Source organism: Oncorhynchus clarkii, chromosome 3, assembly GCF_045791955.1.
Source record: "Oncorhynchus clarkii lewisi isolate Uvic-CL-2024 chromosome 3, UVic_Ocla_1.0, whole genome shotgun sequence".
Classification (NCBI taxonomy): domain Eukaryota; kingdom Metazoa; phylum Chordata; class Actinopteri; order Salmoniformes; family Salmonidae; genus Oncorhynchus; species Oncorhynchus clarkii.
The window spans coordinates 80,839,116-80,911,204 of NC_092149.1; the positions used below are offsets into that span (position 1 = coordinate 80,839,116).

At 43.2% G+C, this 72,089-nt stretch overlaps 2 protein-coding genes across 2 annotated transcripts; one reads left to right on the forward strand and one right to left on the reverse strand.

The window, feature by feature from the left end:
- Positions 1 to 12,696: 12,696 nt before the first annotated feature.
- Positions 12,697 to 36,505, forward strand: LOC139405499 (insulin-like growth factor-binding protein 2-B). Its single transcript, XM_071147872.1, has 4 exons — positions 12,697 to 13,214; positions 28,981 to 29,147; positions 30,339 to 30,479; positions 31,660 to 36,505. Exons 1-4 carry the CDS (start codon positions 12,701 to 12,703, stop codon positions 31,837 to 31,839), a joined length of 1,002 nt encoding a protein of 333 aa, XP_071003973.1. The 5' UTR covers positions 12,697 to 12,700; the 3' UTR covers positions 31,840 to 36,505.
- An 11,281-nt stretch (positions 36,506 to 47,786) lies between these two features.
- On the reverse strand, positions 47,787 to 61,731 carry LOC139405500 (insulin-like growth factor-binding protein 5). Its single transcript, XM_071147873.1, has 5 exons — positions 61,003 to 61,731; positions 52,149 to 52,372; positions 51,847 to 51,966; positions 50,538 to 51,718; positions 47,787 to 50,440 (listed from the first exon to the last, which is right to left on the reverse strand). Exons 1-4 carry the CDS (start codon positions 61,334 to 61,336, stop codon positions 51,584 to 51,586), a joined length of 813 nt encoding a protein of 270 aa, XP_071003974.1. The 5' UTR covers positions 61,337 to 61,731; the 3' UTR covers positions 47,787 to 50,440; positions 50,538 to 51,583.
- Positions 61,732 to 72,089: the final 10,358 nt, after the last annotated feature.

Genomic DNA, 72,089 nt, shown 5'->3' on the forward strand with positions numbered 1-72,089 from the left:
GGCCCAAGCCAGACTGATGGAGTCTAGGATGGAACTCATGGCTTTGGCCGGGAAAGAGCATAGGGTGCTATCTCTGGAGGTGAGGTTAGAGAAGGCCACCTACAGGATCCAGGACCTCCAGGCCAAGCTCCGACAGGAGAGGTTGATGGTAGAAAGTGGGGCCCAGCAGGAGGCCAGCGATGTGGGGGAAAGGAAGACAGAGGAGCTGGTCCTCAACCCAAGTCTAGAGCTGGAGAGGAGGCTGAGGATGGAAAGGTACCATCAGAAGATACTTCTGGGAGACCTGCTGATGCAGCTTAAGATTCGCCCAGTTCTCATACGCTACACTGATATGGTGAGTGGAGAAGTGAAAAAGAATATTCACATGTCATCTAGCTGGCATCGTATCCGTGTACGGATAGCATCAGAGTCATAAAGAGTTGGCCTCAGACTCAGGCTGTCCTAATACGGACGAGTTGGCGTCAGACTCAGGCTGTCCTAATACGGATGAGTTGGAGTCAGACTCAGGCTGTCCTAATACGGATGAGTTGGCGTCAGACTCAGGCTGTCCTAATACGGATGAGTTGGAGTCAGACTCAGGCTGTCCTAATATGGACGAGTTGGAGTCAGACTCAGGCTGTCCTAATATGGACGAGTTGGTGTCAGACTCAGGCTGTCCTAATACGGATGAGTTGGAGTCAGACTCAGGCTGTCCTAATATGGACGAGTTGGAGTCTGACTCAGGCTGTCCTAATATGGACGAGTTGGAGTCAGACTCAGATGGACGAGTTGGAGTCAGACTCAGGCTGTCCTAATATGGACAAGTTGGAGTCAGACTCAGGCTGTCCTAATATGGATACTGTACGTTTAAGCTTCTGACATAAATGCTTATCCAAAATTCCCTATTGTGGTGTCCTATTTCCATCAGCCTGGTTTAATCTGGAATAATCTGAGCTGTAATCTAAACATGTGAAAACTGTAGCTTAAATCGAAAACACAGTTGTCAGTGTTCTAATCTACTGTGTTCCCTAATTTCTAGGTGAGGGATCGATGCAAACAGCAGGAGGAGACACTACGGGCCATGGAGGGCAGTATGGGTAACAGGTTCCCTTCAAAGCCTGAGAGCCTCAACCTCTCCAAACAGTGAATCCATCTTCTCAATCTAGCCTGTTGTCCCTCACATAGACACCCCGCAAGAGACACCCATCCTGGGGTACAAGTCTAGGTTGCCTCCTGCTCATACTCCCAGGGTTGAGGGAGTCCTTCATCCCTGGGCCTCCAGAAGGACATTCAACCCAACAAATGGATTGTTGCCTGGGGGATGCATCCTCATGAATCCTGGACAATGCTCCAGCCTCACATTAGGCCCCTCAGAAGTGATACCACCCATATTTGATTTAGTTTCTTAGTTTAAGTCTTTCTTTTCATTCCACCTAATTTAGTCAACGATGAACACACACACACACACACACACACACACACACACACACACACACACACACACACACACACACAGTCATGTATGACTGCAAATTGTGTTTATTACCAGTACCAACCAAATTAAGACGGAGACATTCTTTATTAATAGTTAACCACAGTAGTGACTGTCCTTAACCCAGTCTATAACTACAGTAGTGACTGTCCTTGACACAGTCTATAACTACAGTAGTGACTGTCCTTGACACAGTCTATAACTACAGTAGTGACTGTCCTTGACACAGTCTGTAACTACAGTGGTGACTGTCCTTAACCCAGTCTGTAACTACAGTAGTGAATGTGTTTAACCCAGGCTGTAACTACAGTGGTGACTGTCCTTAACCCAGTCTGTAACTACAGTGGTGACTGTCCTTAACCCAGTCTATAACTACAGTGGTGACTGTCCTTAACCCAGTCTGTAACTACAGTGGTGACTGTCCTTAACCCAGTCTGTAACTACAGTGGTGACTGTCCTTAACCCAGTCTATAACTACAGTGGTGACTGTCCTTAACACAGTCTATAACTACAGTGGTGACTGTCCTTGACACAGTCTGTAACTACAGTGGTGACTGTCCTTAACACAGTCTATAACTACAGTAGTGACTGTCCTTGACACAGTCTATAACTACAGTAGTGACTGTCCTTGACACAGTCTGTAACTACAGTAGTGAATGTGTTTAACCCAGGCTGTAACTACAGTGGTGACTGTCCTTAACCCAGTCTGTAACTACAGTGGTGACTGTCCTTAACCCAGTCTATAACTACAGTGGTGACTGTCCTTAACCCAGTCTGTAACTACAGTGGTGACTGTCCTTAACCCAGTCTGTAACTACAGTGGTGACTGTCCTTAACCCAGTCTGTAACTACAGTGGTGACTGTCCTTAACCCAGTCTGTAACTACAGTGGTGACTGTCCTTAACCCAGTCTGTAACTACAGTGGTGACTGTCCTTAACCCAGTCTGTAACTACAGTGGTGACTGTCCTTAACCCAGTCTGTAACTACAGTGGTGACTGTCCTTAACCCAGTCTGTAACTACAGTGGTGACTGTCCTTAACCCAGTCTGTAACTACAGTGGTGACTGTCCTTAACCCAGTCTGTAACTACAGTGGTGACTGTCCTTAACCCAGTCTGTAACTACAGTGGTGACTGTCCTTAACCCAGTCTGTAACTACAGTGGTGACTGTCCTTAACCCAGTCTGTAACTACAGTGGTGACTGTCCTTAACTCTCTGTACACAAGCCAATACAAGAAAACAATGAATGTCCCAAGAGAACACAACCCACTTTTGTGTCCTCATCATTAAGAAAAATAACAATATAATGAATCACCATGACACGGCTTGCTACGTGTTGCTTGATGACACATAGTACAGTACACTTTTACATAGCACTGATGATGATTCATCCACACAGATGGCATTTAGGTGACCAGAGTGACTGCTAATTCCATTCTCCTTACTCAGCAACATTATTTATATCCCTGCACAATAAGCTGCCTGTGTATTTTGGCATCAGAGGCAGGGTCGCCATGGGTCAGCTCGTAGTTCAAAGGCCTCGTAAAGGCCACATCAAGCAAATTGACTGTGTTGTTTGGGTAAAAGTTAATTATAGGGCTGAGAAATGTGTACACTGTGAGAAGGTTCACACACTCCACATATTATCATTCATCTGACCTTATGGGTCAGGGGACTGACATTCCATACAGCATGTGAATCAGCAAAAAATGAATACTTGGTAAACTGTCTGGACTGGTGAGCTAATTGAGGGGTGGAAACAGTGCTGTATTTTCAGCTCACCACTGTACTCAAACTTCAGGGAGAAAGACATTGGTTGGTTATTGGCAGTCGTTTATTACATAAAAAGCTAAATCTCCACCCATCTGTCATTGAATTTGCCTGTGCACATTGGGGCTTGTCATGCTTAATTTTTATTTTATTTTATTTAACCTTTATTTAACTAGGCAAGTCAGTTAAGAACACATTCTTATTTACAATGACGGCCTACACCGGCCAAAACCCGGACAACGCTGGGCCAATTGTACGCCGCCCTATGGGACTCCCAATCATGGTCAGAGACCTGGCCGTGTGGTTCCAGGACAACAACCTCTCCTTCAATGTGATCAAGACTAAGGAGATTATTGTGGACTACTGGAAAAAGGTGACCGAGCACGCCCCCATTCTCATCGACAGTGCTGCAGTGGAGCAGGTTGAGAGTTTCAAGTTCCTTGGTGTCCACATCACCAACAAACTAACATGGTCCAATCACACCAAGACAGCCGTGAAGAGGGCACGACAAAACCTATTCCCCCTCAGGAGACTGAAAAGATTTGTCATGAAGTTAGGGGTCAGCTTTAATGTGATCAAACACTTTGAGATATCAGCTGATGTACGAAGGGCTATATAAATACATTTGATTTGATTTGACTTTAAAACAGGTAATATTACTGCACATTTCCAACCGGAAGGTATAACGCCCTCACTCCTAATCATATGAAATAATCCCAGGATTATACATTCCACAACTGATCATGACCTGTGGCTGTATATCCACAGACTATTAAGACTGTTCTCATGTACGGTAAAAACACCATCCACAGAAGAGTCCATATTATCCCTTTTCTTATACACATTAAGATGATCATTTAAAATCTCACACTTGCATATGTACGTTATTATTTTTACATATATTTGTAACCTTTTATTTAAGTAGGCAAGTCGGTTAAGAACACATTCTCATTTACAATGACAGCCTAGGAACAGCAGGTTAACTACCTTGTTCAGGGGTAGAACAACAGATTTGTATCTCATCAGCTCAGGGATTTGATCTGGCCCAACACTCTAACCACTAGGCTACCTTCCTCCACAACACTCTAACCACTAGGCTACCTGCCTCCCCAACACTCTAACCACTAGGCTACCTGCCTCCCCAACACTCTAACCACTAGGCTACCTGCCTCCACAACACTCTAACCACTAGGCTACCTGCCTCCCCAACACTCTAACCACTAGGCTACCTGCCTCCCCAACACTCTAACCACTAGGCTACCTGCCTCCCCAAAACTCTAACCACTAGGCTACCTGCCTCCACAACACTCTAACCACTAGGCTACCTGCCTCCCCAACACTCTAACCACTAGGCTACCTGCCTCCCCAAAACTCTAACCACTAGGCTACCTGCCTCCCCAACAGTCTAACCACTAGGCTACCTGCCTCCCCAACACTCTAACCACTAGGCTACCTGCCTCCCCAAAACTCTAACCACAAGGCTACCTGCCTCCCCAACACTCTAACCACTAGGCTACCTGCCTCCCCAAAACTCTAACCACTAGGCTACCTGCCTCCCCAACACTCTAACCACTAGGCTACCTGCCTCCCCAACACTCTAACCACTAGGCTACCTGCCTCCCCAAAACTCTAACCACTAGGCTACCTGCCTCCCCAAAACTCTAACCACTAGGCTACCTGCCACCCCAACACTCTAACCACTAGGCTACCTGCCTCCCCAACACTCTAACCACTAGGCTACCTGCCACCCCAACACTTTGAGGATATGAAGTTACCCCTAGTTTTGTGTTTCCCTTTCTAGTGGTTAGGGTAAGATATTGGGGAAGGTATAAGCTCATTCTATACATGTGCCTAAGGATAATTTCAGCACTGAGGATATTACTGTAGAACAGTGGCAGTTGGTGCCATTTAAGATGAGGGAGGACAGACATTTGTTTTTATGAGCATAGCCTTATTTCTATAAGAGCATACTGGATGACTGCCATTCATGCTCCATTCACCCAGTTCAATGTAACATCGATAGGTTTAGACTACTACGTGATGCTAGAATGTTCCCTGTACCCATCATGAGGTTGCTACAACCTAGCCTATGAATGAAAGTTTACAACGTAGGTGCACATAGTTTGAGAGAACATGTTGAGGTGACAGTTGGTGATGCATTCAATACCGCCTTGCACACTCTTGCGTGCATCTAGGTGATCTAGGGTGTAATCATTAGTTGAACAGTTGCAAACGAGAATTTATATTGGGCAAATGTATGTTTCTGTCATGCTCTGATCTGTTTCCCCTGTCCCTGTTATTGTCTCTACCCCCTCCAGGTGTCACTTTTTCCCCCCAGTGTATTTATCCCTGTGTTTCCTGTCTCTCTGTGCCAGTTCATCTTGTATGTTAGTCAAGTCAACCAGCGTGTTTTCCCATTCTCCTTTTCTATTCTCTTTTTATAGACCTCCCGGTTCCGACCCCTGCCTGACTCTGGACTACTTTCCTGCCTGCCTGATCATCCTGCCTGCCCTGACCTTGACTCTGCCTGCCCTGACCTTGACTCTGCCTGCCCTGACCTTGACTCTGCCTGCCCTTCAGTACCTATTGGACTCTGATCTGGTTTTGACCTTTAGCCTGTCCATGACCCTTCTCTTGCCTTACCCTATTGGATTAATAAATATTGTAAGACTCCAACCATCTGCCTCCTGTGTCTTCATCTGGTTCTCGCCTTGTGTCATGATAGTTTCATTCTGTTTGCTTTCGTTTAAGAAATGTTTTTCAACAGAATCATTGGAATGAATAAGCCCCGGATCACACGTAAACACAGTTCTCTTCCATAGCAACTCATTGCATTCCTTCTGGCATCTACGCGCTTTCCTCCTCTCACCTTTTCTCTTTGCTTGTGGACTTCAATGCTCAATCCCCGAGCTGACAAGGTACAAATCTGTCGTTCTGCCCCTGAAGAGGCAGTTAACCCACTGTTCCTAGGCCGTCATTGAAAATAAGAATTTGTTCTTAACTGACTTGCCTAGTTAAATAACGTTAAAAAAATAAAATAGAAAAATAAATAAAATGCACAACAAATCAGCTGTCTGTTACCAGGTGAAAAAACCTTTCCAAGCTAAACCTTCACATTATAACGCTAACCACTACACACATTGTCACCATATTAGCTAAAGTAACGTCATAGTCAACATAGCTAATTAAACTAACAGGTTAGTAAACCCGCTACAATCATGAAGTACAGTGTACTGTCAGTAAGCAGTTTATCAGTAACACTGGTTGTCCCTGGTGGCAATAAATGAGTAAAACCAAACGTTTACCTTGACTTGGAAGAGTTCCAGTGTTGGATAGTCATAGCCAGCTAGCTAACATATCATCCCTCTGTCATAGCCAGCTAGCTAACATAGCATCCCTCTGTCATAGCCAGCTAGCTAACATATCATCCCTCTGTCATAGCCAGCTAGCTAACATAGCATCCCTCTGTCATAGCCAGCTAGCTAACATATCATCCCTCTGTCATAGCCAGCTAGCTAACATATCATCCCTCTGTCATAGCCAGCTAGCTAAGATAGCATCCCTCTGTCATAGCCAGCTAGCTAACATATCATCCCTCTGTCATAGCCAGCTAGCTAACATAGCATCCCTCTGTCATAGCCAGCTAGCTAACATATCATCCCTCTGTCATAGCCAGCTAGCTAACATATCATCCCCCTCTGTTTGGGCCGGATGTTTGAGTAGGCTGCATTAGCTAGCTAAGTAAAAGAAAAACATATGAAATCTCTCTCCATTCAATTCAATAGAATTTATTGACATGGCACGTTAAATGACTTACATTGTCAAAGTATACATAGAGCAAAAATGGGGGGACCAACAGAAATGATAATAGTGGTAGTGGAAATGGGATTACTATTCACAGCAACTACAACAACAATATTAATGAGAATAACAATACGTGAAAGCAATAGTAGTAGACCAGTCTCCACCTGAGAAGCCACCTGACATGGTATAAAAGCCAAAACAAAACTAAACGGGAAATATTATCAACATTACATTGCACTTTTCACTGGCTGTCCCTCAGGTTGTGGCAGGAGGACACATATTTGGCTTTTCACCCAATGAATATTCAACATTTTTCTTCATCTTTTATAGTCTCAAATTCTTTGTACTGAATAATCATTTTGGGAAAGACATTTTCTCTTAGGTCAGAGTATTTGTCACAGTGTAACAGGAAATTCAGGTCTGTCTCTACCTCTCCCCTGGAGCAGAGTGAGCACAGCCTGTCCTCTCTGGGTAGCCAGGTTTGCCTGTGACGACCGGTCTCTATAGCCAGACTGTGCTCATTGAGTCTGTACCTAGTCAATGTTTTCCTCGGTTTTCTATTAGTCACAGTGGTCAGATAATCAGCCACCATGTGCTGTCTGTTTAGAGCCAAATAGCATTGAAGTTGACTTATATTTTTTGTGGTGTCTTTCCAATAGGTGATATATTTTATTTTTGTTTTGTGATGATTTGTTTGGGACAGATTTTCTGAGTGATGTCTTCAGGCTCTATGGGGTTGATTTGGGTTAGTGATCTGAGCCTCAGAACCAGCTGGCTGAGGGGACTCTTCTCTTGTTTCACCTCTTGACATTGTAGAGCTGTGTGATGGAATGTTTTTGGGGTCACTTGTTTTTAGATGGCTGTAAAATATGATGGCTCTTTTTTCTATTCGAATAAGGACGGGGTATTGGTCCAATTCTGTTCTACATGCGTTATTTGGAGGTTTTCTTTGCACTTGCAATACAGTCTTGCAAAACTCTGCATGCAGTACATCGATTGATGTTTGTCCCATTTGGTAAATTCATTATTAGACAGCGGACCCCATACTTCGCTGCCATATAGAGCAATTGGTTCTGTAACTGATTGAAACATTTTGAGCCAGATTTTCTGACCTTTTTTGAATACCATTATATTTGTTTTTTTTGTATCATTATATTTGTGTTTTTGTATTTGTGGTCTGTTGTACGATAACCTTTTAGACATCCAATGCACAGGACCTTGTGTTCATCAAGGAAATGACATAGTCTGTTATTTATGATACTGCAAGGAATTTTCCCCAAGTTGCTGTTAACGCAAGTTCCTCTGTAATTATTTTGGTCAAATTTGTCTACATTAGTGTGACCAATCCTTGGTTCCAAATATTGGGGGAAATACCTGCAGTAAGGATAATGTTTTTTTTACAATCATTATCAAACCATTTTTCATTTTCTCTTCTTTTTGGTTTGCTCTTATGTTTCTTTAGATTAGCCAAGGAGGCTAATTTGTAAAAAAAAAATTAAAAAAGTTTGTTCCAAACGGCTGTGGAGAATGTTAAGGCTAAAAAGTTGTCCAGGAGAGATTGTATTTTTTTTGCTACTAATTGCTTTTTGGTAGATTTCTGTAATGTTTGCATTCCATCTATAGGCCTGTTTTAGTACCATGTCATTTATTGGGCTGTGATGCTTCATGGTTGGGTTCCGCTCTTCTCAGATACACTGTGATTTTACTGTGGTCTGAGAGAGGTGTTAGTGGGCTGACTGTGACTGTTAGTGGGCTGACTGTGACCCAGCGTTTGACAGAGCTTCAGGAGCTGTATTACATTTTTGTTTTTCACTTTGTCATAGTTGTTTCTGGGGTGGGGTATGTGGGGAGGGAAAGGTTGCTGCTTCCTGGTAGGTGTTTGTCTCCGTGACTGTTAATAGTGTCTTCTGCTGTTCTAGCATGCAGGTCTCCACAGACCAGTACGTTGCCTTGCGTTTCTCTAATTCTTTAATATATTTAGTATTGTTGTATCTAAAAAAGGATAACTTTTTAAATGCTTCAGTTCTTACATTTTTATGAAAATTCACTGACGAGTATGTTCCTCCTCTGAGGAGCATCCACTGCTGTAGATTATCTTGTAAGTCTCTGCTGTCCATGTCACAGGAGGTTGCTACATTAATTGGGGGGGAAGGGCTTCTGGTGATGGCTGGAAAGGAATCAGGGGAATGGTATCAAACACACACATTGTTTCCTCGTGTTTGATTACATTCTATTGGCTTCATTCCAGCCATTATAATGAGCCATCCTCCCCTCCGCAGCCTCCTGTGGTCCATATGCATACTAAATATAATAACACATTACACAATGCACATTTAGTGAGTATTCACTGTTCCCTTAAAGGGTGACCACTGCCAAGACAGCATATCCATGGCAGACCTGGGTCCATGGTTTATTTTGAAAGACTAGTTGATTGACCTTGCCTGGCTTAATGGAACCAATTTATGGAATAGTCCCAAAAGTGTAAAGCTGCGCTCAGCGGAGACACAATCAGACGCAGGTATGTAATAATTCCTTGGTTTTTGCTCTGACATGCACTGTCAACTGTGAGACCATATATAGACTTTTATTTTACCCAGGTCTGATCCACAATTGCTGAAGGGTATTAGGGTAGGTATGGACAGACATGGTGATGAGAGAATGGATGGACAGAGAGACATTACCTCACATGCTGGGCACAGTGGAGGCCTCCCAGGCTGGTCCCAGGTAACGGCACACAGAGACCAGCTTTGACATGACAGGCAAGGCTACGTTGTAGGCTGGAAATCCCAGTGCCCACTCCAGGGTTAGACACAGGAAGTGTGGGAAAGTATGTCAACTGGAAAAGGTACACCGGTGTTCTCCCTCTCACCTGATTGCCCAGCGTGGCATCCTGCAAATATTATGTGGCTACCCTGAGTCCTGGTCACACGAAATGTGAGAATTTTCCTGCAGGAAGTGCAGATAAGCGTTGTGATTTACAGTGCATTTGGAAAGTATTCAGACCCATTGACTTTTTCCACGTTTTGTTACGTTGCAACCTTAACCTTAAATGGATTACATAAAAAAAATATATATGTAAATACCTTATTTACATAAGTATTCAGACCCTTTGCTATGGGACTCGAAATTGAGCGCAGGTGCATCCTGTTTCTACAACATGATTGGAGTCCATCTGTAATAAATTCAATTGATTTGACATGATTTGGAAAGACACACACCTGTCTATTTAAGGTCCCACAGCTCACAGTGCATGTCAGAGCAAAAACCAATCCGTGAGGTCGAATTAATTGTCCGTAGAGCTCTGTGAAAGGATTGTGTCGAGGCACAGATCTGAGGAAGGATACCAAAACATTTTTGCAGCATTGACGGTCCCCAAGAACACAGTGGCCTCTATCAATCTTAAATGGAAGAAGTTTGGAACCACCAAGACTCTTCCTAGAGCTGGCATCACGGCCAAACTGAGCAATCGGGGGAGAAGGGCCTTGGTCAGGTGACCAAGAACCCTATGGTCACTCTGAAAGAGATCCAGAGTGCCTCTGTGAAGATGGGAGAACCTTCCAGAAGGACAACCATCTCTGCAGCACTCCACCAATCAGACCTTTATCGTAAAGTGACCAGACGAAAGCCACTCCTCAGTAAAAGGCACATGACAGCCTGCTCTGAGTTTGCCAAAAGGCACCTAAAGACTCTCAGACAATGAGGAACAACATTCTCTGGTCTGATGAAACCAAGAATAGACTCTTTGGCCTGAATGCCTTGCGTCACATCTGTTGGAAACCTCGCACCATCCCTACGATGAAGCATGGTGGTGGAAGCATCATGCCGTGGAGATGTTTTTCAGCGGCAGCGACTGGGAAACTAGTCAGGATCGAGGCAAAGATGAATGAAGCAAAGTACAGATAGATCCTTGATGAAAACCTGCTCCAGAGCGCTCAGGACCTCAGACTGGGTTGATGCTTTACCTTCCAACAGGACAACGACCCTAAGCACACAGCCAAGACAACGCAGGAGTTGCTTCTTAATAACAAGTCTCTGAATGTCCTTGAGTGGCCTAGCCAGAGCCCAGACTTGAATCCGATATAACATCTCTGGAGAGACCTGAAAACAGCTGTGCTGTAACGCTCCCCATCCAACCTGATAGAACTTGAGAGGATCTGCAGCGAAGAATGGGAGAAACTCCCCAAATACAGGTGTGCCAAGCTTGTAGCATCATACCCAAGAAGACTTGAGGCTATAATCGCTGCCAAAGATGCTTCAACATGGTACTGAGTAAAGGATCTGAATACTTATGTAAAAGTGGTATTTAAGTTTTTATATTTTTTTATAAATTAGCAACATTTTCTACAAACCTGTTTATGCTTTGTCATTATGGCGTATTGTGTGTGTGGATTGGTGAGGAAAAAAATATGTTTAATCAATTTTAGAATAAGGCTGCAACGTAACAAAATGTTGAAAAAGTCAAGGGATCTGAATACTTCCGAAGGCACTGTACATAAATTCACTGAAAACACACACTAACTAACACACAGCTATATTAACAGTATTGTACTCTTCATGTAGCCTAATTTTGGCCAGCTAATAGCCTAACCACAGTTCAAAAACACATTATGGACTTAACATAAAAATCCTGTTGATGCAGGATTATTTTGCAACAAAACTTGTCAAATTATTATTCTTAATTTACTCTTAATATTAACATATGGTGTAATCTAAGCCCCCAAAGCATTCTTTGACCCCTCAAATGCTGATGTATCGTTGGCTCCCAGCTACAGAATTGCTTTGCTTGTCATGTGAAAGTTGATGTTTTTGTGGGTAAATTACATTTAGTTTCATACTGTAGATGTTTGAGAGATCTGTATAGCATATTGTGAATCCTCAAATTAATGGACTGTGTGTTGATAAGTTGCTTTTAAATAAGTGGTTTAAGCTTCTACATAAATAGACATCTCCATCCAAACTAGCTTCTCAGTTTCCTCCTCCTTCACTTCACAATTCATTCCAGATAGGTAACCCGCTGCCCACACATATGTATGTACACAAACGTGCTATCTTTGTCCCCCTTGAGTCAACAACCATTGCTCTCAACGGTGGCCAAGAGATACAGACGGGTATGGGTTTACAGAAGCCTGTTTGGTGGATAAGCACAACAACCGCTACTCGCTACCAAGAAATCAATGGGACGTACTGGGGAGGGAGAGACATTTTTTTTTGGTCCAAAAGGCACATCTTTAATTAAGTGCCAATGAACATGCGAAAAATGGAGTGGTCATGTCAGAGACACTCAGCACACGCTGTAATATTATTTTGTACGCTTGTCATTTAAACATACTCTTATGAAGAGCAAAAATGATCTTGACATAATGGCTGAATCGTATGAATGCTTAGGATAATGTTTCACTAGGGACAGCAGTGCAGCCTAAGATAAAATATAATGTTTTCTTATTAGAGATAATATCATTAGAAAGCACACAGCAGGCTCTTGCTATTATAGAAGCATGGATATTAACACACAAGCACATCATTATTCAAATATTGACATTGTACAATTTGTTCCTTCAATAATTTGTAATCCATTGCACACAAACGTTATGTTAAGAGACAACCCACTACTAGATGCATGTAGTCACCTTTGATTCTGACATACACTATCAGAAACATGACAGGTGATAGGACCCTGAGGCTTGCACCACTGGGTCTCTCTCCTGTTTGCTATGCTAACACAGATGACAGTTGCACTTTTGGACACAACGTTTACATCCTTATCTTTTCATGTTACTCTTTAATAAACAGTACAGCTAGAGGCAGAATGGTGCTATATTTTAGCTGCGGTTTGTTTCTGCTTACGTTACTTGTTCTGCCGGGCCTATTGCTCGGGGACTTGGTATTTTATTGTCCTAAATGCACTGCGGAGCGCCAAACTGCATGTCCTAAGCTCGCCACCAACTGTACTGAGATAGTCAGGGAGCCCGCCTGTGGCTGCTGTCCGGTGTGTGCCCGGTTAGAAGGTGAATTCTGTGGCGTCTACACACCGAGGTGTTCCACAGGGCTGCGTTGTTATCCCACTGTAGATTCAAAATTGCCCTTGGAGCAGCTGGTTCAGGGGTTAGGGCGATGCTCACAAAAAGTGGACACAGTACCCAACCGCACTGAAGAGCACCGGGACACGAGTGGTAAGTAACTAGACTGTCACTAAGAGAAGGTTATCATTAATTTAGGGTATTCTGTGTTATACACAGGGCCCTGTGTTTTGGTTAATCATGTTACATGACCTGGATTTGAACCTTTATTTTAAGCCTTTTCCAGAAATGAGAATTAGACAACAAATTACAGCATTTGTCTGAGGATGGTGCTGAACCATCTGATATAAAAAACAAAAGGTGTCAGTTTAATGAAAATGATTTAAATAAAGAGTAAAACCCAGGTCATGTGACATGATAAACCAAAACATAGTGTGTGAGTTATTTAATTGGCCACAAAGGTCTCCACACAATGAAAGTGCATGGCATCTGCTAAATGTCATGTCACATAGCCTGGTATCATACGGAATATATATTGCTTCTCTGGGTGTTTCTATCATAATTAGATCAGCAATATACAGTGCCTTGCGAAAGTATTCGGCCCCCTTGAACTTTGCGACCTTTTGCCACATTTCAGGCTTCAAACATAAAGATATAAAACTGTATTTTTTTGTGAAGAATCAACAACAAGTGGGACACAATCATGAAGTGGAACGACATTTATTGGATATTTCAAACTTTTTTAACAAATCAAAAACTGAAAAATTGGGCGTGCAAAATTATTCAGCCCCCTTAAGTTAATACTTTGTAGCGCCACCTTTTGCTGCGATTACAGCTGTAAGTCGCTTGGGGTATGTCTCTATCAGTTTTGCACATCGAGAGACTGACATTTTTCCCATTCCTCCTTGCAAAACAGCTTGAGCTCAGTGAGGTTGGATGGAGAGCATTTGTGAACAGCAGTTTTCAGTTCTTTCCACAGATTCTCGATTGGATTCAGATTATACTTCTTTTTGTTTTCAAAAATATAGTTTTTTTTATCCATTAGTATATATATTTTGTTGAACTGCTAATCATGTTTGGCTGACCCCATTTCTCAGATTTCTTTAAACGAAAAGTAAATGTTTAACAATTTCCCCCCTTTTCTAGTTCCCAGAGCAGAGGTCAAACATGAATACTGCTGGCAGTAACGCTGTGCCATCTGACATACAGCATACCCTTCACATCAGATTTCCATTTCATGAGCCAGTCAAGTGTACAGAGGTGCTATCAGTTGTCTTTTGCTTGAGAGGAGATGTCCCAGATCTACCACCTTGGGGCTCTCTACATCCTCATTAATTAGGTAGCACGTCATACACCCATACAGAGTCTTCCTCTTTTCACCCTCCATCGTGTGTTTGTTTGATAACAGTTGCTGTTATTGGCATGACATCACATCTTGTAGCAAATTGAAGAGCTGCATGAACTCATGCACCATGTGCTTTCGTTCCCCAATACACTCAACAAAAAAACTTGAGAGTACACACAGTACACCCTTAACTCAATGGTTTCACTCATCACTTTAAAGGGATTATGTGCTTGGATGGATATTTAAACCTTTGCCCTCATCTGCCTGAGTGCACATTGCACAGGCTGGAGCTGCATTCAGTCTCTCAAAGACACTGTTCTGGCACAAAAACATTCCCAGATGTGGAAGAGTTAATAGTGGCAGTTTGGAAGCAATCAAATCCATGTTCCTGTTGTCGCTCCATGACTGATGTTTGACCATAAGTCTGTTTAGGGTTGCAAAGTTACCTGCATTTTACCAAAGTTACCAGAAACTTCAGTACCTTTGGTAATGAACAGAACATCTATGGCAATCGATTGTAGCTTTGATCATTTATAATTAAATAATTGCACATATAGTATTCATGTATTATATTTGTGTCCATGTTGTCCATGGGGTTTTCTAGTAGATTGACCATATGGTTGAAGAGGAAATGGCCTAACTCATTTTTAAAAAGCATGTCATCAACAATGATTATTATTTTTAAATTACAATGCAACTCTTCCAAATGTTGTATTTTTTTTCACAACTGCCACCAGTTGTCACAAAATATTGACAACAAACACATATTGACATAGTCAAATAAATACATTTGTTAAAAAGAAAAATGCATAAAGGATATTTGATGCTGAAACCCTCCCATTAAACAACAATGGTATTCACAAAGTTCATGGTTTGTATTTAGGATAATGTTTTACAGCTTTGGCTTTCTATTGTTTATTTTAAAATCATCTTATTTAATTATTTCATATATATTTTACATGTGATAAAGCCACACAGAGGAACAGAAAATTCTTACAGACACCTGTGATAATCTGTAGTACCTAACAGGGCCACTAGATGTCTTGTGATAAATTAAAATCCTTGAAAGATACCAAAATTCTGATAGTTTACTGGTAAACTGAGAATGTTTTCAATAATACACCCTCTCTTGCGACCCTAAATCTATTACCTATTTTTGTATCTCTATTTTCTCTCTTTCTCCTCTCAGTGTGTTGTCTTTGGACGGGCATTGATCCTTGTAGCCCTGCAGGTAATGGTGTGCTCAGACTTGGTGTTCTCACACCCCTACAGGTGTTTTATTACTGTGTGTGTGCGCGTATGCGTGTGCGTGTGTGAGTGAGTGAGTGAGTGAGTGAGTGAGTGCGCGCGCATGCGTGAGTGTGTGTGTGTGCGTGTGTGTGCGTGTGTGCGTGTGTGTGTGTGTGTGTGTGACAGAGCGAGAGATAAAGATAGAGAGGGAGGGAGTGCTCTGGGTGGAAGCTGCATTTTAGTACATGTGACCCTGAAGACACACCCTTTAGGAGGATAAAGAACTCCCTTTTCCAGGAAGGCAATCAGCTGATGTTCTCCTTAATTGAATGCCATTAGCTTTACATTGAACCTGTTCTGAAAGAAGAAGCTATGGGCCAGGAGAATTATGAGCCATTTAGAGGTCAAAACAGGATGGAGACCAGTTGAAAAAGGTGGTTTTCTAAACTAATCAAATACTGTATGTTTTAAAGACAGAGCTCACAATAGTCAAAAACAGCAACTTGTTATCATAAGTTATCCTATTTTAGCACATCCTAATCTTGTTCATCAGACTTCCTCCCAGTGCTCAGAAGGTCTGGTAGGCCAACACTTCAAACATGGCCTTTGTTGGGCCAGTGGAAAGTTCTGGAAAATGTCCATAAGCTAATATAAAAAGTCAGGGAGAAAGTCCAGATGCATAGCCATTGGCTTAACACTCATCAATCATCTCCCACAACACCTCCCCTGTCTTGTGTGTCTGTGTATGTTCGCCTTTTCTGTGCTCGTCTGATGCAACGTGGAGATTTCATCAAATTTAGCTTGCTGTTTGAGTCCTTGCTGTTTGAGTTTTTTTTTTTAGGGTTGTTAGTTTTCCCAACGATTCCGGCACATATTGATCACAGATTTGGATGATATATAACCAGTAAGGCTGCTATATTAAGCTAGCTAGAGTTCAGCCACTCAAGTAATGTTGAATGAATGTTTTTGCTCGCACACCACATGTTTCTGATTCACAGTCGTGTGATTCGCTATGTTCAAATAATGACAAATCCTTAAGTTCACTCCCATAAAGGACACCTTTTTGTTTATTGGTGTTCCAGGCTCATATGCACAATTAGCCCGGGGACAAGGTTAGGCACATCATGACTATTCCCGCAGGATAACTTTGTGTGACTTTTTGTGAACTTCCTGTGATTTATTGCAAGTTTTTTTATTTTTTACCATAAGTAAGCCACGTTGCAATTGACACATACGACAGCCATGCCTCTCCTTCCCTTTGGAATAACTTTCATCAAATACTTCTGGACTTTTGACTTTGAAGAGTTGGAAGAAGCAGCAACTCATCTAATGTTCGGGGTTTTTTGGCTCGACAAAACCTACTCAATTATTTAACTTGTTTGAAGTGGTTTAGCCTCGAGTGTAGCCTAATACTGTTTTAAGTATGGACATTTCCTTGGCAGACAAGGAAGGTTTTATTTGGAACATACTGTAGTTACCACATTTTGAGAGCACAGTTCTACTGTAAATGACAACCACTATTGAGAAAAGAAACTAACATCATAAATGACATTGTAAACACTGTATATTACTCACCCTTAGTATATTGCTGATTTGAGCTGTGAATGTGTACCCAAAATCATTCACAAAGTCCCCAGTTCAGATGACTTTCCACAGGTAAGATGCAGTTTCTATGGCCAAGATTGGATCACCACTAGTGTCGCAAAGTGACTCTAACAAGCTGAAACGTGTATATTTCTGTTTGAAAAGTGTAATTTCAACAGCTTCTGCCACAGTGCATTTTAGCATTGAATCTGGGTCACCTTTATTTGGACTGCCAGAACACTATACTCTCTACTGCTGAGGACATTTTGACCTGACATTTTGACAGCCATCCCTGACATTTTGAGGAGAAGCGTACTGAGTAAAGTCATGCCAAACTAGATATGAATAGCCTTTCTCTCATTCCCTTGTTCTCTTTCGCGCTCTCTCTCTCGCTCGCTCGCTCGCTCTCTCCGACTCTCCCCCTCTTTCTCTCTCTCTCTCCAACTCTCCCCCTCTTTCTCTCTCTCTTTCCGACTCTTCCCCTCTTTCTCTCTCTCTTTCCGACTCTTCCCATCTCTCTCTCACTCTTGCTCTCTCTCAGACACTCAGGCACGGTCACTGTACTCTGTATGAATACCTTTGTCGAGTCATCGGGTTGCTCTCCCTCCCGGGAGTGATTTAATGTCTCAAAGCCATACTCCTCAGTTTGTGCCTCCCTAATTACAGATAAGAGTTAGTGGAGTGAGACACACACACACACATGCTCACACAGTGCCCCCGGCAGGTAGTTCACCTCCCCTGAGAAGGCAGGCAGAGAGTCCTAACTCAGCAAGAAAACCAGACTAAAAGTGCTTCCATACTATTCTGTGCTCACTTCCCATGACATGAGTGAGTTGGGGTGGGCATTCTATGTTTTTGTTCTATGTTTTGTATTTCTGGTTTTGGCATGGTATGGTTCCCAATCAGAGGCAGCTGTCTATCGTTGTCTCTGATTGAAAACCATACTTAGGCAGCCTGTTTTCCCACTATGGGTTGTGGGTACTTGTTTTCTGTTTTGTGTTGCTGCACCTTACAGGACTGTTTTGTTTTCGTTTCACTCTCTTTGTTATTTTGTTTAGTGTTTATGTTCCTAATAAATAATATGAACACTTACCACGCTGCGCATTGGTCCGATCCTTCATACTCCTCGTCAGAAGAGGAGGAAAATCGTTAGTTGGGCCAATTCAGCCTGCTCTTAGTAAGCCGAGCGATGCTGCAAAAGGCCAGTGTGAAAGACAGTGTAACTGGGCCAGCATGAAACATTGTAACGGGTACACCATGAAAATCAAATCAAATGTTATTTGTCACATATACATGGTTAGCAGATGTTAGCAGATGTTAATGCGAGTGTAGCGAAATGCTTGTGCTTCTAGTTCCGACAATGCAGTAATAACCAACAAGTAATCTAACCTAACAATTCCACAACTACTACGTTATACACACAAGTGTAAAGGGATAAAGAATATGTACATAAAAATATATGAATGAGTGATGGTACAGAACGGCATAGGCAAGATGCAGTAGATGGTATCGAGTACAGTATATACATATGAGATGAGTAATGTAGGGTATGTAAACATATAAAAGTGGCGTTGTTTAAAGTGGCTAGTGATACGTGTAATACATAAAGATGGCAAGATGCAGTAGATGGTATAGATTACAGTATATGCATATGAGATGAGTAATGTAGGGTGTGTGGCTGGAATTGAGTCAGTATGTTGGCAGAAGCCACTCAATGTTAGTGGTGGCTGTTTAACAGTCTGATGGCCTTGAGATAGAAGCTGTTTTTCAATCTCTCGGTTCCTGCTCTGATGCACCTGTACTGACCTTGCCTTCTGGATGATAGTGGGTTGAACAGGCGTGGCTCGGGTGATTGTTGTCCTTGATGATCTTTATGGCCTTCCTGTGACATCGAGTGGTGTAGGTGTCCTGGAGGGCAGGTAGTTTGCCCCCGGTGATGCGTTGTGCAGACCTCACTACCCTCTGGAGAGCCTTACGGTTGTGGGCGGAGCAGTTGCCGTACCAGGCGGTGCTACAACTCAACAGGATGCTCTCGATTGTCAATCTGTAGAAGTTTGTGAGTGCTTTTGGTGACAAGCCAAACTTCTTTAGCCTCCTGAGGTTGAAGAGGCGCTGCTGCTCCTTCTTCACCACGCTGTCTGTGTGTGTGGACCATTTCAGTTTGTCCGTGATGTGTATGCCGAGGCACTTAAAACTTACTACCCTCTCCACTACTGTCCCGTCGATGTGGATAGGGGGGTGCTCCCTCTGCTGCTTCCTGAAGTCCACGATCATCTCCTTTGTTTTGTTGACGTTGAGTGTGAGGATATCTTCCTGACACCACACTCAGAGGGCTCTCACCTCCTCCCTGTAGGCCGACTTGTCGTTGTTTGTAATCAAGCCTACCACTGTAGTGTCGTCTGCAAACTTGATGATTGAGTTGGAGGCGTGCATGGCCACGCAGTCGTGGGTGAACAGGGAGTACAGGAGAGGGCTCAGAACGCACCCAGAACGCACCCTGTGGGGCCCCAGTGCTGAGGATCAGCGGGGTGGAGATATTGTTACCTACCCTCACCACCTGGGGCGGCCCGTCAGGAAGTCCAGTACCCAGTTGCACAGGGCGGGGTCGAGGCCCAGGGTCTCGAGCTTGATAACAAGTTTGGGGGGTACTATGGTGTTAAATGCTGAGCTGTAGTTGATGAACAGCATTCTAACATAGGTATTCCTCTTGTACAGATGGGTTAGGACAGTGTGCAGTGTGTTTGCGATTGTGTCGTCTTTGGACCTATTGGGGTGGTAAGCAAATTGTAGTGGGTCTAGGGTGGAGGTGATATGGTCCTTGACTAGTCTCTCAAAGCACTTCATGATGACGGAAGTGAGGAGTCGTTTAGCTCAGTTACATTAACTTTCTTGGGAACAGGAACAATGGTGGCCCTCTTGAAGCATGTGGGAACAGCAGACTGGGATTACGATTGATTGATAACTGCCCGTGTCAGTGGCACTGTATTGTCCTCAAAGCGAGAAAAGAAGTTGTTTAGTCTGTCTGGGAGCAAGACATCCTGGTCCGCGACTGGGCTGGTTTTCTTTTTGTAATCTGTGATTGACTGTAGACCCTGCCACATACATACACGAGCGAGTTCACACCCCCGAGCTGTCGTTCTGCCCCTGAACAGGCAGTTAACCCACTGTTCCCAGGCCGTCATTGAAAATAAGAATTTGTTCTTAACTGACTTGCCTGGTTAAATAAAGGTAAAATAAAATAAAAATAAAAATACCTCTTGTGTCTGAGCCATTGAATGGCGACTGTACTTTGTCTCTATACTGACGCTTAGCTTGTTTGATTGCCTTGCGGAGGGAATAGCTACACTGTTTGTATTCGGTCATGTTTCCGATCACCTTGCCCTGGTTAAAAGCATGGGTTTGTGCATTCAGTTTCGAGCGAATGCTGCCATCAATCCATGGTTTCTGGTTTGGGAATGTTTTAATAGTTGCTGTGGGTACGACATCGCCGATGCACTTGCTAATAAACTCGCTCACCTAATCAGCGTATTCGTCAATGTTGTTGTTTGACGCAATGCGGAACATATCCCAATCCACGTGATCGAAGCAATCTTGAAGCGTGGAATCAGATTGGTCGTACCAGCGTTGAACAGACCTGAGCGCGGGAGCTTCCTGTTTTAGTCTCTGTCTCTAGGCTGGAAGCAACAAAATTGAGTCGTGGTCAGCTTTTCCGAAAGGAGGGCGGGGAAGGTCCTTATATATATAAACACTTATCTCCCTCGCTAGCTCTAAGCACCAGCTGTCAGAGCAGCTCACAGATTACTGCACCTGTACATAGCCCATCTATCATTTAGCCCAAAAAACTACTTCTCCCTCTACTGTATTTATTTATTTATTTATTTTGCTCCTTTGCACCCCATTAATTCTATCTCTACTTTGCACATTCTTCCACTGCAAATCTACCATTCCAGTGTTTTACTCTGTATATCGTATTTACTTCGCCACCATGGCCTTTTTTTTCCTTTACCTCCCTTATCTCACCTCATTTGCTCACATTGTATATAGACTTATTTTTCTACTGTATTATTGACTGTATGTTTGTTTTACTCCATGTGTAACTCTGTGTTGTTGTATGTGTCGAACTGCTTTGCTTTATCTTCGCCAGGTCGCAATTGTAAATGAGAACTTGTTCTCAACTTGCCTACCTGGTTAAATAAAGGTGAAATAAAAAAATAAAATATGCATCGCTGTTAGAATAACAATGATCCAGGGATTGACCAGCCCTGGTAGCACAATCAAAATGCTGATAGAATTTGGCGAGTCTTCTTTTCAGATTGGCTTTGTTAAAATCCCCAGCTACAAAGAATGCAGCCACAGGATATGTGGTTTCCAGTTTACATAGAGTCAAATAAAGTTCGTTCAGGGCCGTCGATGTGTCGACTTGGGGGGGAATATATGCGGCTGTGAATATAATCGAAGAGAATTCTCTTGGTAGATTATGCGGTCGACATTTGATTGTGAGGAATTCTAAGTCAGGTGAACAGAAGGACTTGAGTTCCTGTATGTTGTTATGATCACACCACGTCTCGTTAATCATAAGGCATACACCCCCGCCCTTCTTCTTACCAGAAAGATGCTTGTTTCTGTCGGCACGATGCGTAAAGAAACCAGCTGGCTGTTCCGACTCCGATAGCGTGTCTCGAGTGAGCCATGTTTCTGTGAAGCAAAGAACGTTACAGTCTCTGCTGTCCCTCTGGAATGCTACCCTTGCTCGGATTTCATCAACCTTGTTGTCAAGAGACTGGACACAGCTTGACCATGTGGTAATACAGATTAGGCATGTTATCAACAATAGATAAGATCTTGCTACCATGGTAAGGTAAATACCTGTCTATTTGTGGAAAAATCACCCAGATTAACTCTTCAGTCATATCCCTGTTTACCTTTGTGCTTATGGTCTTGCCTACACCTAGTGAAAAGTGATTGAAATAATTTGAGAAAATAATGTTACGTTTTATTTGGAATGGCAAGCCAAAATTAAATGGGCCTATTTATAAAATGAATATGAATAGGAATGAATATGAATTCAGAGGGCAGAAATGTTTAAATATTAAAGCATTAGACCTCTCTCTAAATCCTTCAGTCATACAAAAGGTATAATTAAATCCAAACTGGTTTTCTAACAAATTAGTGAGAATGTCTCACACCATGTTCAAGAATGGCCTTTTCCTCTTTATTCAGATTACAAACTCTCACTTTCAGTAGAGGAAGGACATCAGAAATAGATGGGAGAGGTTGAGGGTAGAGGAAGGACATCAGAAATAGATGGGAGAGGTTGAGGGTAGAGGAAGGACATCAGAAATAGATGGGAGAGGTAGAGGGTAGAGGAAGGACATCAGAAATAGATGGGAGAGGTTGAGGGTATAGGGTAGAAGAAGGACATCAGAAATAGATGGGAGAGGTTGAGGGTAGAGGAAGGACATCAGAAATAGATGGGAGAGGTTGAGGGTAGAGGAAGGACATCAGAAATAGATGGGAGAGGTTGAGGGTAGAGGAAGGACATCAGAAATAGATGGGAGAGGTTGAGGGTAGAGGAAGGACATCAGAAATAGATGGGAGAGGTTGAGGGTATAGGGTAGAGGAAGGACATCAGTAATAGATGGGAGAGGTTGAGGGTAGAGGAAGGACATCAGAAATAGATGGGAGAGGTTGAGGGTAGAGGAAGGACATCAGAAATAGATGGGAGAGGTTGAGGGTAGAGGAAGGACATCAGAAATAGATGGGAGAGGTTGAGGGTAGAGGGTAGAGGAAGGACATCAGAAATAGATGGGAGAGGTTGAGGGTAGAGGAAGGGCATCAGACATAGATGGGAGAGGTTGAGGGTAGAGGAAGGACATCAGAAATAGATGGGAGGTTGAGGGTAGAGGAAGGACATCAGAAATAGATGGAAGATGTTGAGGGTAGAGGAAGGACATCAGAAATAGATGGGAGAGGTTGAGGGTAGAGGAAGGACATCAGAAATATATGGGAGAGGTTGAGGGTAGAGGAAGGACATCAGAAATAGATGGGAGAGGTTGAGGGTAGAGGAAGGACATCAGCAATAGATGGGAGAGGTTGAGGGTAGAGGAAGGACATCAGAAATAGATGGGAGAGGTTGAGGGTAGAGGAAGGACATCAGAAATAGATGGGAGAGGTTGAGGGTAGAGGAAGGACATCAGAAATAGATGGGAGAGGTAGAGGGTAGAGGAAGGACATCAGAAATAGATGGGAGAGGTTGAGGGTAGAGGAAGGACATCAGAAATAGATGGGAGAGGTTGAGGGTAGAGGAAGGACATCAGAAATAGATGGGAGAGGTTGAGGGTAGAGGAAGGACATCAGAAATAGATGGGAGAGGTTGAGGGTAGAGGAAGGACATCAGAAATAGATGGGAGAGGTTAAGGGTAGAGGAAGGACATCAGAAATAGATTGTAGAGGTTGAGGGTAGAGGGTAGAGTAAGGACATCAGAAATAGATGGGAGAGGTTGAGGGTAGAGGAAGGACATCAGAAATAGATGGAAGAGGTTGAGGGTAGAGGAAGGACATCAGAAATAGATGGGAGAGGTTGAGGGTAGAGGAAGGACATAAGAAATAGATGGGAGAGGTTGAGGGTAGAGGAAGGGCATCAGAAATAGATGGGAGAGGTTGAGGGTAGAGGAAGGACATCAGTAATAGATGGGAGAGGTTGAGGGTAGAGGAAGGACATCAGAAATAGATGGGAGAGGTTGAGGGTAGAGGAAGGACATCAGAAATAGATGGGAGAGGTTGAGGGTAGAGGAAGGACATCAGAAATAGATGGGAGAGGTTGAGGGTAGAGGATGGACATCAGAAATAGATGGGAGAGGTTGAGGGTATAGGGTAGAGGAAGGACATCAGTAATAGATGGGAGAGGTTGAGGGTAGAGGGTAGAGGAAGGACATCAGAAATAGATGGGAGAGGTTGAGGGTAGAGGAAGGACATCAGAAATAGATGGGAGAGGTTGAGGGTAGAGGAAGGACATCAGAAATAGATAGGAGAGGTTGAGGGTAGAGGAAGGACATCAGAAATAGATGGGAGAGGTTTAGGGTAGAGGGTAGAGGAAGGACATCAGAAATAGATGGGAGAGGTTGAGGGTAGAGGAAGGACATCAGACATAGATGGGAGAGGTTGAGGGTAGAGGAAGGACATCAGAAATAGATGGGAGGTTGAGGGTAGAGGAAGGACATCAGAAATATATGGAAGATGTTGAGGGTAGAGGAAGGACATCAGAAATAAATGGGAGAGGTTGAGGGTAGAGGAAGGACATCAGAAATAGATGGGAGAGGTTGAGGGTAGAGGAAGGACATCAGAAATAGATGGGAGAGGTTGAGGGTAGAGGAAGGACTTCAGCAATATATGGGAGAGGTTGAGGGTAGAGGAAGGACATCAGAAATAGATGGGAGAGGTTGAGGGTAGAGGAAGGACATCAGAAATAGATGGGAGAGGTTGAGGGTAGAGGAAGGACATCAGAAATAGATGGGAGAGGTAGATGGGAGAGGTAGAGGGTAGAGGAAGGACATCAGAAATAGATGGGAGAGGTTGAGGGTAGAGGAAGGACATCAGAAATAGATGGGAGAGGTTGAGGGTAGAGGAAGGACATCAGAAATAGATGGGAGAGGTTGAGGGTAGAGGAAGGACATCAGAAATAGATGGGAGAGGTTGAGGGTAGAGGAAGGACATCAGAAATAGATGGGAGAGGTTAAGGGTAGAGGAAGGACATCAGTAATAGATGGGAGAGGTTGAGGGTAGAGGAAGGACATCAGAAATAGATGGGAGAGGTTGAGGGTAGAGGAAGGACATCAGTAATAGATGGGAGAGGTTGAGGGTAGAGGAAGGACATCAGAAATAGATGGGAGAGGTTGAGGGTAGAGGAAGGACATCAGAAATAGATGGGAGAGGTTGAGGGTAGAGGAAGGACATCAGAAATAGATGGGAGAGGTTGAGGGTAGAGGATGGACATCAGAAATAGATGGGAGAGGTTGAGGGTATAGGGTAGAGGAAGGACATCAGTAATAGATGGGAGAGGTTGAGGGTAGAGGGTAGAGGAAGGACATCAGAAATAGATGGGAGAGGTTGAGGGTAGAGGAAGGACATCAGAAATAGATGGGAGAGGTTGAGGGTAGAGGAAGGACATCAGAAATAGATGGGAGAGGTTGAGGGTAGAGGAAGGACATCAGAAATAGATGGGAGAGGTTGAGGGTATGGGTAGAAGAAGGACATCAGAAATAGATGGGAGAGGTTGAGGGTAGAGGGTAGAGGAAGGACATCAGAAATAGATGGGAGAGGTTGAGGGTAGAGGAAGGACATCAGACATAGATGGGAGAGGTTGAGGGTAGAGGAAGGACATCAGAAATAGATGGGAGGTTGAGGGTAGAGGAAGGACATCAGAAATATATGGAAGATGTTGAGGGTAGAGGAAGGACATCAGAAATAGATGGGAGAGGTTGAGGGTAGAGGAAGGACATCAGAAATAGATGGGAGAGGTTGAGGGTAGAGGAAGGACATCAGAAATAGATGGGAGAGGTTGAGGGTAGAGGAAGGACATCAGCAATAGATGGGAGAGGTTGAGGGTAGAGGAAGGACATCAGAAATAGATGGGAGAGGTTGAGGGTAGAGGAAGGACATCAAAAATAGATGGGAGAGGTTGAGGGTAGAGGAAGGACATCAGAAATAGATGGGAGAGGTTGAGGGTAGAGGAAGGACATCAGAAATAGATGGGAGAGGTTGAGGGTAGAGGAAGGACATCAGAAATAGATGGGAGAGGTTGAGGGTAGAGGAAGGACATCAGAAATAGATGGGAGAGGTTGAGGGTAGAGGAAGGACATCAGAAATAGATGGGAGAGGTTGGGGGTAGAGGAAGGACATCAGAAATAGATGGGAGAGGTTAAGGGTAGAGGAAGGACATCAGAAATAGATGGGAGAGGTTGAGGGTAGAGGGTAGAGTAAGGACATCAGAAATAGATGGGAGAGGTTGAGGGTAGAGGAAGGACATCAGAAATAGATGGAAGAGGTTGAGGGTAGAGGAAGGACATCAGAAATAGATGGGAGAGGTTGAGGGTAGAGGAAGGACATCAGAAATAGATGGGAGAGGTTGAGGTTAGAGGAAGGACATCAGAAATAGATGGGAGAGGTTGAGGGTAGAGGAAGGACATCAGTAATAGATGGGAGAGGTTGAGGGTAGAGGAAGGACATCAGCAATAGATGGGAGAGGTTGAGGGTAGAGGAAGGACATCAGAAATAGATGGGAGAGGTTGAGGGTAGAGGAAGGACATCAGAAATAGATGGGAGAGGTTGAGGGTAGAGGAAGGACATCAGTAATAGATGGGAGAGGTTGAGGGTAGAGGAAGGACAGAAGTAAAAACAAAGCTGGAAGTAGAGGCCTAAGCATTGTTGCTCACTAGTTTAGTGGTTGGAAAGTAAAAAGTTACACTACAGCTCAAACATTTTAGAACACCTACTCATTTAAGGGTTCTCCTTTATTTGTACTATTTTCTACATAGAATAATAGTGAAGACATCAAAACTATGAAATGACACATATGGAATCATGTAGTAACCAAAAAAGTGTTAAACAAATCAAAATATATTTTCTATTTGAGATTCTTCAAATAGCCACCATTTACCTTGATTACAGCTTTAAATCAAGGTGACCAAAGATGGTAAAACTTCAAGTGGACCAAACATAGATTGGCAGTTCATCATTTATTTATGAATTGTACAGATGGATGAGAAGCAGAAGACAGGCGGGCCCTCTGATATCGCAACAGGTTGAGGCTTGTATACAGTATGTGCAGAGGGCTGTGACTTTAACAGCACAACCAATCTCAGGCTATTTAAAACCTGTAGTATACAGTATATACAGTTGCGCACACCGTCGCCTATGAGACTATAGTCCCGACCACTTCTGACACTTCTCACTGCCCAGCAGGAGTGTGTGAGACACATACCAGCAGGACGGTGCATTGAGGCAGCCCATGTGAATCTTTGTCTTCTAAACGTGACAACACAATGTTTACAGAAACGTGTCATTAGAAACACAGTGCTTTAGTAACGACCTTGTGATTAAAGGAGAGCTTGTGTGTGTGTGTGTGTGTGTGTGTGTGTGTGTGTGTGTGTGTGTGTGAACTCATACACATCATCCCCTGTTTCAGGGCACAGATTCCGTTTTGCTTGACTTAAGGGCATGTATAGGAGCTAAGAAAACAGATGTCATGTATTCTGCAAACCTGAGAGCCAATACAGGAAAAATTATCTTCAGCACTCACCTTTCTTGTTTGGAACGAGTTTCCTGTGCATATAAACTTGTTATGTGCATATGTCCTTGTTTTGTATTCTTTGCAAATACAGTGCCTTCAGCCACTATTTACTTATTCCACATTTTGTTGTGTTACAGCCTTATTTAACTAAAAATGTATTTAAAAAAAAATTCCTCACCCATCTACAAAAAATAATCCATAATGACAAAGTGAAAAGTGTTTATCTCATTTAGATAATAATTCACAACCCTGCGTCAATACATTAAGAATCACATTTGGCAGCGATTGCAGCTCTGAGTCTTTTTGGGTAAGTCTCTAAGAGCTTTCTACACCTGAATTGTGCAACATTTGCACATCATTCTTTTCAACATTCTTCAAGCTCTGTCAAATTGGTTATTGATCATTGCCAGACACCCATTTTCAGGTCTTGCCATAGATTTTCAAGTTGATTTAAGTCAAAACTGTAACTCGGCCACTCAGGAACATTCACAGTCATCTTGATAAGGAACTCCAGTGTAGATTTGGCCTTGGGTTTAAGGTTATTGTCCTGCTGAAATGTGAATTCATCTCCCAGTGTCTGGTGGAAAGTAGCCTGAACAAGTTTATCTGCCTTGCTTAGCTCCATTCTGTTTATTTTTCATCCCGAAAAACTCCCCAGTCCTTAACAATTATAAGCATACCCATAACATGATGCAGCCACCACTATGCTTGAAAATATAGAGTGGTAGTCAGTAATGTGTTGTATTGGATTTGCCCCAAACATAACACTTTGTATTCAGGACAAAAAGTGAATTGCTTTGCCACATCTTTTGCAGTATTACTTTAGTGCCTTGTTGCAAACAGGATGCATGTTTTGGAATATTTTTTAGTCTGTACAAGCTTCCTTCTTTTCACTCTATCAATTAGAACTGTGGAGTAACTACTATGTGCCCTTCTTTGCAAAGCATTGGAAAACCTTCCTGGACATCTGTGTTTGAAATTCACAGCTCAACTGAGGGATCTTACAGATAAATGTGTGAGCTACAGAGATGAGGCATTCATTTAAAAATCATGTTAAACACTATTATTGCACACAGAGTTCATGCAACTTATCATGTGACCTGTTACGCAAATGTTTGCTCCCGAACTTATTTAGGCTTGCCATAACAAAGGGGTTGAATATTTATTTACTCACAACTTTTTAAACCTTTTCATTTTTTATTAAAAGGTAAAAATGTCACACTTTTGACATTATGGGGTATTGTGTATAGGACAGTGACAAGAAAAATCACCAATTAAACTCAGGATGTAACCCAACAAAATGTGGAAAAAGTCAAGGGGTGTGAATACTTTCTGAAGGCACTGAACTAAGCCTGTGTGTGTGTGTGTGTGTGTGTGTGTGTGTGTGTGTGTGTGTGTTTGTGTGTGTGTGTGTTTGTTTGTGTGTGTGTGTGTGTGTGTGTGTGTGTGTGTGTGTGTGTGTGGACCTATAGGGGAGCTGCCGGGCACTGAGGGCCCCACTATGAAGAAGCCGACCAAAGATGTCAGGATCTGGATATGGTCCAAAGATATGGCTCCAAAGCAGGCCCAGAACGAGCTCAAAACCAAGATGAAGACCAACAACTGTCCCGAGGAACCTAAGACCCAGCAGCCCATGAAGGTCAGGAAAAACCATTACAAAAAAAATAAAAATACGTCTTTGTTCACATCTGCTATACGAGAGATACAATTCAGAAACTTAATGAGCATTAGTATTTTCGAACTACATAGTTTAGCTCTAAGCGTTGGATTTTGCTAGGGTTAACTCATTCTAGAACTGTGTCATAGGAGCCTCCCTTCCTCCCTAAACATGCTGCTGTGTAAGTTGATTACAGTAAAGAAAGTGGTATTTGTAATTCAACCGTAGTTTATTGAATACTGGCCTTAATGCAGAGGTCACTGGTGACCCTGGTCGGCATGGTATTTGGTACGGCAGTGCCCTCGCCTGGACACACGCTGGCACGCTCTCACAGACTGTTATTTATTCAAATAAATTATTCCGATTATTTATTTTAATACTGCAGCATTTTGACCTTCAATACATTTCTATTACAAAGTAGAAATACCAAAGCCGAGTTGTGGGTTTGCAGAGGGACAACTAATCTGAAGATTCACTATTTTTACAGCCTGCTGGAATGGTTAAAGATGGGTTTTCTGTTTCCGTGAGTTGTCAGAGTATGAGGTAGATAGTGAGATCATAATTTTCTCCAACTAGAGATTAGAAGACTTGTTAAGTTTAGAGGAGCCTGCTTTTTCTACATTATCCTTCCCTCAACAGAATGTGTTAGAACTATGCATCCATATGGTATTGTAAGATCCAAATAAGATCGCTGGCAGGCCATGCCCCACTCCTATCAGGCCAAGCCATCAGAGGACACACTTTGACCCATTATGATACTTGTCAGATACACTACTGTACAATATAGAGCAAACCTACAGCCCTCAGCTCTGTTAATCTGGGCACCTGTCATACAAACCTTCAGCCCTCAGCTCTGTTACTCTGGGCACCTATCATACAAACCTTCAGCCCTCAGCTCTGTTACTCTGGGCACCTGTCATACAAACCTTCAGCCCTCAGCTCTGTTACTCTGGGCACCTGTCATACAAACCTTCAGCCCTCAGCTCTGTTACTCTGGGCACCTGTCATACAATGCAATTCTTTATTTGCTGTATGGTGCTGACTTGAATGTCTAAGTTCAACAGTCATGGAGACAACTTGCTGCCATAACAGACAATAATATCTTACAGTAGGCCTGCCTGGTGCTGCTGATGGTCTATTTCTGAACTTTTGTATTTGGTTGGTGCTATTCAGGGCCCTTGTGCACAGGAGCTGGAGAAGGTGATGGAGGAGATCTCCAAGATGAGCTTCCATGATAACAGGGGACATGTTGATAATCTGTACCAACTCAAATTCCCCAACTGTGAAAAGATAGGCCAGTACAATCTCAAACAGGTAAGTCTCAAATCGTTGATATGTTTAATGCAATTTATCATTCTGGTAAAAGGGTCAACTGAAAATGGTTGAAGAAAAACAATGTTGTCGTGATTTTCTTTTTTATCCACACACACACACACACACACACACACACACACACACACACACACACACACACACACACACACACACACACACACACACACACACACACACACACACACACACACACACACACACACACACACACACACACACACACACACACACACACACACACACACACACACACACACACACAGGGTAGAGGCACAGTGTGTGTGTAAAAGTATACCCCCTTACCCCCCGCCCTCACTCTCACCCACCCTAAGCCCGAGAATGGGGTGATGTTTTTAACAGAGTTACAAGGTAATATTTGCAGACAGACTGTAGCCAGGCATTGGGAAGATTTCCACACTACACCAGTCAAAACATTGGTTACCAATGATAATTTTCTCAGTTTCCTCTGCAAGCTTGTCTTTGTTGCTGGAACGACCCACTTATTTTTAGAATGTGGTCAAAACAATGATATGACATATCTGTATTCTGAACATACAGCATCAAGGAACCTGTCTGAAGTTGTAAGAGAGAGAAAGAATGAATGAGGGCATTGTTTTGATGACAAAACCCCTCGGTACCCAGGGCTCAAAAAATACTGCATCTCCAACAACACTTAATCGTTCGGTAATCATCTTGTTCCTCTGGTTAATACTGTAACTGTCACTTTTTGTTCTTTCTCATTGAAGGAAAAAATGAAGTGTGTTTTTGGCTCTCTCTCTCCTCCCCTATGTCCCTATCCCCCGGATCCAGTCCCGCGCAGTAGAGTTATGACCTCATTCTCGGGGTAGAGAGGAGGGTCTCCACAGGGAGGATGGGGAGCAGGGATGGGGTGGTTGACACAAGGGGGATGGGGGGCATGACATGAGGATGGGCTGTTATTGGGGGGGGGGGGGGGGGGGGGGGGGCAGAGCCTCACCCCTCTATCTCACCTCATCCCGGCCAATCTAAACACAAACACCCTCCTGTTACGTCGCCCCCATCCGCCCCCTGAAAACGCCCCATCTGACTGGATCCAGGGCCTCGTTAACCCTCCACCTCTCTCCATCACCCCATCGTCCTCCTACCCTTTTCTCTCTCATTTTGCCCTTGTGTGTTCCAGTGCCACATGTCCACTCACGGTCAGCGGGGCGAGTGCTGGTGCGTTAACCCCTTCACGGGTGTCCAGATCGCCCAGTCCACCAAGGTGCGGGGGGACCCCAACTGCAGCCAGTATGTGGAGGAGCAGGAGATGGAGACTGGAACACAGTCCACTGCCGTCCTGCAGATGGCAGAGATATAACAGCACTTCACTCACACACAGATACCCCCACCACCCACAGTGGAACGGTCCAAATTGACTGACAGCTGACATAGTTGTCATGTGCATGGGTTTCTTTCAATGTAGCTGTTACGTTCCCTGTCCCTTGCCCACTAAGATGCAAAAGAAAGACTAGCCAAAGGTGCTTTAACAAAGTACTGAGTAAAGGGTCTGAATGATTATGTAAATGTCATATTTTAGTTTGTTATTTTTGATACATTAACTAAAAATTCAAAAAAAACTGTTTTTGCTTTGTCATTATGGCGTTTTGTGTGTAGATTGATGAGGGGGGAAAAAAACAATTTAATACATTTTAGAATAAGTCTGTAAAGTAACAAAATGTGGAAAAAGTCAAGAGGTCTGAATCCTTTCCGTATGCACTGTATTTGCCTAAAATATTTTTTTTTTTGAGAAATGGGGGGTAAAATAATATACGTTTCTAAAACTCTCATCCCTATGGAACGAGTGCAACCAAAACAATAGTCATCTCCAACACAGCAAAACGTTTAGTCAAAACAAATTGTGAGCCCGGGCTACACACCGACCAAACACAAAACACAACCTATTGACTGCCCACAATTGAAAGTCAATCAGCAATCAAGTTGTCCTTACCATGGACATGTCTGATTTCAAAGGGGAAACTCTTGCAATATTCGTAGCAACTTTCCTCTCGTGATTTTCCTCAGTGGAATGGCCTCAGGGAAACGAGTGGCAGCGCGTATGATGGTCAAGAGAAATGGTTAACCTCTCTTTGCTTTGGGCAAAGGACCAACATAATCCACCAGAACCCTGCTGAAAGGTTTGTGAAAAGCAGAAACAGACTGCAAATGTGCAACTGGTAACAGCTTGGTTCGGTGTACCCATCATCTGGCAAACGCGACATGATTTACAGTAAACCACAACATCCCGTTTCAGACCAGGACAGAAGAAGTTACGCAAAATACATTCATACGTCTTGATGAGCCCAAGAGTATGGGTCTTGTTGAGCCCAAGAGTATGGGTCTTGTTGAGCCCAAGACTATGGGTCTTGTTGAGCCCAAGACTATCGGTCTTGTTGAGCCCAAGACTATGGGTCTTGTCGAGCCCAAGACTATGGGTCTTGTCGAGCCCAAGGCTATGGGTCTTGTTGAGCCCAAGGCTATGGGTCTTGTTGAGCCCAAGGCTATGGGTCTTGTTGAGCCCAAGGCTATGGGTCTTGTTGAGCCCAAGACGGCCATACTACCATTGTGAGCCAACCTCAGTATCTCTTGTCAAAGCGCAACTGGAACGACTTGAGACACACTGGGCCAATCATCCTGCCTATTAGACCACCATCTCTGTCGAAGTAACCCACATGAACTTCATCAAACTCCTCCTCTGGATGTATATCAGCAGAAAGAGGTAAGAGGGAAACATTTTTACTCTGCTCAGCAATCAAATGCTTCCTAGTCATCGAAGCATCGCATGTAGGTACCCTTTCTTCATTCAGTGGTCCTACAAACTCGCTCGCATTTGGGGTTTTCAAAGGAGAGGTAAACTCAGGTGGTTTAGCAAAATCAGAATCACCCATTAACGTCTCGGACAGATCGACGATGGTGGGATCACTGCCATTCTCCTCAACACTAGACTTGCTACTTGCAACTTTCTTAGACATAGTATGTGTAACGGCACATGTTGGGAACAATCTAGGGTACTTTTCTGATAACCCATCAGGTTCCTCTACTCTGGGTTCCTTACAAATGACAGGATTTGGCACGACCTTCTCTCCAGCCAAATCATTTCCCAAAATTAATGAGACCCCCTTCACCGGTAGGCTAGGCCTCACTCCACCGACAATGGAAACAGAAATAAGATCAGATTCGAGTTCCAAGTTATACAAAATAACTTTCATGCGACCAATCTCCACGCCTTGTACATTGTAACCAGTTGCTGAAGTGTCCGACAAAGGCAAAACACCCTCCTAAATGAAGTACTGGGCTGGCCCAGTGTCTCACAGTATCTTCACCGGCTGCTTAACAGCATCTCCACTCTGCAGAGACACAAACGCGTCTGAAACAAAGGGTTCATACACACCTGATCCAAAATTGTTTAGGAGATACACCAGTCCCAACCAGAGAATTAATGTGCTGGTGTGCTCCCACAAGACGAAATTGCTTTTTCTCTCTCTCATTTTATGTTTCACCTCAGGACACAGAGACAGTTTGTTCTTTCTAACGGCAGTAATGACAAGCTGGTGGATACGAAAAAAAACAGTTTTCTGCCGATCTTTATCTTTGTGTACTGTAGAAATTGACTAAAATCTTGCAGTATTGGGTGAGTTCTCTGGATTGCTTCTTGCGTAGGGATTACTACTGGGTGCTTTGTTTGTGAAGGTAGGTTTATGTGTCAACACAAACTAATCTGCAAGACATGCTTGTTGTCTTGCCAACTCAACATGGCTATGTGATTCTGTCTTCATAATTTACGGAACTGTTGTCCGTATACCTCTGGGACCAACTCGTAAACCCGAAGGATAGCTGCTTAAACAGTGTCATAATCTGAACTCTTGTCAAGAGATAAAGTAGCGTACACTTTCTGAGCTTTTCCCACAAGAACACTTTGAAGGAGCAGTGACTAAATATCTCGTGGCCATTTTAGGGATGTGGCAATCCTCTCAAACTGAGTAAAATATACGTCCACCTCCTTTTTTGTTGAAAGGCGGTACAAGTCAGCTGTTTCGACTAAGATCAAACTCTGTTGAGGGTGCAGGATGGCTTGACTGGATGGCCTCTCTTGTAATCGAATGGAATTTTCAAGTCTTTCCTGTTTGGCTGCACACTCATCTTGTCTTTCCCTGTGCTGTAGTCTCTCCTCATGTTTTCTTTCCCTTTCCTTGTCTTCAAGCTCTTATTTCTGTTGGTCCATCATTGCCTTTAGTTCTACCTTTCGCAGTAGCACGTCTATGGGGCTCACGCCATTATCCGTAGTGCTAATTTCATCAGCCTCTCTCTCAGAGAGGATTTCCTCCTCCACCAAAACAGTACCGATCAACTCTTTGATTACTGCTTTTGGATCACAAGAAGCCACTGATGTTATAATGCTTTGCAAAAAAGAGCAGATTCACCTTAGTACTTTTATCTAGCATCTCCCATTTAGGCTTTTCCACAAATGCTTCCAACTTAAAGTCCATGGCTTTATTATTTATAAGCTTGTGTGTTTATACAACTTTCAGAAATGATTCCACCAATCTTATAACCCCTCAAGGTGGATGTCAGTGACATAAACTCTATCTCAAAGGTGTATTTCAAATATTCAGGCGTAACCCGTACTGACTAACGAGGTGATACCAATCGGTATGCCCTACGTGCTAACGTGCTATACTTGCTAAAGTCCAACTTCCAAACATAAATAATAATAAAAAATATATATAACAGTAGCTTACATGTTTTTGTTTAAGTGCATGCATAGGTGGGGTGTTGTTGTATGCATTCATGAGTTGCATGTTTCCTCACAAAATTGTTTTGAACATTCAGTTTGGACTGATGCCCAACTGAGCATTATACTCAATGCATTGTCAATGAGTTCTGATGAATATTTCATCAAAGGTGTATTACAGTAGCTTGGAAATACAATGATATGTCACAACAAGGAGGCAAATAATTAATAGGAAAAACCTTTTGTCACCATTTTGATGTTGCCAGATTGACTTTAGATACATTATTACATTAGCTAGCTAGCTAAGATTGACGGGAGAACACTGGATTTTAGTTAGCTAATGTTAGCAATGATAGCTATTTTTGACAAAGCTTGCTAGCTAACGACAACATTGCCAACTGTCTAAAGTAAATTTGACGACATGCTAATGATGGCAAAGTTGTTTCCTACTAAATATTTGCCTACTTTCGCAATGTCATCGTATTTCCAGGTACTATAGTGTAATTTAGACTAAACTGTAGTTAGCCTCCGCCCAGAATGCCTGGGCTCATCATCACAATGTCGCTCATCAGACATTATCTATACTACAATTCAAAGCAGGTTTCATAAAGATGTATTTACAGTGTGTGTGCATATCTATGTGAGCTGTCCCCAGCTTTTCGCTGGATAGGTTCTGGGAGTAGCATTTAATGCCGGAGATAACACTATGCTAATCACAGGGCTCTCGCTGCATCTGGTTCAATTGGTTCTATCAGGCGGCAGATAACTTCCCGTTTTTGCAGCTGCTTGCCTTCCATACCGCGTTCCATATCTATTTATTCAACCTTTTCTCTCATCACATCCAGTCGATATGTGTGGAGGACTCACAAAGCCTCACATGAAGCCCCTGGCATATAGAGAACCAAACTAATGGACCCTGGGTGACACTTTATGTTCATGTCCATATATCATAAACACACTAATCTGTTTTAAGTGTATCATTCCATTGATGACGATGCAGTTACATGCTAATGCTAAATTTGAATTGTTGGCAACGCTTTACCATAGCAACCTACACCACTGCATTCTGTTACCCATGTAATTACAAAGCAGTTCCATACAGGTATTACTGTGTAGTTACATAGGTATGTTGTAGGGGCAACTTAAGGTACAGTGTTACCGAATTGTTTCTTGTTAATTTGAAATGTTTAGAAATTTCTGTAGGGGAAATGATATGTTCCTAATTTGCCTTTTTTTAATACACGTTGTCTTCTGATCTTTTCTCTTTCTGGTGTACAGTTCCACATTTGTGTTGTTGATATAGCGCTGCCCTAAAAACATATTAGGTCAAATCGCCTTTGCATGAATGTATCATGTAGGCCCCTCCCTTCAACAAGGTTAGGTCATTTTACATTTTGTTCAGATAACTATCACCCTCTCTACTCTCTCTTCCACTATATCACCCCCATCTACTCTCTCTTCCACTATATCACCCCCCTCTACTCTCTCTTCTTCTGCATCAGCCTCTCTACTCTCTCTTCCTCTGTATCACTCCCTCTACTCTCTCTTCCTCTATATCACCCGCTCTACTCTCTCTTCCTCTATATCACACCCTCTACTCCCCTCTTCCTCTGTATCACCCCCTCTACTCTCTCTTCCACTATATCACCCCCTCTACTCTCTCTTCCTCTATATCACCCCCTCTACTCTCTCCTATTCTGTATATCACCCCCTCTACTCTCTCTTCCTTTATATCACCCCCTCTACTCTCTCTTCCTCTACATCACCCCCTCTACTCTCTCTTCCTCTATATCACCCCCTCTACTCTCTCTTCCTCTATATCACCCCCTCTACTCTCTCTTCCTCTTTGTCACCCCCTCTACTCTTTCTCTTCCTCTATATCATCCACCTGGTGTCTCCTCTCCCTCTCTCCATAATTATGACCGCCCGCCACTCTCCCTTTCACCAATCAATCTACTTTCTGCACCCTGTCCGTCCACTCCTCCTTTCTCTCTCTCTGTCCACTCCTCCCATCTCTCTATCAATGAGGGTTGATAGAGGGAAGGGTACATTGAGGTTTATGGATTTCTAATGAAGCGTTGACAGTGGGGAGAGATTAGAACCAAGTTCTGACATTGACAAATGGGATACAAAGTGTCTAATAATAAAAGCAGGTTCTCAAATGTATGTATGTCCACTATTCCATCGCTGGGGCATGGATGCTAAACCTCCAGTCCACACTGCTAGGCAGAGGGCGAAGAGGGAGGGAGGGAGGGAGAAGGGGAAGACGTAGGGAGGGGAGGGTTGGTGCGAGGGAGGGAGAAGGGGAAGCCTTAGGGAGGGATGGTGGGAGGGAGGGAGGGAGGGAGAAGGGGAAGCCGTAGGGGTGGGAGGGAGGAAGAAGGGGAAGCCGTAGGGAGGGAAGGAGGGAGGGAGGGAGGGAGGGAGAAAGGGAAGACGTAGGTAGGGAAGGAGGGAGGGAGGGAGGGAGAAGGGGAAGCCGTAGGGAGGGAAGGAGGGATGGTGGGAGGGAGAAGGGGAAGCCGTAGGGAGGGAAGGAGGGATGGTGGGAGGGAGGGAGGGAGGGTTCAGTGGGAGCAGGTGGGTCTTGCTCTAATTTGCCCTATTTTAACCACTCCTGGAACTGGATTTCTGTCCACAATTCTGACAGCCAACCACTGAGTGTCTTAGATACCCATATTATGTCCATGATGTGATGAAAGTACAATCCAATAACGAGGAGGCGGAAATGTAAGTTTAGGCTATTTACACCATGCTGTTGGCAGGTGACCATCTGTACCGATGGGGCACGCATACTATATCTGGTAGTGTCTTTGCACACTTCTTAACATGCCCACCACCAATACACCCAATACACAACAGCTCATTGACCCAATGATGATACGAGGACTAACAGGCAAGCATGTCCTACCATATCCTACCATATCAATGTATCAATGTAATGATCTGCAACTAAAACAAAGAAAGACAGGTCAAAACAATAACATACGTATGAGATTGTGTGTGTGTGTGTGTGTGTGTGTGTGTGTGTGTGTGTGTGTGTGTGTGTGTGTGTGTGTGTGTGTGTGTGTGTGTGTGTGTGTGTGTGTGTGTGTGTGTGTGTGTGTGTGCCCGGTGGGGAGGGTTTTGGCAATGAGCAGAGTAAAACTATCAGAGCAGGTCCCTGTGTTTGGAGAACCATACTATGGGTGACCTGATGACCTTCTGGATTGCCAGTCTGCCAGCATGGGAGACTGGCACCATGCTGGCAAAAGGTCAGTGCCAGTCTGCCGGGATGGTGCCAGTCGTCTAACAACGCATCACCAACCATTCCACCTGCAATTAGGGCTGACATTTTCCCTTTTGGTAGGGTGAATTACTTGTGTTTAGGGGGATTCCAGTTCTTTGAGGATGTTGACAGTTCCGGCTCATTTCCTGTATAGATCTCTCTGTACCCTCTGGTAGTGTACTGCATTTCACGCTAGTTTGACGCTGGCCTACTTTGAAAACAAAGAGAAACTAATCCCTGTGGTTTTGGGGTATATTGATTTGTCAGAGTGGGCTAAAGTGGTGTGTGTGTGTGTGTGTGTGTGTGAGTAGTGTGTATGTGTGTGTATGTGTGCCCGGTGGGGAGGGTTTTGGCATTGAGCAGAGTAAAACTATCAGAGCAGGTCCCTGTGTTTGAAGAACCACACTGTGGGTGACAGAGGGAATTCTACCCTTGTGTAGCCTTAACAATCTGTATACTCTTCTTGTCCTAAGGGTCAAAAATGACCCGCCTTCACTAAACCCCTAAAATAAAGCAGCTTAATTGAATTTTAAACCCTAAATCTATTTTGCATGAAGAAACAACATGTCATTCATTAAAAACTTTGTGAATTTCTGGGGATTCCCTCTTCACAATGCAGAAAGACTGCATTTAATAAGTGGACGCCACTCGTTTTTATTACAACACACCTGTCATTATTGTTTTCTTTACTAAAGTAGAGGTTATTATTATTATTGCTAAAGGTACTGCATAGGTGTAAACATATTTTTTTAAGCAAGAGATAGCACTTGTATAGCCTAAGAAAGTAGTAGTAATGTGGAGAAAGTAGTTTTGAATGCATTATATCGAAGGGAAAAAATAACAGTCTTGAATTTTTTTGCCAACATAATGATATATTCTTATATACTGTACAATGAGCAATTCAACTACAAAATATGTCTTCTCCCATTTTTTTAACCATTGCCCCGACCCACAAGGTGTATAAACAACAACAATAAATAAGAATAAAATAAGATACAAAACAAAACATCAAGAACATAAATCAATCAACTCTAATTAGCACATGTAGGACAGTATACTAGTGTGTGTGGATGGACTTTGCAGATGTATTTCTCACATGTGCAGCACATACTATTTATTTTCCAGTCCTTCTTTGGGGGCAGAAGTGGCATCTCCTCCTCTTACCTGCCCCAGCTGCAGCCTCAGGTGGATCAGGACAAGATTCAGCCCCCTGAACAGCTTTCACAAGCGCTGCAGAGGCTGCTGTGCGGGGCGGTGCTCTCTTCCCTGAATGGGTACCTGATTCTATAAACCAATGAGGAGACGGGAGAGGCAGGACTTGCAGCGCGATCTGTGTCAGAAATAGAAAGGACTTCTATTTTAGCCCTTGGCAACGCAGACGCTCCTTGGCGCGCGAGAGCAGTGTGGGTGCAGTAATTGAATAATATATATTTCTACATTTATTTTGCAACGCTCGCGCATGCGACGCGAGTGGTGTAGTCAGGGTATTAGACAATCTTTGTACCCTGGTGGTGTACAGCTTTCATGGAAATGTGAACAAAGGCGATGTTTCACTTTTTCTAATGTTGGGGTCACTCTGGGAAGAGTCATCAAATTTCAAGTTGAAAAAATATCATTTAGGGGTTTTTCTCTCCTGTTAAACATAGTGGCGGGTCATTTTTCACCCTCAGGACAACACAAGGGTTAAGCAGAGCAAACAAGCATGTGCCCTTCCAAGTACATTCATCGGTTGTTTCCTCTTCCTCTTATTTTCACTCCATGTTTGATGTTAAGGTTGCACCCTCTAGCAGTCTTTCTGATCTGTGTAAGCTACTGTATATATAGTATTTTGGTTGTCAAAAACAGTTGATGTTATGAAATATTGAAAGATGTGGAACATGGCACTTTACTGAATGCGTTGAAATTAAGTTTAGGTGACATTTTCACTAGAACATTTCCCAGCCAAACATAATCCCGCCTCTGATAGTTTTTGATTGGAAGACATTGGATCAGATGTCCCGGCGTTCACAGACTCTAGTCTTAAAGGACCAGCATTGGGGTATACAGTCCTTTAAGTCATGTGATTTTAGACCCACAGCATGTACGTTTCCCAAACCTTTGAGTTTGTAGGCCGATAAACCTCAGAAACCTCAAATACTTGACGTAAATCACCCTGTTCTGGGACAGGTTTGGTGTAGCGAAGCCGATGTTGCAATTAGATGTAGTAATCCATAGTCATTGGTCTAATTATGTAATAAAAGAGGCATGAATGCTTCAAAGCCCTAAGTGTGGTTGTCAGTTTCTTTGAAGGCAATAGTAATTGTCATGTTCACTACCTCACAAATCAAATCCCCTACACATGTCCCACTTCCCCAAAATCTACCCCGCTTTCCCCTTATAATACTGACGCCTATTCAGGCGAACCAAGGTACCAAGTGCTCCTCCCTCAGTGCCCATTTGCCGACGCTGCGTCAATCACACACATCTGGAGCTGGTCAAGCCCTAGCATCCCCAGGGAAGAACTAACTTACCTCAACATCCCTGTCTCGTCATGTCGCTTCCTGGAAGCCATGAGAAAGCAATGCCCCCTCCACCTGGCCTTCTCCCCCGAAACAAGCAAGACTCCCTTCAGAGGAAGGAGTGTACAAGAAGAGCTGGTAATACCCTCCTCTTTCCTGTTATTGAGCCCACAAATTATATGTGTGTGTGTTTCTGTGTGTGTGTATGTTTCTGTGTGTGAGTGTGTGAGTGTGTGTGTGTGTTTCTGTGTGTGTGTGTGTGCGTGCGTGCGTGTGTGTGTGTGTGTGTGAGAAAGAGAGCCAAGATTTATAACACAGTTGCAGAACTTTTGCCTAAGCAAACTGGGACTTAACATGGGCAGAACGGTCATTGCTTCCATACCTGACATACCAACCATGTGGCAACCTCCATACTGTTTACCCCTTAACAACCTCCATACTGTTAAGCCCTTAACAACCTCCATACTGTTAAGCCCTTAACAACCTCCATACTGTTTACCCCTTAACAACCTCCATACTGTTTACCCCTTAACAACCTCCATACTGTTTACCCCTTAACAACCTCCATACTGTTAAGCCCTTAACAACCTCCATACTGTTTACCCCTTTCAACCTCCATACTGTTTACCCCTTTCAACCTCCATACTGTTTACCTCTTAACAACCTCCATACTGTTTACCCCTTTCAACCTCCATACTGTTTACCCCTTAACAACCTCCATACTGTTTACCCCTTAACAACCTCCATACTGTTAAGCCCTTAACAACCTCCATACTGTTTACCCCTTTCAACCTCCATACTGTTTACCCCTTTCAACCTCCATACTGTTTACCTCTTAACAACCTCCATACTGTTTACCCCTTTCAACCTCCATACTGTTTACCTCTTAACAACCTCCATACTGTTTACCCCTTTCAACCTCCATACTGTTTACCCCTTAACAACCTCCATACTGTTTACCCCTTAACAACCTCCATACTGTTTACCCCTTAACAACCTCCATACTGTTAAGCCCTTTCAACCTCTGCCAACACTCTTGACTAGGTGTGTGTATGCCTGTGCGGCATCCATTTGTGTTTGCCTGCGTTTGTGTTTGTGTGGGTTCATGTTTGTGTTTGTGTGGGTTCATGTTTGTGTGTGTGTGGGTTCATGTTTGTGTGGGTTCATGTTTGTGTTTGTGTGGGTTCATGTTTGTGTGTGTGTGGGTTCATGTTTGTGTTTGTGTGGGTTCATGTTTGTGTTTGTGTGGGTTCATGTTTGTGTGTGTGTGGGTTCATGTTTGTGTTTGTGTGGGTTCATGTTTGTGTTTGTGTGGGTTCATGTTTGTGTTTGTGTGGGTTCATGTTTGTGTTTGTGTGGGTTCATGTTTGTGTTTGTGTGGGTTCATGTTTGTGTTTGTGTGGGTTCATGTTTGTGTGGGTTCATGTTTGTGTTTGTGTGGGTTCATGTTTGTGTGTGTGTGGGTTCATGTTTGTGTTTGTGTGGGTTCATGTTTGTGTTTGTGTGGGTTCATGTTTGTGTGTGTGTGGGTTCATGTTTGTGTTTGTGTGGGTTCATGTTTGTGTTTGTGTGGGTTCATGTTTGTGTTTGTGTGTGTGTGTGTGTGTGTGTGTGTGTGTGCCTCTGTGAGTCAATTATGCCTTTAAAAGCACAATTATGCCTTTAGTAGCACAACACATGGTACAAACATTATTGGGCAAAGACAACAGCACAAAGGGCAAGAAGGTAGAGACAACAATACATCATGTAAAGCAGCCAGAACTGTCTGTAAGAGTGTCCATGATTGAGTCTTTGAATGAAGTGATGGAGATAAAACTGTCCAGTTTGAGTGTTTGTTGCAGCTCGTTCCAGTCGTTAGCTGCAGCGAACTGAAAAGAGGACTGACCCAGGGATGTGTGAGCTTTGGGGATCTTTAACAGAATGTGACTGGCAGAACGGGTGTTGTATGTGGAGGATGGGGCTGCAGTAGGTATCTCAGATAGGAGGGAGTGAGGCCTAAGAGGGTTTTATAAATAAGCATCAACCAGTGGGTCTTGCGATTGGTAAACAGCGATGACCAGTTTACAGAGGAGTATAGAGTGCAGTGATGTGTCCTATGAGGAGCATTGGTGGCAAATCTGATGGCCGAATGGTAAAGGACATCAAGCCGCTCAAGAGCACCCTTACCTGCCGATCTATAAATAAGTCTCCGTAATCTTGCATGTGTAGGATGGTCATCTGAATCAGAGTTAGTTTGGCAGCTGGGGTGAAAGAGTAGTGATTATGATAGAGGAAACCAAGTCTAGATTTAACCTTAGCCTGCAGCTTTGATATATGCTGAGAGAAAGACTGTGTACCGTCTAGCCATACTCCAAAGTACTTGTATGTGGTGACTACCTCAAGCTCTAAACCCTCAGAGGTAGTAACCACACCGGTGGTTACCAAACCACATGACCTTTGTTTTGGAGATGTTCAGAACAAGGCTAAATCCAGGGATGGGCCAGCTGAGTGTAAGTATAATACTGTATCATCTGTATATAAATGGATGACAGAGCTTCCTACTGCCCTCACTCTTTCTTTCTGGTGACCCTTTTGGTTTCCCGGTAGAACCCTTTTGGCTTCCATGTAGAACCCTTTTGCTTTCCGAGTAGAACCCTTTTGGTTTCCAGGTAGAACCCTTTTGTTTCCATGTAGAACCCTTTTGGTTTCCAGGTAGAACCCTTTTGTTTCCATGTAGAACCCTTTTGGTTTCCCGGTAGAACCCTTTTGTTCCCAGTAGAACCCTTTTTGTTTCCAGGTAGAACCCTTTTGGTTTCCAGGTAGAACTATTTTGTTTCCATGTAGAACCCTTTTGGTTCCAAGTAGAACGCGTTTGGTTTCCAGGTAGAACCCTTTTGGTTTCCATGTAGAACCCTTTTGCTTTCCGAGTAGAACCCTTTTAGTTTCCAGGTAGAACCCTTTTGGTTTCCAGGTAGAACCCTTTTGGTTCCAAGTAGAACGTGTTTGGTTTCCATGTAGAACCCTTTTGCTTTCCGAGTAGAACCCTTTTGGTTTCCAGGTAGAACCCTTTTGGTTTCCGAGTAGAACCCTTTTGGTTTGCAGGTAGAACCCTTTTGGTTTCCAGGTAGAACCCTTTTGGTTTCCATGTAGAACCCTTTTGGTTTCCAGGTAGAACCCTTTTGGTTTCCATGTAGAACCCTTCTGGTTTCCAGGTAGAACTATTTTGTTTCCATGTAGAACCCTTTTGGTTCCAAGTAGAACACGTTTGGTTTCCAGGTAGAACCCTTTTGGTTTCCATGTAGAACCCTTTTGCTTTCCGAGTAGAACCCTTTTGGTTTCCAGGTAGAACCCTTTTGGTTTCCAGGTAGAACCCTTTTGGTTCCAAGTAGAACGCGTTTGCTTTCCATGTAGAACCCTTTTGCTATCCGAGTAGAACCCTTTTGGTTTCCAGGTAAGAACCCTTTTGCTTTCCGAGTAGAACCCTTTTGGTTTCCAGGTAGAACCCTTTTGGTTTCCAGGTAGAACCCTTTTGGTTTCCAGGTAGAACCCTTTTGGTTCCAAGTAGAACGTGTTTGGTTTCCATGTAGAACCCTTTTGCTTTCCGAGTAGAACCCTTTTGGTTTCCAGGTAAGAACCCTTTTGGCTTCCATGTAGAACCCTTTTGCTTTCCGAGTAGAACCCTTTTGGTTTCCAGGTAGAACCCTTTTGTTTCCATGTAGAACCCTTTTGGTTTCCAGGTAGAACCCTTTTGTTTCCATGTAGAACCCTTTTGGTTTCCCGGTAGAACCCTTTTGGTTTCCAGGTAGAACCCTTTTGGTTTCCAGGTAGAACCCTTTTGGTTTCCAGGTAGAATCCTTTTGGTTCCAAGTAGAACGCGTTTGGTTTCCATGTAGAACCCTTTTGCTTTCCGAGTAGAACCCTTTTGGTTTCCAGGTAAGAACCCTTTTGGCTTCCATGTAGAACCATTTTGCTTTCCGAGTAGAACCCTTTTGGTTTCCAGGTAGAACCCTTTTGTTTCCATGTAGAACCCTTTTGGTTTCCAGGTAGAACCCTTTTGTTTCCATGTAGAACCCTTTTGGTTTCCCGGTAGAACCCTTTTGGCTTCCATGTAGAACCCTTTTGCTTTCCGAGTAGAACCCTTTTGGTTTCCAGGTAGAACCCTTTTGTTTCCATGTAGAACCCTTTTGGTTTCCCGGTAGAACCCTTTTGTTCCCAGTAGAACCCTTTTTGTTTCCAGGTAGAACCCTTTTGGTTCCAAGTAGAACGCATTTGGTTTCCAGGTAGAACCCTTTTGGTTTCCATGTAGAACCCTTTTGCTTTCCGAGTAGAACCCTTTTAGTTTCCAGGTAGAACCCTTTTGGTTTCCAGGTAGAACCCTTTTGGTTCCAAGTAGAACGTGTTTGGTTTCCATGTAGAACCCTTTTGCTTTCCGAGTAGAACCCTTTTGGTTTCCAGGTAGAACCCTTTTGGTTTCCGAGTAGAACCCTTTTGGTTTGCAGGTAGAACCCTTTTGGTTTCCATGTAGAACCCTTTTGGTTTCCAGGTAGAACCCTTTTGGTTTCCATGTAGAACCCTTTTGGTTTCCAGGTAGAACCCTTTTGGTTTCCAGGTAGAACCCTTTTGGTTTCCATGTAGAACCCTTTTGGTTTCCAGGTAGAACCCTTTTGGTTTCCAGGTAGAACCCTTTTGCTTTCCGAGTAGAACCCTTTTGGTTTCCAGGTACAACCCTTTTGGTTTCCAGGTAGAACCCTTTTGGTTCCAAGTAGAACGCGTTTGGTTTCCATGTAGAACCCTTTTGCTTTCCGAGTAGAACCCTTTTGGTTTCCAGGTAAGAACCCTTTTGCTTTCAGAGTAGAACCCTTTTGGTTTCCAGGTATAACCCTTTTGGTTTCCAGGTAGAACCCTTTTGGTTTCCAGGTAGAACCCTTTTGGTTCCAAGTAGAACGCGTTTGGTTTCCATGTAGAACCCTTTTGCTTTCCGAGTAGAACCCTTTTGGTTTCCAGGTAAGAACCCTTTTGCTTTCCGAGTAGAACCCTTTTGGTTTCCAGGTAGAACCCTTTTGGTTTCCAGGTAGAACCCTTTTGGTTTCCAGGTAGAACCCTTTTGGTTTCAAGTAGAACGCGTTTGGCTCCCATGTATAACTGTTTTCACAGAGGGTTCTTTATGGAATCAAAAATGGTTCTACCTGGAACCAACAAACTTATTTTACCTGGGGGAAAATACAGTTCTCCTATAGGGACAGCTAAAGAACCCTTTTGGAACCTTTTTTTCTAACAATGTATGTAATATGCAAAAAGTAAGATGTAAAACCTGCAACTAATGTCATGGCCAGTGTGTGAAGATATGACCTCATCATGTCATCTCTGATCACCACACCATTAGGCTCCATACACACTGCTCCTGGCAACAACAAGAAAGTATTTTCATTGGTTCTAGCCATATTAATCAGGGGGCGTGTCGGTACAAGTTTGCAATTCATTGGTCGAGGGCTTTGCGTATGGGGCTTTACTTGTCATTGTTCTTCTGTAGTGTAGCGACCAAGACGTGCCTGTGTTTCGTTTTTCCAGATTTGAGTTTACATCAGAAAGAAGAAACTATTTGCATGGGTTGTTTTGAATAGCTAGGATTACTCTGAGAACTGATGTTGTTGTGATCGGGGTTTCCAGACCTCCACCAGTCTTTATCTATACACCCCAATGTATTCATCTACAGTATCTTTTGTATGTGACAATATGTTAGTGCCTTGGGGTACCTGGAAGATAGTTTGATAAACCGTTTTTAGGTTTTGAGGTCAAAATGCACATCACAGAAACACATCACTACCAAGACTTTAAATGAATTACATCACTTTATTTAAATAAAATGCTTTGTCATAACAAAAAAAAAAACAAAGGTTAAAAGAGTACATAAATTACAAGTTGAATAAATATTACACAGTGATATTCACTTTAATAGTTTGAGATTTTTTGTCTTTTTAAAAATTGTTGTTGTTTCACGAGGAGTTGCAGATGCTGACCATTTTACGGCACTGTCCTCTAACACCAATGGTTATTTTAATCACAAGCCAGTTAACACCACATGTTATTAAGGTAACTGATTGCATTTGTCTCATTTCATCAATAAAAACATTATGCATACAAATAAATGCTGTAGTTACTTACTATTGTATCATGAACTGTGAGTATGAATACATTACCAGGTGTGAGACGAGGAATCTGAATAAGGCAGTGTTACGAGTTGGAAACAGATGTAAATTACACTTTTAAAAGGAGGATAAGCTCTCAATACAACCTCTCCAACACCTCAATCTACCACCATACTGCAAAGAAAATGTCAACAATTCATAGCTTGGTTGAATTGTGTCAATTGGTTAATTTGACGCCAAAGGATTCAATGCCCTTATTAACAAATTTCTTTGACCCAAGAGACAAATCTTGATTTAGAAAACGCCCCGTTAGACTACACCATATGGCTGGCCAACTGCTTCAATAGGCTTCTGATGGTCTGGTGCTCAAATGGAAGCTGGAGAGGGAGTCAACATCTAAACTCCATGCTGTGTTCCTATTCCTCAGATTTCCCTGGTCTCCTTGTGTCTGTTCCTAACTGTGTCTACTGTCATGCGATTGGTGAGCCCTCCGTGATGAGGGTGTGGCTAGCCCCTAAACGCGGCCACTGTCCATGGTTTTCTCTCTCTCTCTCTCTCTCTGTCTCTGTCTGTGTGTGAGAGCAGACATATGAAAGTGGGACTGTTGTGTGGTTGTTAATGTACTGTACGGTGTGTTATTATCCCTTTATTCTTATTGGATGTTGGTGATAGAATTCCCAGGCATGGACCATATAAGCCCCCGTCAACCATTACCCAGGGGACCTTGCAGACACCCTTAACTTGTATCACACTACATGTTTAGCTTGGTTTGTTTTTCTACCCAAGTGGCAGTTTTACTGTATGTTATCTGTGTTATCAATAAGTGCAAGCTGCTTTCTTTCAATGTGGACTGGGTGGAGGTGGGGAAGGGTGCTACGCTGCATTGGGTATAGGACAAACTAGTTTATCTGGGATTTACCAAAAGGCGGAGGAGTTCACTTCCATGTAAGAAGACATTTTGGATGTGAAAGGTAGCAGGGTATAGTAACTTATTTTTCCCACAAATTCTCTCTCAAAGTAACTGAGGCTATAAAGCTATAGGCCTGACATTTAGACCAATCAATTTTTGATGTTACAAGCATCTCATTTATGAGCCATTAAAAACAACAGTATCCTATTCAACACATTTGTATTACGAAAACTGATAATATCACGTCATTATTGGTCTACAGACTTAATTGAAGCTCCCTAATTTGTTGTCTGTTGATGGCCTGGCTAGAGTAATTACGACCACCCACACAAGCTGTGGAATAGGATCTGATGGCTAGTAATGCCTCGTCCATCTCTTCTCCGACTACTGGGAGAGGCAGTAGTATGCTAGTCTGCGTGATCAACTATGATGTGCCTCGAAATTCTAACATCACCTGCCTTTTCTCTGGCAATCAAATACCTTAGCAGTCAACTTTGAAAGCAATACTCTAGCGTTTTAGTGCTTTTTGAAAATAAGAGACAGAGACGGGCACTCTGGTCTTCCTTGCCATCACACTCAAACACAGGGAGGGATTAGCAACAGATTCACAATGTGTTTGTGGCAAGAGTTATACCACATGACTAGAGCTATACCACATCGCACCTTCTTTGTACTTTACCTAGACCTCTCGTCATGGCAGGCTAGAGAACTACTACCCTGAGGGCCTCTCAGCCTCAGCAGGGTTTCCGTCCCTTAGACAGCTACCACGTCATGTTTGCGTCACTATTTAAATGTGGATATGCATGTAAGAAGGCACTGCGACTTGCACACAGACGACATAAAAGTACACTTTCAACTGACCCTGCAGGTAGTGGTCAAAGAAGCCCACTTGGGCAGAAGAGGTATTCCCTTTTGTGTTGCTTGTAACTGTTTTGGGTAATGCAAGTTCTTGTGCTGTTAGGGGAATAACCTGTTAGGGGAATAACCTGTTAGGGGAATAACCTGTGTGTAAATGTAACAATCTGCTGCTGCATTTTGGGTTATCTGTGATCGTTTTGTTTATCTTGTGTAGTTTCTTAATCATTGTACTTAAACTGTTTGTGTAAACAGGTATACACAGGGCCCAGCTCTAACAGAGACCTTGGTCTCAGTCTGTGTTCCTTGTTGAAATAAAGGTAGAATAATAATAATAATAATAATAATAATAAAAGGAAAACTGCTCACCATTTCGAATGCAAGTAATGTTGTGTTGTATAGAAAACAAGTTGTCGAGGAGGGGCGGCATGCAAGCCAAGGGGGAAGAAAATAGGTGGGATGTAGCTTTTTTTGACTGTCTCATATTCAAATAAGGATGGCAAGGCATCATGGAACCATTCAAATTGTTCACAGGCTAAAATACACACGTCTTTTCCCCAAGCAACAGTACATTGTATTTCTTTAGTTAAAAAAAGAAAACATGAGTTAATTTATAGTCAAAAGTAATACACCAAGGTTCCACTGTAGCCGTGGTGACCATGGTAGCAGGCCCGTTGGTTAAGGAACACGGCTCAAAAGTGGGCGGTTACTACACAACAGTACAAACAAAACCACACAAGACTAACACCCTCGAGCAACTGAGACAAAAAAAACAGCTAACCTCACTGGTGAATGCAAGTCCGCAACATGCTTAATCCTTGTACTTACAATTTTTGCCCATACTTTAGCAAAACAAAGAATTACTGTTGTTAGTTATTGCGGGACTGTAGGGTTCATTCCACTATTCTTTAAGTCCCGGTTGATGGGCCAAGCAGAGCTCACATCAGATGACAGTATGAGCACTTTGTGGCAGTAATCCCTTCACCAGTAGGGGCAGCGTTCTCCGATAAGTTCTGTGTTGCCCTGCATGGCAGTGTATGGTAACAATAGGCACAGTTGGCATGTCAGGCTAGATGCAGAGTCAATGAGCCACTAACATAGGTTTGTCTGTAATGATCTGATTATTGTGTCGAACTTTCTCCATCTCCCATAGACCTAGTTTTACATAGCCTAGTGGGAGAAAGCCATCCTCAAGACTACTTCAAGCACCAGCCATAAATGTTGTTGTAAAAAAACAACAAAAGAGAGCGAGAGGAAAAAAAGGTCATTCTTGTGTTAAGCTCACTCCCTTTCTCTTTCACACACACACACACGCACGCACGCACACACATACATGCATGCATGCTCACACAAAATTAGTGAAGTAACACATATCCAAGCAGGTTCCCTTATTCAGAAGTGCTCTGACAGAACCAAATACCAGATAGAGTCAACTGTATCAGAAAGACCCTCTCAAGTTTTTTTTTCTGCCAATAGATGGTTCAGCTATTGTCTCTGACACCTCGATAGAAGGTCCCGCTATCTCCTCTGACACCTCAATAGAAGGTCCAGCTATCTCCTATGACACCAATAGAAGGTCCAGCTATCTCCTCTGGTACCTCAATAGAAGGTCCAGGTATTCTCTCTGACACCTCAATAGCAGGTCCAGCTATGTCATCTGACACCTCAATAAAAGGTCCAGCTACCTTCTCTGACACCTTAATAGAAGGAACAGCTATCTCCTCTGACACCTCAATAGAAGATCCATCTATCTCCTCTGACACCTCAATAGAAGGTCCAGCTATCTCCTCTGACACCTCAATAGAAGGTCCAGCTACCTCCTCCTCCTCTTCTGACACCTCAATAGAAGGTCCAGCTATCCTCTCTGACACCTCAATAGAAGGTCCAGCTACCTCCTCCTCCTCTGACATCTCAATAGAAGGTCCAGCTATCTCCTCTGGCACCTCAATAGAAGGTCCAGCTATCTCCTCTGACACCTAAATAGAAGGTCCAGCTATCTCCTCTGACACCTCAATAGAAGGTCCAGCTATCTCCTCTGACACCTCAATAGAAGGTCCAGCTATCTCCTCTGACACCTCAATAGAAGGTCCAGCTATCTCCTCTGACACCTCAATAGCAATAGATGTGAAAGATCAAAACAGTCCTGTTTATAATCAAAGTGACTTATATTCATTTTTTCATCCATTTTATGTTAGCTTTAAATGATACAACGTTTGGTGTTTCTATAAAAATATATCAATACAAGTATATATTTTCATGAATCGTTAGTGAGGCTCCCACCTCTTAGCGGGGGAGGGGCCAGAGCCCAGCTCTTAGTGGGGGAAGGGCCCGAGCCCAGCTCGTAGTGGGGGAGGGGCCCGAGCCCAGCTCTTAGTGGGGGAGGGGCCCGAGCCCAGCTCTTAGTGGGGGAGGGGCCCGAGGGTCAAACAAGGGCTTAAAACCTGCTGGGTTCCGTCTTTTAAGAGATGAGCGCACGGTCCAAAAAATAAAAAAGATTTCAGGTGTCCTTTTTTCAAGCCTGTCCTTTCGTTCATTCATTTGATTTGTTTAGTTGTCTTATTTTTTTTTCATCTTGAAAATCTCAAAAAGTGACTGGAGGGCGAAGCAGACAGGTGGGAGGGAAAGGAGGAGGTGAGGCCCTGGGTCAGGTGATCGGGGTGGGGGCGGAGCCGCCTATTCACTCGTTGATGCTGCTGCTCTCTAGGTCCTTGCACTGGATGTCCCCCCCGCTGTAGTCTGTGCCGGGAACCTGCGAGCCGTACTTGTCTACACACCAGCAGATGCCTCGCTTCCTGCCACGAGAGGGCTTGCACTGTAGAGACAATCGATGTGCAACGACAGGTGGCAAAGAAAGAGAGAGGGAGAGTGTAAGCAAAAATATTATTAATATGTATAACTTATGTGTTAAACCATGTATAAGGATGATGACAGAGGGCTCACCTGTTTGCGTTTGAAGAAGCCCTTCCTGTCACAGTTGGGAAGGTACAGGGACAGGGCCATGACACGGGATGTGTCCTTCATTCCCTGGATGATCCCATCCAGCTTCCTCCTGCAAGGACCCTGTGGAGGAATGGCACAACTAACATTAGCACCCAGTGCTAGCACCATAGGTGGAACAAAATCCTGCACTCAGTCAGCTCTCCTAGGATCAGAGTTGGATATGTTTTCACACTAACAACATCAGCATCAGCACAGCTTCAACATTAGCTCCCCTCTTTCCTTCTCTCCACTCTTGTACTTACAAACTCTGGCTCGTGCTTGTCAATGGGTAGTGGGGAGTAGTCCATGGGGCCAATGGAGCGCAGTTTGGCCTGCGCCCGCTTGCGCTCCTTGTCCTTGCGCATTGCCTGGATCTTCTTACTGTTGATGAGGTCCTGCTTGGGGAGGAGCGGCACTTTGGCGGGCTGCAGTTGGTCCTCCGTGATCTCAGTCGTCAGGGTGTCCTCATGTTCCAGAGACTCATGATCTACACAGGGGAAAGACACAGCATACTTGTCACATTACCCCCACCTAAAATGTTCGAAAGGTTATTCTTGCCCAACCAAAAATATGGACTACCAGATGCTTTTCCCAGGGTTTGGGCCAACAAATGTTGCTTTCCCATTTGTTTACAAAGGAGGGGGCAGGATCAAGGATCGACAGCTGATTAACTACCTCTACCCCTACTTCACCCCAGCCCCCACCATACAAAAACATCAAATCCAGCATCCACTAATGGAGGTCAAAGCAAAGAAAGTAAGTCTGGTTAAACAAGTCTGAATGCTGACTGAAAAATACAAAATCTTAGCTCAGTCTCTTCTACATCATATTAAGGAGGTATGTGGAGTTTTCTGTGTGTGACACAGTGGCTTATTAGGTTGATCATAAGCTATTTTAGTAATACATACTTACAGTATCTGGCACGTCCATGCAAAGACAAAAATAATGGGGTCTAATCAAAGACGTCACATCTCTCACAGATCATACTTGGAGACGTTGATGTCATGGTAACCGAGGAGCCATGGCAACTGAAGCCTACGGCAGAGGTGGACACATCCTAGTCTGAATGTACTGTATCATTTCATATCAAGAACAGAACTGAAGCCAGGAAGAAAGGCCACTGCTCTCCCCCTACCCCATCCTACCCCCCAGAGGTACCTACAGTCCTAGAGGTACATATTGAGGTCTCCCCAGGCTAGAGATTTGGGCTCCTGATCCCTTATCCCCTCTCACCCGGTCCCTCCTCAGGGCTCAGCCCCCATAAGTCAAGAGCCCTAGCCTGCCTGAGGTTCTCTGAGGCCACAGAGATGAGCGCTCCTCTCCTGCTTGTGCTTACTCTATCGTAAGCACACAAGGCCCCAAAGGCCGTCATGGGATTTTGCCAGGCCCCAACTGGCGAGTGGCCGCAGTGCCTGTAGACGACGGGGGTTATATTTATCCAGTGAGGAAACCCGCGGGTGGGTGCAGCGATGGCCATGGGGAAGGGCGTGGTTGGAATTCTGGGGCTGAGTGAATGTGCCAAGTATTGTTGGGGAGAGACAATCACGGGACATTGACAGATAGCTGAAGAAGGGGATGATTAAAAATTATTAAAACAAACCACATTTCAATGTTATCTTAAGTATAGGCACCACTGGACTGGATTTACATGGCCACCTTGGAAAAAAGGACAGGCATGTCACCACTGAGAGGTCTATTACTGGGAATTGACTTACCACAAACACGAGAACGCATCCCCCCCTTCCATTTTACAAATACAACACACACTACATCATAGGCCTACATTAAATGCAGCATGGGAGACACTTGTGATACTGATTTCAAGACATTTGAGCATCTTCCAAATGTGCCATTATTTTAGAACATGAAATACAATGTTGTTACACTTCCAATTCACAAGCTGTGCCGCAATTCAAAGACATGGAGACAGTATGTTTGCAGACAACGGGGTATCTCTCTCTCTCAAAAAACAAAGTTTTTCCATGCTTATGGTCCCCAGCTTGTAAAAGAGGCTTTGCAGGCCTGTGTTTAAGTACTGAAACACTGCCAAGATGCTGGCCTCCAGCCAAGACAGCACAGTCACATGCAGCCACCTCCACTCAGCACCGGCTGAAGAGGTATTGGTATCTCTCCCGCTGCTTGCGCTAAAGTTTTCATTAAGACAAGAGGAACGGGACAGGCAAACAATGTGCAACGGATATGCCTCTGTTTAAAAATTAACACGTGTGCAGGGCAATTATGCTTCATGAATATCCCAAGTTTCTTGCAGCCAGGAAGCCTAAGCATGAAAGACAAGCCACTCTTCTTTCAGTTGTTTTTCTCTCTAACAGGTCGTTATGAATTCACAGTCATACAACTTTGGGCAGAAAATGCGTCACAACAATGAGATGCTTAAATTCTCATTGGCTCACACACCTTACACCACTGAGTGTATCCTAATCAATGCTAGCACAGAACACCCTCTGAAATGACACCTTTACAAGATCCTAGGTCTTGAGTAGAGGTGCTGTTAATCCAGAGGACGGGGGGGGGGGGTGTATGCGGTGAGATAGTGATAATGGAGCAGGAAGTCCTCTGTCATTATCTTTAAGCCACAACACTGGCCAACCATGACTCCCCCAGTCTTATTCCGCTGCTTAATATTTCAAGGCTTCTGGACAGAATCCATGGCCTGATACTCCTACCACTGTAGCACAGAGAAGGAGATATGGAAAGCCCTTGGACCAGAATGAAACACTGCACTTCAGTCATTCAATTAGAGGTAGGTGATCCAGACCAACAGCATTCATTGTGTAGGGATCTAAACAAAATGTAAAGCCATTGGAGCACATTTCAATACCACATCGAATGGCCTTGCAAAATGCTTACTCGTTGGGGCACAACTCAACCACTGCATTTCCCAATACAGTGTAAAGCATGCTTCAGTTTGATTAAAAAACAAGAAAAAAGCGGCAATAGCACTGTTTGTCCATATTGAGACGCCGTAGCCAGTATTCACTTCCTTAAAATAGTCAGACTTAATCTAAGATAAGTCAAGATATCTGTCATTAATGTTGACGTTTCTGCTGAGGAGCTCTTAGTCTCATAATTTTACATCTAACTAAAATGTTTGTTGCATTATTTCTCAAGTGAAAAAATGAGCATGAAAATGAGTCGTGTCTTTTTGAATGACAACTTCATTGAAGAATCCCTACTGTTGACCAATCTTGGACGAAGGGGTGTAGACTTCAGATACCAGCTTGCCTAAAATAACTCTTGCAGTAGACCAAAACAAACAAACATGTCACCTAATGTCATCATAATATATGCACGAACTGTCCCAAACTGTTTCGGATGGGAAGCAGGCGGACAAATTTAAAATAACATTAGTCCTGTGACATCATCAACTCAAAAAGATGCTGAGATAGTTCCAATGTAAGTGCTTGTGGATAGTCAAATAGCCATGTTTAACTTCATTTCAATTCACTTTATTGACACTTTTAGATGGTTACTACCTGATTTGAATCTGTTAAGGAGCCTTTTGGACCTTGACTTGGCGCTTCGGTACCGCATGCCGTGCGGTAGCAGAGAGAACAGTCTATGACTTGCCTAGTATATAGGTTCTGAATGGCAGGAAGCTTGGCCCTGGTGATGTACTGGGCCGTACACACTACCCTCTGTAGCGAAATAAGCTCGGATATCAAGCAGTTGCCATACCAGACGCTGATGCAATCGGTCTCGATGCTCTCGATGGTGCAGCTGTATAACTTTTTGAGGATCTGGGGACCCATGCCAAATCTTTTCAGTCTCCTGAGAGGGAAGAGGTGTTGTCGCGCCCTCTTCACAACTTTCTTGGTGTGTTTGGACCATGATAGTTTGTTGGTGGTGTGGACACCAAGGAACTCTAAACTTTCGACCCGCTCCACTACAGCCACATCGATATAAATGGTCCGTACCATGGGAGTCTCTCATGAAACTGAATTCTAACTTAATCAGCAACTTTTCCCAAGGTACTATGAACAACAAATATGTACAGTGCAATCAAAACATTTCCTGCTTTTTGATTCAGAGTTAAAAATAGCAGCAGGAACAATTGAGGGATTAAAAATTCAAGCAACACTTGTTCCGTGGTGATGGGAGTCCCTTCCAAGTAGGGCACCTCACTGCCCCTCTTGCAGCTTCTGTACCGAAAACATGTCTCTGTTGATGTCAAATAAATGTACGACAGCAGTTGAAAGAACCCCTCCGTGATGCTACATGCCACTGCTCTCGTATGCAAGCCTAATTAGGGTCTGAGATCTCATTCCACATCATTTTTATTTTATTTTTTTACAAGCCACTCGGACGCTGCCTTTCTGGGTCACCGTCAACACAACACAATTGCCGGGGTGTGACGAGAATTCAGACTCCCTGGTGGAAGAGGATGCTATTTTGGCTTACACAGAACCTCCTCATCCACCGTCCAAAGCTCTTCTCCATACACTCAGGCCAGAGACATTAGGGTGAAAATGACAAAATCCACATTTTGGAGCTGAAACAGGCACCAAGGCTGCAGAATAGAGATTAGGACATCTGTTGTTCTCATTCAGAATAGAAACTTGAGACAGGATTTTTTTCTTGAGCTCCTGACAGTGACTTTCAATGAGTTAGGTTCTTCTGTGGTAAGTGATACTATTCTTGTGCTGTCCTGGGTCATGTCCAGTAGGGAAAAAAATGTATTGAAATGGAGTGAAACAGAAAGGTAATACTTTATCGACACAATACTTTTTGCTGTCCTTTGCAAAGCGTTCTCTACTGGGCATGACCCTGATGTAAGTGTCAGCCAGTGGAGGCTGTTGGGAGGAGCTATAGGAAGACGGGCTCATTGCAAATTCTAGAATGGAATGAATGGAACGGTATCTAACACATCAAACATATGGAAACAACATGTTTGACTGTGTTCCATTGATTCCATTCCAGCCATCGCAATGAGCCCATCCTCCAATAGCTCCTACCACCAGCATCCAATGGTGTCAGACTGATTGCTGTAAAACTTCACCGGAAAAACTCATTCAAGCGTGCAAACTGCCACATAAGTTCTCTAGCTTGAATACTGTGCATGGGAACAGTGCCATAGCTTGGTCCTAGAGCATGTTAGTAGACCTTACACTGGCAATTGGTTTCCCATGATTAACACATATGTGTCAAATGGCACAGCATTCTAGAAAACCAGAAGAAGAGTACATGATAAACTCTCTCATGTGAATCTGATGAGGTCGGTTATATTTAGCATTCAACAACAACATCCACTTCTGTGAGGAGAGGGATCAGGGTGAGTGAGTTGCAAAATCTCCCTCAGCAATGTTCTTCTCCTTATGACCTAGCCATTAAACCATCAAACAGCTGGGGCCATCTCTGGTTGAACTGGAGCAGGGCTAATAGTCTACTGTACAGTAGTATGCCATCTATAGTAGATAGGCCAACCAAGCTGCCTCACACCAATGTGTATTGTCACTGGCCTCTTTGTTAAGAGAGATTGTCTGATGTATTTGGGAATATAACATTGCAGTAGCAATGTGTAACCCTAACCAAAACCAACCCATGCTGGTCTGTCTGTTCAATTCACATGAGGACAATTGGTGTGGAGCATCCAGGAGCTGTATGAGGGAGGATGGTTAATTACAAGAACACAGAAAAAAAAATACTTGAAGTTGACCCTGCTAATGTAAAATGTTTTCCTAAGATGGCTGGGTCTGTATCTTAAAAATAATACTTGCTCATCCCCCTAGTTATAGCCTTTCAAGAAGAGTACAGAGCCACAAATCACTTGGTGCATGCATTAAGTTGTCAAGTTAACACCACATTTGGGGTGCCAGTGTTTATTTTGTCCCATAGCCATTGTAAATTGTGGTAACAAAGACAGGTGACAAACGGGCTTCATTGCATTGGCTTGTGATTGCACTAAAACTTGTAAATGCACCACCAAATAGGCATAAAAAACTATCTTGGGGCACAAAAATAAACCCTGAACTCAAAATTGTTCTGTTCTTTTGGGCTTTGGCTGATGCTATGTTTATAGAGTACTGCGTGCATGTTGATGTGCAAGTCAAGCTTTCTAGATTCATACACTCTCTTTAATCATCTTCTTGTTTCTTGGCAAAGGGAAACCTGTTCAAACATAAGGATATTTCACAAGCTCAGAGAGCAAGAGGCCTTATGCCATGATGTAATATCTGTTGCCATGGAGTCATATCTGTTGGCATAGACTCATATCTATTGGCATAGACTCATTACTGTTGGCATAGACTCATATCTGTTGGCATAGACTCATATCTATTGGCATAGACTCATATCTGTTGGCATAGACTCATATGTATTGGCACAGTCATATATGTTAGCATGGAGTCATATATGTTAGCATGTAGTCATATCTGTTGGCATGGAGTCATATATGTTAGCATGTAGTCATATATATTGTTTGCATAGAGTCATCTGTTGGCATGAAATCATATCTGTTGGCATACGTTCCAGGTTCTTATTCTTCTGGGCTAACACAGTGAACTGAGTGGCCGGCAACACAAACCAACTCCTATGCCCAGCCATCCGAGCTAAGCATCATTTCCTTGCAACACAGTCAACAGTCAAGATGATGGGTGACACCAGACATCTGTAGCCATAAGAGAGAGACAACAGGGTAGTGTGTAGTTTGACAACATTGCATTACAATGTTATACCCATGTCATGCCAATACAGAGATAATTCAATGTAATTCCATCTCGTTCAAGAAACATATCCAGATCTGGTATTTAAAGTGGCAGTCCCCCTTTAAATGCATTAAGTCTTTATAATATGTAGATGGGTTCAACTGGGTCCAAAGTGGCTTTTTCTTTTGCAAGGACGTGGTAGAATTGCATGAATACAGCCCAGAGATGGAAACTATTGGGTCCCCTGAGGATCCGTCTTTGGACACTTGGCCTGTCCTCTCTGTGTTTGCCAGCTGATCAGAGCAGGTTGAAACCCTACACGGCAGGAAACTAAAGACTCATGTCTAACTCCAATCAGAGGAGCCCTTGATGGACGGCCCTTCAGAGAAGAGCAACCGGAGGCATTCTGCTGAATCACTGCACTGTGCCTGAGTGGTCACACTGTCTGGCCAGGGGCAGAAAGACGGACGAGCTCCTGTTACCACTCAGTGCCAAAAGTTAGCATTTGCACACATGCACCGGCTTCAGATAGAGTGCGTGTTGGAATTCAATGTCCTGGATCAGTGATACTTATTGCTAGACACGTGTACTGGGTTTATTTAAGTTATTGCTGCAAGTATTTATGGGATGTATAGCCTTGCTGCCAGTACTACAGACAATCGTGACCTCTTGAAGGGGCTGAAATCCATTGTTGTGATTTCATGCATTGTCCCCCAAGGGAGGTACAGTACATGTAGGGTGTATCCAAAGCATAGCCTGAGTCTTTCAACCTGGCCAAACAAAGAATAGGTCTAAACCACTGGCATTAATCACATTTGGTTTGTCACCAAAAAACGTATTTAGCCTAATATGATCTGGTAACAAGTGACAATCTAAATCATGAATAATATAATACCAGCTATGACCTCTAAATGTTGACGTTTGGTTAATTCAAATCTAACTCCTCTTTCCCCACTGTGCACACACATCCAAGATCACGTCCAAGATCACATACAAGATGTACAAGTGTGCACAGACTCATGCACACACACCATCAAATGTAATCTTTGAGTGATAATCCGACTCTCAACACCACCCGCAGGGACTAAACCTCAAATCAGTTTTAAAAAGGTCTGACGCTCCAGGATCAGAGGCCTCTTCAGTCAATTACTATAAGAAGGACCCAACCCAATCTCCCAATACAACGCCAACCCTTGGTGGAACTGCAGCAACATAATTAAACCATGGTTTGAGGTTTTAATTACACCATGTGGTGTCATATTAGCTGTCAGTCAAACTCGGCAAAAGTGAAACTAACATTTAAATGTAGGCATGCATTCAGAATGGTTCAGGTTAGCGATCAATTTACGTTGAATCATTTATTCGGGGGTGGTTACGTAAAGAGTTAAAGGTAGGTAAAGTCTTAAAACACAATAACAAAACACGAGTGCATAGCACTGAGATGGAACACAGCCCTTGGAGCCGGAGACCGTGTTTTAAATATAATCTGGTACCTGCAGAAACCGCACCTCCTGGTGTATCCCAGAACATAACAGGATGGGTTACCATATGTTGGAAAATATTGATATTCTTTGAAGGCCGCAAATATGTTTGCAAGAAATGCAGGTGTCCAACAAAGTGAGATGTGTTAACTAATTAGAATAGCAGCAATTACGTATTTCCACATAGGCTACAATGTGTTATCATACAAGAATGTACGTCCAGACAGGCACGTGTCTGTGGGGGGACAGCCCTGTCGAAAAGCATTCAGCAGAACGCTTTCAGTCTACAATACTGTATCCATAACGAACACTATACAGCGACTGCAAGTTAGAGCGCAGCACAGTCCACTGCTGCGCACACAAACTCACTCAAAACTAAACTGACAAGTGCGTCAGCAGCAACTTATTGTGAATGTTGATTTTAAGCACATACCCACACGGATAAGATCAACACTAACAACACTCACCAGTAGGCCTATTTGCATATATATCACTCTTGCTATTGCTATGGAAGGCTACGCAATAACGGATTCCCCGCACGTGCTGTTATTGTGGCACTGTGATGAATCGGATAAATTTTTGCGATTGAATAAAGACCCAGATTCACAAGCCTGCCGTAATAAGACTGACAAATCAGACAGTGTATAGAGCAGCTCATGTAACGTTAACTGGGCAGTTATTTCAAATGTGGATTCCAAACTTCAGTATGCTAATGTAAATGCTCATAACAGTTGTCTGTGAAACTATGACTTCACAAAACCCGAAACAGCATAGAAGTTCGTTTGCGAGGGGTCATGGAAGAACCAAACGGAAGGTTCTGTTAAAATGTAACGAAAACATTTACAATTCCATTTAGCGGGGCCAGTATAGCTGAAACAGAATTTCAACCCTGCGACAATATCATGCTGTTGTATTTTACACAGCCCCATCTTCTGTGGCTCCTCTAATCGCATGCATTCACTGCGTCTCCTTACCTATGGGTGGATGGAGGGGTTTGTATCCTTTCTCGTTCGTGCACACCCCCCTGCCATGAAGGAGCGCGTGAAGGGGCTTCTCCTCTCCATTCCGCGGCAAGCAGCGCAAGCCATGGGTGCATGTTCCGGTGTAAACACCGCACGCCTGACCTTCTGATAGGGCACAGGTTAGGCAGCAACCACAGCCAGGCTCCTTCACGAGTTGACAACCGACGGGGACAGGGGGGCACATAGAGAGCGCCTTCTGGTCGCACGGCTCGCATGGTACATATGAGCCAAAGGACCCGGTCAGCCCCAAGACAAATGTCAGCAGTAGACAAAAACTGAGAAACATATTCGTCTTGCAATTGATAAACACCAAATGTGAATACAATTTACAGGCAATGCCCGTGCGTTAAATTATCCAATTTATAAAGCTAAAAACCAGTCCGCATCCAAATGGAGAGAGTGCTTTCAGCACACTTCAGTCAAAATAAACGGAAAAAATATATTCTTTACAAATCAAAGTATTCACAGAACAAGTAAAAATATCACCAAAGACTACACTTCGGGGTGCAATATTGTTTCTCTTAATTGACAGAAGTTATGTCCTCTCTGGTTGCAATGCAATTCTTTGCACAAAACCTGGATTTTTCCTCCTTTGAAACCGATTCTAATACTTTCCCTCCGGATAAGTTTTCTGAGCAGACTGATCAACTTCGGACCAGGCTTGCCTTTTTAAAATCGGCCAAACCCCTAACTATGAATACGCCTAACTAGGGAAGGGAGGCGCACTTGTTCCATTTCTTGGCAAGTGGCCAATCTTTTTCAGCAATAGGATCAGTCTTTCACGCTAAAGGCTGAAGTGGTGCCAACTGCGAGGGCGCACACAAGACACCAACGCAACCTTAATCAACACATTGAAATAAAAACACTTAATCTGGAGGCATGATTAGATTCCAGGGGTACTGAATACGTGCTTCTGCTTGGCGAGCACACACGTCTTTCTACCCCTAAATGTTTTCCGCCTCGTCTCACAGATGAAGCGGTGCACATCGATTGACTTAATCCTACACATGCGAAGCGCAAAACTGTTTTCTTAGATCATAATAACGTTTGAGCCAGAATGAAGGTCTTGCTAGAATTAATGATCATGGAGAGAATAGAGCACTTGGCTGCTTCTATCAACTACAGTACTTTGGCTACAATGTCGGGGTGAGAACCAATAGCTGTCACAGCCATCAATGTCACTACATTCTGCATAAACGAATAATGTGAATAGGCTTATCTTATAATGAAAATACAAGCACTGTATTGGTTTGATAGGCTACTGAAAGCATTATCTTGCACACTATCAAACTTGTTATGAGGACCAGTGGTGGGGTCATGCAGTATGAATGATCTATTAACATGTAATTTCCCAAACATGCTGTAAAAATGTGTTAATATGAATGTCGTTGTTTAAACTATGTTTGTACTTAGATCAGTAGGCCTTCACGAATGTACAGTAACCATCAGGCAATGCCAGGATACTTTTGCTCTTGCCTTCCATGCTAAGATCTCTGTTTTGTATTTAAATAACGCTGGTTGTGGATGCCTATTTCACTCTAAAGCCTACACCTGTCCTCTCCAACTGACTGTGTTAAATACGTGTGTGCGTGCATGCATGCATGCGTGGGCGGGTGCGTGGCACATACATGTGCCTGTTACTTTCAGAGGGAGGTGGGAGAGTGACTCAGACCCTTTTATGCAGATGCTTATTGGTCTGACAACTCCAATTCAAAATGAGACAATCATTTCATACACAGGAGCCTTCTAGGATCACTTAAGCATGTGTTCCTCAACCAATATAATTCTAAACTACATCAGTCACTGTGATGTTTCCATTCCAGTAGCTTTCAGCAAAAAACACTCTGCAGTTACAGTAACCTTTGACCTAGGTACAGACTGTTATGTCCCCCCCCCCCCCACCCCCCACAGAAACTGGCTAAGTGAAGGCTGCTGTCTTGTTTTTTCTGAATTTGAAACATTCTATGTCACTCACTCGTTCATCACTTATTAGGAGATTCTTGCTGAGTCAGTTTGACAGTTAACCACTAGGAGGAGCTGTTACCAATGTAAAGAGCTCTCTATAGGACCAATATCCAGAGCTCACCATAGGACCAATATCCAGAGCTCTCTATCGGACCAATATCCAGAGCTCTCTATCGGACCAATATCCAGAGCTCACTATAGGACCAATATCCAGACCTCTCTATTGGACCAATATCCAGAGCTGTCTATTGGACCAATATCCAGAGCTCTCTATTGGACCAATATCCAGAGCTCTCTATTGGACCAATATCCAGAGCTCTCTATTGGACCAATATCCAGAGCTCACTATAGGACCAATATCCAGAGCTCTCTATTGGACCAATATCCAGAGCTCCCTATTGGACCAATATCCAGAGCTGTCTATTGGACCAATAACCAGAGCTCACTATTGGACCAATAACCAGAGCTCACTATGGTTCCAATATCCAGAGCTCATTATGGGAGTTCACATAAAACAAGCTCCACACATCTGTCCCAAAAAATCACCAACAATCAGCTTATCTTTGAAATGTCAATATTCATCACCACTGTGTGCAAGGCTGACTGAATGAAATGGCCTGCCAGGGAATATGAAGGCAGCCACAGGATGTGATTTGAATGTTGCCTCCTGTATGGAGTGCAGGGCAATTGAGTTCATTTTTTGCCTAGTGGTCCTCTAACTTAAAAAACCCACAATTATCATTATCTGAACTATTAATGGGGGCCTCAACCAAAAAATGGTCCGGTGTGATGGCATTGAGGAAGGAAATGGGCCAGTGTGCTTGAAATGCCAGGGCCGATTTTTGTCCCAGTCCGCCCCTGTTGCAATGTATGCTTTAATGTAAATCAATCGGAAAAAAGGGGGAGACAGACGAACAGAAGTGTTATGTTTCATGTTGTGGGTCTTACACTTGACCTATTTAACTACAACGTTTATTGTGATACATGAATATTAACTATGCAGCACTACCGTACTTGTTTCTAATGAACCTTCTGTACAAGCGCCACACAGAAACGTGTCAAAACCACTTGAGAACAAGTCTGCAGTGTCATTTCATAAAACTGTTGACAATACATTTTGCATGATATAGTGCCTATTCCTTTGAAGAATATCATTCATTATTATTCTGATCCATTCATTAAATGAGATTGTACATGGTGGAACTTTCCCAGGACATTAGCTAACGTTCCCAGGACCCTAGCTAACGTTCCCAGGACATTAGCTAACGTTCCCAGGACATTAGCTAACATTCCCAGAACATTAGTTAATGTTCCCATTAAGTTATAGTCAGGGTTGTATCTAATATTAGAATGATAACATCCCAAAAACATTCAAATAATGTTCCTGGGAAACTTCTTGCAACATGAGGATAATGTTTTATACAAACATTGTATAATTATCAACACAACTGGACAGTGTTTGTGTTATTAGAACTTTTGGGGTAACCTAATGAATGTTCTGGGAACATTCACAGAACCAATTTTGGTTTGCAGGGAAGTCTCCTTCTGTATCTGGGCAAGGTACCCAAGCATGGCTCTCCCCTCCTTCTGTATCAATCAAATGTATTTATAAAGCCCGTCTTACATCAGCTGATGTCACAAAGTGCTGTACAGAAACCCAGCCTGAACAGCAAGCAATGCAGGTGCAGAAGCACGGGCAAAGTCTGCTTTTGTATCTGGGCAAGGTTTCCCATGCATGGCTCCCCCCCTCATTCTGTATCTGGGCAAGGTTTATCCTGCATGGCTCTACCCTCCTTCTGTATCTGGGCAAGGTTTGTCCTACATGGCTCTACCCTCATTTTCCCTGTGTCTTCCTCTGCGTTAACCATAACCCTCACTTACTGCTGTCTGAACTTGGTTACCATTCCCATCATATAAGGTGTCGGATTGCCCCTGGTCTGCCTTGCTTGGTTCTTTACCTTGGAAAGAAACTGAAACTCGCCAGAAAAACCCGAGCACAGAAGTGGTTGGAAAGATGCTGGAAATGTCATCCAGTCACTAATGAGGAGATAAACTGTCACAAGTGACTTGATGCCGGCTCTGTGGCGGCCGTGGTGTGGAGGGTTGCTGCCATGTTGGCTTTTTTTTCCAGAGTGAAGTGTCCACTCACCATAGCAAACAGGTTATGGATATGTAATCAAACTGTCCCTCCGTGGCTTTGTTGGGGTTTCCTCACCACAGTACCAGGGGTCAAGGGGCAGGAGTCAGTGAGGGTTACCGACTGTAGTGGCCTGAGAATAGAGCCTCGAGGAACACTGAAACATACAGTAGATTTCTCATTTAAAGCCATTTCCATCCACAGGAATCTAAACCTGGCAAGACTACGTAAACCACTGTTCAAGTATATGATGGAGAAAATTCCTTACAAATGTATGCAGTTTGCAGCAGACTTTTTCACATTTCAAGACCATTTGAACCCTTGGGTAAGATCTGTCCGTCACTTTCCAGTGTGAACGTGATTCTGACTAAAGACAGACAGCAGACATCAGACCTCCAGAACTCTTTGTTGATGCACCTGGTTCACTGTGAATTACAGTTTCATAAAACCACAAATCTTTCACTTTTGTTGAGACAAAGTCTTAAACATACAGTAACACATGGACAACCTCAGGAACAAAACTGGTCTTACCATATTTAGGTGTGAAACCTTGTGACCGGTTCCACATTTGAATCATTCTAGACTAGTGCTGCATATGGGTGTTGTTTCGTCAGTTAGAAAATGTTGACTTTTCTTTCATTTCTCTGTGTATGCTGTCACGACATACTGTACTAAATAGATTACTTATTTTCAACCAAAACAAAGAAGAGAACAGCTTCTTCCAATCCCTTTTCCTAGGGAATGAGATTGAGGGATAGAAGAGGGTGAAACTGAATTTCCCCATTAGTCAGCTGTGGATGAGTGTTATAAGATGAATTAATTTGTTATTTTCATGTCAGTGTGGCAATGGGGTCAGACCTTTCATTTCTATGTAAATATGTTAGTGTCTTTAAATGTCAATAGCACAGCGGTGGCTAATTTCATTAAAAATAACTACCAAATTATTGTGGCCTTTGCATTGTTTAAAGAATGTCTTAACTAATGATTTGATTATGTTAATCCATGCTTGATCTTAGCTCTCGCTCTCTCTATCATGTGTGTGCTGTAAATGTGCCTGTCTGAGCTGTACAGTGGCTTGCAAAAGTATTCACCCCCTTCTGGAATTTTTCTTATTTTGTTGCCTTACAACCTGGAATTGAAATAGATTTTTGGGGGGTTTGTATCATTTGATTTACACAACATGCCTAACACTTTGAAGATGCAAAATATTTTTTATAGTGAAACAAACGACAAAAACCAACAGTAAACTTCACTGTGCATAACTATTCACCCGCCCAAAGTCAATACTTTGTGGAGCCACCTTTTGCAGCAATTACAGCTGCAAGTCTCTTGGGGTATGTCTCTATAAGCTTGGCACATCTAACCACCAGATGTGGGAACAAATCATTGTTTTACAAGTCACAAGTAAGTCTCAAGTCTTAGCACTCAAGTCAAAGTCAAGTCCCAAGTCAATACAGGCAAGTCCGAGTCAATTCTGAAGTCAAGACAGACAAGTCCCAAGTCAAGTCTCAAGTCCTAAACTTTGAGTTTCAAGTCCTAAACAAGTCATAATGTGCTCTTCACCAAATGTAATACCACGTCATATTTAACAAGAGTAAGAGTTAGTATATTAAGTTTACGCAAATCATGAATACATATTTTTATTTTATATATATATATATATATATATATATATATATATATATATATATATATATATATATATATATATATATTGATGTCTTTCTCATGGCTACCCATGTATTTCCATGGAAATATAAAGTTTATTTGGAAAGTAATATGGCTATATATATATATATATATATATAGCCATGAGAAAGACATCAATATGACAACAAAAACAACATATTGTAGTGCTCTCTCTCCAGATACACTCTACACACCTAAATCAATCCTGACATAAAGTTACATCAGAACAACTGCTACTGAACTTAAAGTAGAGCTACAATTTGAACAGTGGCCTGAATGTCTGAGAAAAAAATACAGATCCCAACCTGAACATGGAGACTACGTGTGTGTGTACAATGGATACACGGTTACATTTTTTCTCTTATGTCAGGGCCCTTTGATGCATCGCATTTGCAGAAGACCAAATTCGATAAAAATCTGTCAATCATTTGCGCATGATGAGGCTGCGGTATGATGCCACCATGGCTGAAGACACGCTCGACCAGAGCACTGGACGCACTGCCAAGACCCCGATGGCCACTCGGCACAGTGAAGGAAGAGCCTTCCTGTTCATTGCCCAGAACAAGAGAGCATTCTGTCCTTCGCATATGTCAAGGTAGTGACTTAGCTGTAGTGCTGGATAGGTCCCAACAGCTTTCTTCTGCCTCTTACAGTATGCTGCAAACAGCCCTTCTTCTTGTCCAAGACAATGATCCTCTCGCTCTTCCTCATCAACAAGAGGCACAGCTTGCTCAGTCCCTGCAGCATCTTGCAGAATCAGTTCTGGCAAAACATGTAAAAGTATAGCAGAACCAAAAAGCCTGCTATTAGAGTATTGTTGATGCAGTGGGTTAAACTGAACAAGTATTATTGTTGCAGTCATTTGAATTAAATTCTGATATAAAGTCACATTAAAGTCAATAATATTTACCTTTCACTCTTTGTGCCACCTGTTCCTTGACCAGCACATGGTGCTCCACCCACAGAGAAAAAGCCAGATCCAAGGCAGCTGCTTTGAGGTAGACTGGATCTGGAAAGGGGGCAGTGATTCCATCTTGTGTCCTGGCCATTTTCACATTTATGAAGATTCCAGGGATGCCTGGACACTTCTTACCAGGCAGCTCAGGAAATGGACTTGAGGCTTCCGCTGTTCCAGCTGATGATTCAGGGACAGGACCGAAGGAATAACAGAACTGATTGTGACCATCTTCTCCCCATGTGTCATATCTGTTGCTTCTCCAAATGGCTTCAGAATGTCCAACAACTTCTTCAACTTATTACACTCCTGTACTATGAACAACAACTCCTTGTGCCCAGCCTTTTCTAGAACATGACTGAGCTTTAGATGGTCACATTGAACAACTGCCTTCACTTGTCTCAGTGTTGAGATCCATCTTGTGTTGACAGCAGCAGGGATGCCTCTTTCCCCACATTCAGCCTCAAACACCTCTTTGTATGTTGTGATTGTATGCAGCAGTGAGCTGGTTTTTGATAACTTTGAAAGCGAAGGAGTCATCACTTTTGTTTCTTTCAAGCCATCTCCCACCAGCAGCTGGAGAGTGTGGGCAAAACACTGCAAACACTGTTTTTTTTGCAATAGCAGCATCCACTGTCTTCAAGGGTTAGGTCATTCCAGAGCTCTGGGTCATTAAGGTGATCTTTGTCATGTACTTCATCTCGTTGTTCAATGGGGAAGCACACCGTGAATGCTTTTCTCATGTCGGCAGCATTGTCACTAATGATATAGTCCAATTTATCATTAATGCTGTACCCATCACATATGGCCTCAAACCAGAGTACCTTCTTCCATATGTTTGGAGAGTCTCACACATGCCTTTTGGCGAACACCAAACATGTTTGCTTATTTTTTTCTTTAAGCTAGGCTTTTTACTGGCCACTCTTCCATAAAGCCCAGCTCTGTGGAGTGTACGGCTTAAAGTGGTCCTATGGACAGATACTCCAATCTCTGCTGTGAAGCTTTGCAGCTCCTTCAGGGTTATCTTTGGTCTCTTTGTTGCCTCTGATTAATGCCCTTCTTGCCTGGTCTGTGAGTTTTAATGGGCAGCCCTCTCTTGGCAGTTTTGTTGTGGTGCCATATTCTTTCAATTTTTTTAATAATGGATGTAATGGGGCTCCGTGGGATGTTCAACATTTCTGATATTTTTTTTATAACCCAACCCTAATCTATACTTCTCCACAACTTTGTCCCTGACCTGTTTGGCGAGCCGCTTGCCAAACATGGTGCTGCTTGCTTAGTGGTGTTGCAGACTCTGGGGCCTTTCAGAACAGGTGTATATATACTGAGATCATGTGACAGATCATGTGACACTTAGATTGCACACAGGTCGACTTTATTTAACTAATTATGTGACTTCTGAAGGTAATTGGTTGTAGCAGATCTTATTTAGGGGCTTCATAGCAAATACAGTGCCTTGCGAAAGTATTCGGCCCCCTTGAACTTTGCGACCTTTTGCCACATTTCAGGCTTCAAACATAAAGATATAAAACTGTATTTTTTTGTGAAGAATCAACAACAAGTGGGACACATCATGAAGTGGAACAACATTTATTGGATATTTCAAACTTTTTTAACAAATCAAAAACTGAGAAATTGGGCGTGCAAAATTATTCAGCCCCTTTACTTTCAGTGCAGCAAACTCTCTCCAGAAGTTCAGTGAGGATCTCTGGATGATCCAATGTTGACCTAAATGACTAACGATGATAAATACAATCCACCTGTGTGTAATCAAGTCTCCGTATAAATGCACCTGCACTGTGATTGTCTCAGAGGTCCGTTAAAAGCGCAGAGAGCATCATGAAGAACAAGGAACACACCAGGCAGGTCCGAGATACTGTTGTGAAGAAGTTTAAAGCCGGATTTGGATACAAAAAGATTTCCCAAGCTTTAAACATCCCAAGGAGCACTGTGCAATTGATAATATTGAAATGGAAGGAGTATCAGACCACTGCAAATCTACCAAGACCTGGCCGTCCCTCTAAACTTTCAGCTCATACAAGGAGAAGACTGATCAGAGATGCAGCCAAGAGGCCCATGATCACTCTGCATGAACTGCAGAGATCTACAGCTGAGGTGGGAGACTCTGTCCATAGGACAACAATCAGTCGTATATTGCACAAATCTGGCCTTTATGGAAGAGTGGCAAGAAGCAAGCCATTTCTTAAAGATATCAATAAAAAGTGTTGTTTAAAGTTTGCCACAAGCCACCTGGGAGACACACCAAACATGTGGAAGAAGGTGCTCTGGTCAGATGAAACCAAAATTGAACTTTTTGGCAACAATGCAAAACGTTATGCTTGGCGTAAAAGCAACACAGCTGAACACACCATCCCCACTGTCAAACATGGTGGTGGCAGCATCATGGTTTGGGCCTGCTTTTCTTCAGCAGGGACAGGGAAGATGGTTCAAATTGATGGGAAGATGGATGGAGCCAAATACAGGACCATTCTGGAAGAAAACCTGATGGAGTCTGCAAAAGACCTGAGACTGGGGCGGAGATTTGTCTTCCAACAAGACAATGATCCAAAACATAAAGCAAAATCTACAATGGAATGGTTCAAAAATAAACATATCCAGGTGTTCGAATGGCCAAGTCAAAGTCCAGACCTGAATCCAATCGAGAATCTGTGGAAAGAACTGAAAACTGCTGTTCACAAATGCTCTCCATCCAACCTCACTGAGCTCGAGCTGTTTTGCAAGGAGGAATGGGAAAAATGTCAGTCTCTCGATGTGCAAAACTGATAGAGACATACCCCAAGCGACTTACAGCTGTAATCGCAGCAAAAGGTGGCGCTACAAAGTATTAACTTAAGGGGGCTGAATAATTTTGCACGCCCAATTTTTCAGTTTTTGATTTGTTAAAAAAGTTTGAAATATCCAATAAATGTCGTTCCACTTCATGATTGTGTCCCACTTGTTGTTGATTCTCCACAAAACAATACCTTTATATCTTTATGTTTGAAGCCTGAAATGTGGCAAAAGGTCGCAAAGTTCAAGGGGGCCGAATACTTTCGCAAGGCACTGTACATAGTAAACAAGTAATTTTTTTCATTTCACTTCACAAATTACAGGTTGTAATGAAAAAAAATAGGAATAATGCCAAGGGGGATGAATATTTTTGCCAGGCACTGTATGCATGGAGTTTGGTTCTGAGTGTGTCGTGCATGAGGTGTGTGCGTATGTTTAAGCTGTGTGTATGTCCTGTGATACTTCGCTCCCACAGAGGAGAGACTGTTATAGAGCTGAGCCTTTAACGCTTTCCTTTCCTACTTTCTACTCATTTACATACACATGATTCAGAAACATATACAAACAATACCTACTGTAGACAAACACACACACACACACGCCACAAATCCATACACATGATTCATAAACAAACACCCACACACACACACCACAAATCCATACACATGACTCATGAACAAACACTCACTCACACACACCACAAATCCTCACTCACACCACAAATCCATCAGCATAAACATGCTGTGTGCATGCAGGCTTGGGTAAAACCGAATGATGATTGTAACTTTCCTTAAAAATATATTTTTGTCAGTTATTTGTTCATCACAGAGTATGTGTGTGTGTGTGTGCGTGCTTGTTTGAGACAGTGTAGTCCACCACCCCATAACAAAACCACAAATGATGTAATTTGTCATGGAAGAATGGTGTCACATCCCTCCAATAGAGTTCCAGAAACTTGTAGAATCTACGTTGGCGTTTCCTTTATTTTGGCAGTTACCTGTATGTTGAAGCAGTTATCTCCCTGTGTGTGTGTGTGTGGTGTGTGTGTGTGTGTGTGTGTGTGTGTGTGTGTGTGTGTGTGTGTGTGTGTGTGTGTGTGTGTGTGTGTGTGTGTGTGTGTGTGTGTGTGTGTGTGGTATGGTGTGTGTGTATGTGTGGTGTGTGGTGTGTGGTGGTGTGTGTGTGTGTGGTATGGTGTGTGTGTATGTGTGGTGTGTGGTGGTGTGTGGTTTGTGGTGGTGTATGTGTGGTGTGTGGTGGTGTGTGGTGTGTGGTGTGTGGCCTGTGGTGGTGTGTGTGTGTGTGTGTGTGTGTGTGTGTGCGTGTGGTATGGTGTGTGTGTATGTGTGGTGTGTGGTGTGTTGTGTGTGTGTGTGTGTGAGTTCGGTAAGGTGATTTTACTGTAGTCGGATCCCAGTCCCTAAATTAAAAAAAGTCTAGAGTTTGGCTCTGTTTTAAAAGGTGATATTTGTTTGTTCTCTTTCTAATCGTCAGTTCTGAGAA

Coding starts and splice junctions, on each gene's coding strand:
- LOC139405499 (XM_071147872.1), top strand. CDS start 12,701: ATGACAGGTGATAGGACCCTGAGGCTTGCACCACTGGGTCTCTCTCCT. Junction 29,148..30,338: donor AGACCCAGCAGCCCATGAAG/GTCAGGAAAAAC, acceptor GGTGCTATTCAG/GGCCCTTGTGCACAGGAGCT. Junction 30,480..31,659: donor GCCAGTACAATCTCAAACAG/GTAAGTCTCAAA, acceptor TGTGTGTTCCAG/TGCCACATGTCCACTCACGG.
- LOC139405500 (XM_071147873.1), bottom strand. CDS start 61,336: ATGTTTCTCAGTTTTTGTCTACTGCTGACATTTGTCTTGGGGCTGACC. Junction 52,373..61,002: donor ACCCCTCCATCCACCCATAG/GTAAGGAGACGC, acceptor TCCCCTGTGTAG/ATCATGAGTCTCTGGAACAT. Junction 51,719..51,846: donor GCTTCTTCAAACGCAAACAG/GTGAGCCCTCTG, acceptor TTGTCTCTACAG/TGCAAGCCCTCTCGTGGCAG.